Here is a 71,233-nt window from a genome sequence, read left to right on the forward strand (position 1 = left end):
CCAGCCCTCCCTGCTCCCTGGGGCTGGCAGCAGGAGGGTCCCCCATGAAGGGATCCAGTGTCCCCTGGTCACTTGGGGGCCCTGCGGCTCCCTAAGGGCCTTACGCACATGTCCGTAGTGCTCATCATGCCCTCCTGGGAGCATGTTGCATGTAGGAGACACAGAAAAGTCCTGGAATCCGAGCTGGAAAAAAACGGATCACAGGGATGGGGACGCCCAAAGCCCGTAGAGTCTGGAGTGGCATCAGGAAGGTTGATATTTCTCATTGCACAAGTGTTAAAAAGGGACAACAGGTGGAAAACACATCCAGGGAAGCACTTTACACAGAGTACATAACCTATTTCAGAGATTATTGCCATGGGATTTGGTGGAGGCGAAAAGTTAGGAAGGGATGAGCCACACTCAAGGTATCCAGCCCCACTGCTGGCTGTCAGTGCTGTAGCTGGATGCAATTTCTAGCCTGAAAGGTCCTTAAGGAAGTTTGACAGCTCGTGGTAGGCAGAGCTAGCAATGACGGTTCATTTTAACACATACCTGGTGCCTTTCCTCTGTACCACAGCCACAGTTACGCTGGATACCGGGCTGGAAAGACCCTAGATGGGCTGGTAGGACCCTTGAGTAGCTGTTTTTATGTAACAGTTAGCGTCAGTTATGATATATTGCTTTCTTTGCTTTCAACTTAAAATGTCGTTTTACCGAAAATGTTTGCTTTCCACAAGGAGAATATCAGTCTTTGATTAAGTAACTGCAGGGCTTGAAAACAAGCTCTTTAGTTTTGTGAACATTGCTGTGGTGCTTCCTGAAGCTGTGACCTGGCTGCTCTGCAGTGAAGTCGTGTCCTTCTGCGGGCTGCTTTCCCCTGCCACCCTCCAAACACTACAGCCAAAGACTCCTCCGGCATAAAAAACAGGAAGGGTTGGCCCAGTGGAAGGGCTAATCTGACAGGGAGTGATCTATTTATAAGGCTGAAGAGCTTTAGCGTTCCAACTTGGAGAGGCAGGTTGCAATTCACCCTAGAAACGAAACAGAAACCATTTGGGACTGCTTAAGGAGTAAACAGCAAGTCTGACAGCAGGCTGATGCATGCTGAGTCCATAATTTGCGTGCTCCGTTTTCCCCCTTCCTGGAGTATTTTTTTCTGGACCAAAGTCCGTTCTTTTATGCACATGCTTGAGGGTAGTGGGGAGGGTGCGATCTGGGCTGCAGCGTGTTTGGGATTCGTGCTTGACTAGCAGCGTGAGCTTCACTTGCTCAGCATGGGCAAGTGTGGCCTGTGTGGCCTAGTTTGTGTAGAAAACCCACCTTTATGGCCCAGTCTGCCTATTGGCTTTGTAAATTTGACCATGGGCCTTGGAATTAGATTGCTGTTCCCTCCCATCACCACATCCATGGCTGGTATATTAGGCAGGGGTGTGCAGGACTTGGGGAAGTAATAGAGGTAGCTTCTGTGAAGACAAAGGCAGATCTTAGCAGCTCACCATGGATCTTTATTTAAGCTCTGACTGAGCTAAGCTTTGGCACAGGGTAGGATCTTACCATATTTGAAACAAAGGCAAAAGAAGAGCAATAAAAATCTACAGAGTTTTAACTGACAGAGCAATTAAGACAACAACCGTAGGCATTTTTTCCCACAGTAATCTCAGCTCTGATTTTTTGGGGGAATAGACCTTATTAAGAGAGAAAATATCCAAGTTTTGGGAAAGCAATTTAACATTTAAGTGTGTGCCTCACTGCCAGTAAGGTCTGTATCTTACAATTCTTTGAAGACATCCAAAAATAAGAACAGTGCTTGTACTTGCAAAATGGAGATGAGCTGCTTGAGAATCAGAGGTGAAATATCTGATTTTGCCTGGAGTGAAACATTTAGCTTTTTAAGAGCTAAATGAAAATTAAAGTCCTTGTCAATAGGAAAGGAGGGAAATAACCAAAGAGGTTTTGAGGAGAAATAAGAATTTAAATAGTCCAAAATTTCTACATTAAAGGAAAAGTTGCTTCTGTCTAAGGAACATGAAAATGTTTGCAGAAAATTGTTCATTTTATCATGCGTCAGTATTATGGGTATACTAGCAAGTAAAGAATTGTTTGGGTTCACCTAACTTACCTAACTTATTCACATCTTTTTTTTTTTTTCACTTCAGTCTTTCATCACAATTTGATTCCTCTGTTCTGCAGGTCACGCGAGACAGGCTGGAGTGGAACATGTCAACTTCAGAGAAGAAGGAAAGTTCTGTCCTTGCTTTCCAGTGAATGGTCTGAACTGCTAGACTGAATTATGAGTAGCTCATCTATCAGGGCCTGTACTCTATGTAGAGAGGGTAAATATTCGGAGGCAAAGCTTATAGAGGGATAAAATTGTCTAGTTTCCCCCAAGGCACCCCATAACATTTTTTGTGTGTGTGAAAACAGACAACAGTCATCTCCAGGGCTGAGGGTCCAGATTCACAGACAAGTTACTTAAGAAATTCATTTGAGGCAGCTGAGCCACGGAAGCAGTCTTTGTGTGCACTCTTAGGCCTACCATATGTGAGATACTGCAGTTTATCTTAGTCTAAAATGACAGAGGGTTATGCTGAATTACCTTCGCCCTGGACTAACAGGTCGGATGCTGTTTTTGAAGGTGTCCAGGACTTGAACTCAGAAAATCAAACAAAGCTGGGGCAAAGGCTTGATATACAGAAAGCCTAGATAAAAAGAACACCTCTTTCTATATATCTCTGCATACATACACAAAGGGCTTAAGTTTTATCCATCTGTTTGCCTTGTATCATGTGGAATTGATACTGCTTCTGACCTTCTTATGTTGACTCTGCTCTTCCAGTCTCTTCCTAGTCCCAAGGTTGCTGTCTTAGAAATTTCTGAGTGATGCTGGTAGCTGCTGGAAATTCCTGATATTGGCCAGGATCCCATAGATACTGCGCGGATGTAGACCCAAGACTGACTTCTTTCATAGGACGCTGTGAATATATAAATATATAAATACTGCAACCACCTGGATTGCTTCCTCTGAGGAAACCAGATTCCTAAAGAGGCTTTGGTTTATTCTATCTACAGAGTGGTCTGCAGCTGCATGGAAGGACAACTACCCTTGAGTAGTACCTGGGCTTCTTGCCAGAATAAATGCTAGAGTGTTTGCTGTGACTTCAGATTTGCTGATTAAGCTTAATTTCCAATTGAAAGGTAATTTAAAAACACTATAAAGATATGTTCCTTGCAGGCTTCCAGCAGATTAACCAGGGGAAAAGGGGTGTTATGAAGTGCATCCAACTTTTACAGTCAGCAGTATTGCATGATGAATGTCACAATAACCTAGAGAGAAGTAAGATTATGAAATGCATTAATTTCCTACAAAAATTAAGTGCTACCATGAAGAAGGCTCAGAGCCAGCTGATAAAAGCTACAGTAAAGAACAGTAAGCCTTAGATTATCATCTATGGTAAAACAACTACAAAAGACCTGAAATGCAGATGTATGATTTGCTGGTAGGTCCAGTTCTGGATTGTCATGGATTTTTTATTATCAGTCCAGTGCCTAACCTCTTTCTATTTATATTCTTATTGCTCATCATTGGAGTTATCAAATGCTAAGTGCAGGGGGGCAAGGGAAGACAGAAGCAGAATAGTATTGAAAAAAGATGCAAGATCTTGGTTTTAGTCTGATAACCCTGTTGTGGGCAGGGATGTCTGTAAGATATGGGAAAAAAAAGTGGTAATGCCAAGGAATGCATCTAACTAATTGCTGTTGGCTCATTCTGCACGGTTAAATAAACAATTTGTCATGTACCACTTTGCCTCCCACATACAGCCAAATGGATAACTTATTTTACAACTGCAATTATATAACATCCCAGTGCAGTGATGTGGAGTAAAAATAGTGACTCTGGTGCAACTTTTAGATGATCTAATCTGAAGCTTACCGATATGCAGAGAAAATGTTGCATGGTTTTCCTCTTCAGCATTTTTCCTGCTGAAGTGGATTGCAGTTTGATTGCTTTTGTGCCCAGTTCCTGGAAATCCTTACCATCAGCTCTGGTTTCCTTCATTAGAAATAAATGTATTCTGTTAGCAGTCAAAACATGTCAAAAACATTTTCTCTGACTTCTTTTTCCTAATAAATTCAGTACTGGTGTTCGGAATCAAAATGGCAAAAGCATCCTCATTTATGCTTAGTGCAGCAAAAGCAGCATTCGTGAAAGTGCTCCATGCTATTGCTCAAAGTACATGGCCCTGCATTTGGAAGTCTGATGACAAGATAATTATCTGCCTGTTACTTCTGTTACTTTAGACTTTTTGCTAAGAATAAGAGCAAAAAGATGACTGTGGAATAAATGCAGTTGACAATGTTACAGGATCCTTGTTCAGGCTACCTTCTCCTTCGTTGGCCACTCAACAGATACTGGTTTCCATTTGGGGGGCAGCACATTTCACTCAGCAGCTGCCATGCCAACAGATGTTGCATTTTTGTCCTTATCCCCTTGATGATAAAGAAGAAGGAGGAAAAAAAATGGGTAAATGTGCAGGAAAGGTGAGAACTAAATTGACAGTTCTGTCCTTGTTTTCTCATTCCAATAGATGGCACCAATTCTCTTTCTAGATCATCATCACAGTATAGGGATCATCATCACAGTATAGTAGGGCTCCACAATACAAGAAGGATGTGGAGCTGCTGGAGAGAGTCCAGCGCAGGGCCACAAGGATGATCAGGGGCCTGGAACATCTGCCCTATGAGGAGAGGCTGAGGGAGCTGGGCCTGTTCAGCCTGGAGAAGAGAAGGCTGAGAGGGGACCTGAGCAGTGTCTATAAGTACCTCAAGGGAGGCAGTGAGGAGGATGATGCGGGTCTCTTTTCAGTGGTGGCCACCGACAGAACTAGAGGTAATGGCCACAAACTGAAGCACCAAAAGTTCCACAGGAACTTAAGGAAAAATTTGTTAACAGCGAACACTGGAACAGGTTGCCAAGAGAGGTTGTGGAGTCTCTTCTGGAGATCTTCAAAACCCACTTGGACGCAGTCCTGTGCCACGTGCTCTAGGTGACCCTGCGTGTGCAGGGGGGTTGAACTAGATGACCTCTAGAGGTACTTTCCAACCTTAAGCATTCTATGATTCTGTGATTCTATGATCGGCTGAACGGATGAGGAGCTCCAGGATAAGTGTTTGAAAACACAGGCCCATTTCTTCTGCTCTCTCTGAGTGTGAAATTTGGACCAAGAAGGCAGCAGACCAAGAAAATGTCTGAAGTTCTTGGAATGTGGCCCTGCTGCCAAATACAGTCATGTCATGAAAACACGGGTAGATCAACAAACGTGACCAAGGGCTGGAAAAGGGACAGAAAGCTTTGCTTTTGCCCATGGATGGTTAAAAGTAAAAGTGGGATTATTTTAGGGACTTGCTGACAAGGAATCAGAGAGTCATGGAGAGAAGAGAAAAAATGATGGGAATTTCATGCCAGATAGGGAAGTCTTGGACAGACAAGGAGGGATGACGGTGCTCCTTGTTCAGGTGAGAAGGTGGTTTTGAGGAGTACAGTGTACTCCCTTTGGAGTGAGTCCTTCATTCTTCAGTGCTTGAGGAGATCTGCAGTGCTTCTTGAAAGCTGTAACAGGAAATCAAGCCAGAGTGGAGCTGAGGCTGCCTCTGTGCTGCAACACTGTGGCAAAGAGAAAAAATCTCTAGCAAATATTAATATTTTCTTTATCCTGAAGTGCACCCTTGTCGAGCATGAGAAGCAAACAGTGTCTGTGGTTCTGTACCATCATAAGGCCATAGAGAAGACCCAGGCTCCTATCATGCATTAAACCTACAGCTAAAGGAAACATTTCTTCCTGACTGGCAAAATGATGATGAAAACCACAAACTTGGGTGGAAGCATAACGTATGCTTGACATCATTTTAAAAGGCATTCCTCTCAATGCCAACTTGAGTTGGAGTCAGTCACTTAGGTGCTTTTTAAACTCCCTTATTAATATTTTTGTCCGCAGTTGATTCTCATTTTGTTTTTGCCTCAGATGTCTGTGATATTTGCTTCAAGGGCCCTCTGTGATTCCACAAGCTGTTTGCCTACCGACTGTGGAAATGCCACCTCTGATGAGCCGTAAGTGCACTCATCTCTCTTTCCCTTGTTCACACAATCTGCTCTCCTAGTGAAGTGTGCTGGCATTTCTGATAGGATGATGCAAAAACCACCTCTGGTGCTCCAAACTACTAAGAGAACAGCTGCAATGACATGGAGGTAGCAGCTGTATAGTTTCCAAGGAAAGATCCCAGATCACATCCATGGTGATCCATCCAGCCTTAAGGTTTTTCTGGTATTTCTCTTGGAAATGAACCCAGCAGCTTGAAGTCACTTGATTTTAGGTTATAAACTCTCACTGTCATGCCTTGAAAATTACTTTTTTTTTAATTCCCTCTCAGTGTGCAGATAGGTTTTATTTTGTTTTGTTTTGTTTTCTGGCATTTTCTAGACCAAATAATAATCTTAGTAGGCCTTGATGCAGAGGTGAGCTGTTAAACTGCAAACCCTATGGGGCAAAACCCATCTTGAGGCTGCCAGTTTTCAAAGGGAGAATGTAGTGTTTATCACAATACATAGAAGAAGATCTTCAGTGCTACAGATCACTTCAGCTAAAGTTCAGACTATGGCTGAAATACCAGAAATATCTGAGGCTCTAGTGTTGCACATGTTTAAGCTTGCATAACACAGCAGTGCCATTGAAAGAAGTGTGATAGGGCCAGATTAGAGGGAACCAGATCAGAGATTTTAACCCAGATCTGTTGTTGCCCAGGTGAGTTTCCCCTTGCACTGGCTCACCGCATACTCACCCAAGCATTTGTGGGTGACTGAGATGATGTCTTTGGACAGAGAGGAAGAAGGGCTGGTTTATGCCAACATAAAACTCCGCATGAAGCTTCAGCCTTCCTGTGTGAGAACGCTGAATGCCAATGCAATAAATCAGTTTTAGAGGCAGAAGGATCCAGTGGGATCAAATGGTTATCACTGCTTGGATGTAGATGTGTGCCTGCCCTGTGGACCACACAAGGACACCCAGGAACCCAGGGGCACCGCAGCAGCCCAGCCTACCTGTCCTGCCTCAGTATCTCTGCCCAAGGCAGTTTGCAAGAAGAAAAGGAGATTATTTTCCTGAGACTGTTCAAGTGGTAAACAGAGATTTGAAGTTTTTGCAACCTTTATTTTTTCAGACAGCTGAGGGCGCTCAGCACTTCTCCAAGGAAATGGGTTTGAGCCCTAAGACACGGCACGAAAATACACTGATGCTCAAAATCAAAGATAGTGTCATTAGTGAGCAAAGCCTGGGCAGGGACTTAATTTATAACATTGCCAAAAAGCTCAATGAAGAGCTAAAATGCCTGCAGCTAGTTAAGTAGCTGCTTATGGGCTTCAATATGAGCATGTATTTAATGCCTAAATTTTAACGGCTCCTTAAAAGAACTCTTTGATCACAGATTTCCTCTTATGAAGCAGCAGGCTTTTATTTATTTATTACAATTTCAAATCTCTCCATGAAACGTGAACCAGAGAAAGGTATTAAGGTGATATACCTGGATATTCTGACCATCATCTTGCACTTTTCTCCTGCCATGGTGTTGTTCTTGTTTTTGAGATTGGCTTCTTGGTGTGAGGCAGCCTTGGCCACAATCATCATCTATATCTGTCCCAGATTTCAAAGAAAAAAATACCTCTTTTCTGTCAGGTTCTGTGTTTTGAGCATGTCTGTCCAGGTCTGGAAAGAAACACTGAACTCATGTCACACACTTCATATTACATTGCTGGGTTTATTTGTTTAATAAAAATGAATTGTTTCTCATTTGGCTTCCTCTAATTTCTACCTCTTATTTAGGCTTCTTAAAATCTGTCTTTGATTTTTGTTTATTCTCCAAACAAGGAGGATATACTTACTGGGAAATCTTTAATTCATTAGTGCTTATAAAGCTCTTCAGAATGTGAAAAAAATGGTTTTTAGTTGTTAATTTTTATTGCAACTGGTAGTATAAATAAAAATCAAGTGCATTTTCTGAAATATACACATTAAATGCACTTATTTAAGTCAAATAATTACTGCTACTAAAGACTGACATAGTTGGATACCTCATGTTCTCAGTTTTCTGGTATAGTGGCAATGATTTCTTTACCGCTTTCAGCTCTAAAGGAACATCTTGACTTAGAAAGTTAAGGATTTTTATGTCTATCTCTGCTGGGTGTCATGTCTTTCATCCACGGAGACTTTGTTTTTGGTTTTCATGTGCTGGCAATTACATTAAAGCACCTGTCAGCTCTGTTGGACTTGGTTTCTCAAGGGATAGCCTTTGGATGTCTCTGGTTTGACATGTCCTGCTTAATATGTTGCCTGTCCTTGGCCTGCAGGTAACTTGGGCAGCATCTGAACAATTGGATCTGGAGGGGTTTTGGAAGCCCCCTGCTTCCGTTAGTATCTCCCCAGTGTGATCCGTGAGCACTGGGCAAAGTTAGAATAGGAAATAAAGGCATTTTCCACCCTTTTCTGGTTTCTACACTTCCCTCGTTGACTTTAATACTCTCTTCTCAGCCAGGACAGATGCCAGGAGGGTTAATGCTGGAGGCTCCGCAACCAGACATCGCCTGCACCTCCCGAACCCAAGGGGACCGATGCCACAGGCAGCCGCTGCTCTAAATCCAGGCTGCTTTCAAAAGCAGGAGCCAGGCGACGAGAACGAAGCAGATGAGTGAGCAGACTTTATACTTGGGTTTACAAGTAAATCAATTATTGTCATGGCTGCAATAAACGGGTTACACACAGGAGAGGTCGCTAACGTTACAGAAAGGCTGCTATTAAAAATGATGTTTCTAGACTTGCTGAGGATGCATGAAAAAAGTATTAAAAGCTCTTTTTAACCCACAGCCTGCAATGTCAAAGCTGATGCCTGCTTTGTACGTGTTTTATTTTTTTCCCCATTTTTCATTTACTTGTTCCCCTGCCGCCTTGTCTAAAGAAATATTGTTTTCCTTGGTTATGTTGCTGGAGGATATTCTGTACAGCAGGGAGACATGTGGTCATTTCCATTTGCTAAGCACCTCTGAGGTGAGCCAAGCTATAGAGGACACGATGGAGAGGAGAAGTGACCCCTGGCAGCTCCTTTGCAGTCATTCCTGTGGTGCTCAATGTTTCTCACACATCCAGTCTCAAAATTTGGATCTCTTTTCTTCCTCCCAGATGTCTGATCCTTCTGTGCGTAATAAACCTGGCTCCCACTGGGCAGGGTGGAGGGTATGAGGGATGGGTAGGTCCTGCCCTCAACTCTATGTGCTGCAAAGAGAGAAAAATCAGGCTTGTGTTTTATAGCATTACATCACAGCTTCTGTCTTCTAAAAATGGTTATTTATGCAGGACGAACTGAAAAGAGAAGGGAATATAATGATTTGTAAGAAATTTCTCTTGCTGAGGGGTTTCGATAGTCACTTGAGATATTGTTAGTATATAGTATATAAGTTATTTTATTTATAAAATATAAAACTTATTTAGAAGTTATATAGTATATAAGTTTATTAGTATATAAGATGCTAGGGCCCAAATTACAGACTTCCTATTCAGTCTCATTGCTTTGTTTTGACCTGTATTTCCTCAGGAAAGGGGACAATGGTAAAATCTGATTCAGGCCCAGGTTCACACAAGATGAAGATCTGGCACTGTTCACAACAGAATTTTGATCTGAGGGATTGCTTTCCTTTGCAAGTTGTCTGTATTGCAGCAGGTTGTATGATTAGGCCCTCCCTGATATCATATACTGACTCATACCTGGACAGTTCAGACTTCTGCAAAGACTTCTCCTTGCCCCAAAAGGCTTTCCTCTGAAAAGCTCCCCTCTGCTTATAGACTCTGTTCTAGGAGGGAATTTAGCACAGAACCTCTTTAAAAAACCCCAGTAGTTCCTATGCAAGGCCCCAGGTGGGTGCTGAAGTCCAAGCTGGATACCAAGGTCTTTGGTGACAGTAGCATGTCCCAGAGCAGAGGGGCGGTGAAGAAGACCTCTTTGGCCTGTGCTGTGGTGCCCTAGGGGGTTTTTGTGTAGAAAGTGTAAACTTCTAGACTTCTTAAGAGTCTGTTTTATTTTCTTTTTTCTTATTTTTCTTTTTTTTCTTATTTTTCTTTCTTATTTTTTTTTCTTCTTATTTTTATTTTCTGTTTTATTTCTTTAACAAAACAAGGGGATCCCTTAGGATTTCAGGTCTGCTGAGACTTGAGCCAATAAGGCACAGTTTGGGATTGAGGGGAGAAGATTGCTTTTGAAAGCAAGGGTTGGGCTAATAAATCATTTGGGCTTTGTAACTGGTTTTGTCCCTAAGTGCTCCAGTGCAATATCCAAGTACCAAACCTCAAAGCACTTCCTTGATTGCAGCCAGCTCACATAAAGACATCATTTACTCAGAGCCATTACCCCAGAAAACCCCATCTTCATACCCATGAAATGGAGAAGAATATGTTGAGTGAAAGCAGCAAGAGGAATTTGAGGAGGAGAAAATAACTTCTGTGAGAATGATTTTTCACAGATTAATGTAATTCATGGGCCACTTAGACTACAGAGGACTGAACGGCTCTGGAAGCAGACGCTTCTTTCACCTTCCCCTTCCATTTTTCAGCAGCTCAGGAAGGTGGAATCAATAGTGCTTCCACATTAATAATTGAGCAAAGCAGACAGCCAGCTGAGTAAACCCCTTCTCATCTATAATCAGAGCAGTCACTTCCAAGCTTGAGCTACCGTATCTGAGAACTCAGTGCAGACAGAGGTAGAAAATGGAACTAAAACACCAAAATCAAAGTAGCCAAACAACCAGCTCCCTCTGCACTCTGCTGTCATGGGTCTCAGCAGCAGAGTGGCAGAAGTGAATAAAGATTGAGTCATTTAGTGTAAGGATGCACCCTGGCAGAGCCGTCTGAAAGCATCGTTAAGGCTGTAGGAATGAACTCCCCTGGGGTCCAAGTGCTGTATCAACATTTCATCCTAAAGCTTAAATGATGCACTGATGTTAGAAAGTACATAAAGAAGAAAAGAGCCATATTTGTGTCATACCTGTGGCATTGGCAGCTTACACACAACAGTTCCTCACATGCTGCGTGCTTTGAAAGTGCTGGGTTTGGAGTTCTCTAGAGGAAATTTACTTACAAATACCAAAACCAGGAGATTTCTCTGAGGTTTGTTCTATAGTTTTAATGGGAAAGCCATTCTATCCATGCAGTTACCAGTAAAGGTGTAAACTAAGACATCCGAGTCTAGTAGGCAAAGAAATCCAGTGAGAATTAATGTCAAGATGTCAGCAATCTGCAAGATGCATGATAAAATCACTGTAGAGCCAATGGACACTAAGTGCAATGTAAAGATTTCCTTTCTTTCCTGGGATCTCAGGGGATCCTTCTGTAAAGCATCAAGGCAAAGCGCTGTGAATCCAAAGTAGCGTGAGAAGGCGCAGCTTGATTTAAGGGTGTTCAAATATTGCTGAAGGAAGAAGCATCCGTCAGGATTGTGTTCTGGGAAGACGTTGGCCCTTGGCATTTCAGGGCTCTTGGGTATCCTGTTCAGGGCAAGCCATATAATGCGCTGAAGCAATTGCTCTGTGGAGAATTACATGTTGTTTCTAGAAGGAATAAGAATTCAGGAAACCTTCTGTGCTGGACTGAGCAGGAATCCCACCGACTGCCTCCTTTAAAGGGAAAACGCTGTTGTGGAGCCACTTTGTGACACTGGATGACACCTGCAAGGGTGGCTTTCAGGGAAGCCCAACCAATGCAGCCTTTCAGAAGGGCGAAGCTTGGAGCCTCTCGCCTTTTTTTTTCACTGCTTACAGGCTGTTTTTTTTTTTTTTTTTTCAATTATTATTACTTTTAATGAGCTGCAGCATAACAGGAACATCAGCATGAACAGATTGTGCTTTCCAGATGCAGGCAAAACCAGAGTTTTGTTAGACAGGGTCTATCTGCAGCTCCTGATCCAGGCTCATCTTTCCAGGCTGGTTTCCATGCAGCAGCTGACTGTGCATCCAGGAAACGCCTGGCAGAGCAGCCAGGAAAAGCCTGGCAGAGCCAAGGGAGACCCAGCAGTTGGAATAAGTCACCTTCAAACAACACAGGACCAGTGACCTGGTGTTTTTGTACAGACAGTTTAGCTAATTGTGCAGCCAACTTGTGTTATTTTTTTGGAATTTTTTTTTTGCAATGAAGAGTAGTTTGTCACACATGTCTTAAATATGCCAGCAAAGGAGCAGCCGTGCAACTCTCTGCTGTAGCAAGCACCGTTGGCTCTATTAACTTGAGTCTACCACAAAGGTAGAGAAGCTCCAACCATGAAGACCAATATTTGAAGCACAATTTCTGAGAGATGGGAGGATAGGAGGAAAGAAAGGAAGAGTAGAAGCTTGTCCATCCTTGATAATCCACTCAGATGCGTGTGTGCAGGCTGGAGGTGTAAGGTCAGAGGGAGATATAAAGCCATATGACATGATTCAGCTGATCAAGGTTAGGGGAGAGGAACTCCTACCTGGCAGGGTGGGTCTTCCCAGGGAATTCCCCCAACTTCTTTTCAAAGCTCTGTCTCCTCCACCGTGACCTGTGAGTCATTTGTTTGCTTTGGCTTTTCTTTGATTTTCTTTCTCTTCCCTTTTTCTGTCTTTCGGCCCTTGTCTGTTTTGTTTCTGAAGGAATGATAACCCGGCCCCAAACTTTTCTGCAGGCAACGCACACATTCCATGAAGCTCTGTGTTCCCAGGGAGAAAAAACAATGTTCATCATAATTACAAATGATTTGATCATTCCAGCATTTCCACCTCTTCCCAGAAGCTTTATTATCGTAATTAATTTCTCTGGCATCTAGTTACAGCTCTAGGCATTTTCTCAGACTTTTAAACACAGAGTAATTCTGAAAGCTTCACTGCTGTATTGCTTTTCCTCAATTACCAGTTATAAATTCTTTGCTAGTAGTCTTTCCTACAACAAACCAGACAAGCTCTATTCATCTAGGCTCCGCTGTAGTATCGCGATGTCCCAGAATCTCTGCTTGACAAGCACTGTGCTAAAAAGAAATGGCATCATCCCCAGTTTGCAAATGGGAATCTGGGTATGCTGAGCCTAAGACTTGTATTTTTAAGTATTTTCTCACAGGGAATGGATAGGAAAAGATGCCTTGCTTAAGAGAAATCTGAACTCTGGCCTGAACTGTGGAGTGTGAATCATACCTACGTATGATAGCACTTTTCTGTTGAAAAAGTCATGAATTTCAGAGGGAGAAAGAAAGACAATCTGAATTAACATCGGCTTTTAGTAGCCAACTCAGATGGTTCGGCTAAAGTTGCCAAACAGAACCAAAGTTGAAGGTTGGAATTAAATCTAGGCAGATCTTGACGAAAGATCTTGACCAGCATGACCAGAGCACCACTGAAACACCGATCTGATTAGGTGGGTAAACTGTTTTCCGTGTATCTGTGGCATTCTCAGCCATGGCAAAGGAGCTGTCTCCGTGCCCATTGCACCTATAGGGAGCAACAGACTTGGGTGCTGCGACTAGTGGTACATGGCACCGTCCAAAATATTTTGACTTCAGCTACTGCAAATATTACTTCACATATGAACTGAGCCAGAACTTAAGAAAAACAACAACAACCAACCTTAACCATTCTGTGATTCTGTAACTGAGCTATAGCTCTGTGGCAGTCTGTGCCTCTATCAGCAAACAAGCCTGTAGTCTGATAAAGCTGTAATGGCACCAAAAATGTTCCACATTTGGGCCCATAGCCACAGAAATAATTTCCCTCCTCTATAAGAGAATAAAATTTGAAAAAAAAAAATTCTGGCAGCAGCCCTGCACAGGGGACAGCGGCCCCTATGATGAGGACATTGGCCCCAGCTCCAGCAAGCTCAAAACCCAGCAGCCTCTGCTCAAAAGAGCAAAAAATCCATCCCCTTGTTGCCAAAGTGCTTTGGGTTGAAAGTGCCCGGACTGGGGAAAAGAGAGAGATTCTGCACAACAGTGTTTCTTTGTTGCAAGTCAAGGAGCCAAATTTAAGGCAGGGTACAAAGCTGACCCTGGGGTGAAAGGCAGAACCAAGGCCCTTCAGAGGCCACCCTCGCACCCCCAAAGCCAAGCCCAACAAGTCTTTGATGCATTTACATTCAAAAGTAAAAGAGCAAAAGCGCCCTTACAAATCCTTCTAGCTGGAGAATAAAACAGCTGAAGCAGCAAAGGGTGGTTAATGGGGGTTTCACAGCAGATACTGATGCAGGACAACCTCTGCACTACAGTTTCCTTTCTAATTTCCAAATAAGACTTTTATCAACACAATTATAGTCACAGAAGAGCAAATGAAGCTCAAAGTTGACTGAAAGAAATTGCATTGTGGGGGCTGCTCACGGCAATCCTTTCCTCTCTCTCTCTTTTTTTTTAAATCAATTAAAAAAAGAGAAGTTAACACCTGTGTCTGCTTCACTATGTCATTTTTCAAGTTTGCAGTTGTTCTCAGTGGAATCAATGTGACAGATTTATGCAAAGCTGCAATTTGGATCATTTTCCTGCCTGGAGCAAGGCTTTTATCCAGAGTTCTTCTTCCCACCCTTCATGAGGAGAAGGTGCAGAGGAATGCATCACACTGAAAAAAAAAAAAAAAAAAAAAAGGCAAAGAAACTTTCACAGCTGTTCCTGGCAGCTGGGATAAATTTAATCAGAATGGAGATTAACACACATCTCAGTGAAAGGGAGAGCTTTCCTTCCATCTTCTCTCCCTAGGTTATGGTATCACCTGTACAACAGACAAGGCTCTGAGCTGAATCTCAGCAGTGAATTTGCAATGGGAGGATGGAGGGGCTGCAAGTGGCTTTGTACTGTCCAATTCCTGGTGTCTCTTGCGATGGGCTGGCCACCCAGGTAATTTCTTTGGACTGTCTGTATTGCAAAATCTCTTACTAGGGTTTTATTCTTTGCAAGACCTTAAGCTGTGCCTGTGGCCAGCTCAGCAAGCTTCTGAGCACTCAGTTTTTAAAAGGGAATCTGCAGAGGCAGCACTCTTCTGATTATGGCATTGGCCAACCCTTTCCTGGTCCTTTCTGCTCTTCCGCATGGAGATGGCAAGAGCAGAGATCTTTCCCAGAGTCTCAGCAAGTGTTATATACATACTCACACAAACTAACTCTTGTTTATGTCTGTTTATAATAGTAAATTTTTGATGGTACAGTAATGCCTGGAGTTTCCCAAGTACCCCATCTTAGCTCACAGTGAACCTCAAGTGATAGTTTGGACTTCTGGAGAGCAAGGGCAGCTGTTATGGTTTACCTTCACTGCTCAGCATAGGAACATCATTAATCTCCTATCCTTAAATCCTACTTTGGAGGCTAAATTATTAGTACTTAAATAGACTTTGCTATGGTGCTTGTCTGCAGACTATGTGAGTGCCATAGAAACATGGATGCATGTATAATCACAATCTCTTAATGCAGTGGAGAGATGATAGCTATATCATCTACCAGGCTTGCCCTTTTGGATCCCAAACCTCATACTTCCAGTTAATCTTGTCCATCCTTGCCTTTCCACCAGGTATGAAGAACTTGGGCTTGCTGTAAGAACACAATCTTTAACGAGAGCAGAACAAGACATCACTCTTTAGCCTTGCCTGGTGAAAATAAAAAGCTGTGGAAATATTTTTTTCTTTCCAGAAATCTCCTGGGAAAGAAAAGAGAAGAAAAAAAGAAAACTGTGATGTTTAAGTCCAAAGAGTCAGTGTGGGTCAAGCAAGGAGCAGCTGAAACAAGGAAGAGCCAGACAGCTTTTCTAACAGGACGTCCTATCTAATGAATCATTTGCTCAGGCTGCTGTTGGCCTCTGTAGCCTTTGCTGGCTCTCGTGGAAACAAAACCTGCCTTAGGCAAGTGCCATCAAGCCCTCAACTCATGGCCAGGTCAAAGCTGCCTTGGGCCTGACATAAGACTTTGTGCCAGCCTGATTTGCCCAGGTACATGAGGGTAGCAGTTAGTCTTGTCTGTTGGGCTGCCGATGGCCATGGCCATGGCCATGTTTTGATCAGTTGTGGCTACTTCAGAGGCACAGGAGTGTCCTCCTTGGCCATGCCAATGATCTGCAGGGACACCTCACTGCCAAGGAAATAAAGCATGGGCAGGAGCAGGACCAGGACAGCAAAGGTTCCCACCAGCGGCATGGCTCTCACAACCAGGGTCTAGATGAATCCCTGGCCTGTGATACTGACTTTGTGCTTTTCCCCAGCTCCTAGGGGGAAAAAAATCCTTGAGATATGAGTTGTGCAGACAGTTTTGCTCAGTGAGGGGCTAGCTGGCTGCTTAGAGAGGAGGGAGCATTCCTCCCATAGGGTAGCCAGCTCTGGGCTAGTTTCACAACCATCTCCATGTACTTATGTCAACGTACTGAGTTAAACATAGTCTTTTTAATCCATTGCTAAGGACAATTTCTAAACTCTGAATAAAGCTCCTGCATAATAGCAAGGGGACGTGCTTCTATGCCAAGTGCTCCGCAAACACTGCGCCTTTGTCAAGGAGCTGGGAACCCTCGATGAAAAGCACGGCCTGAAGAGCAAGGCACAGGAAAGCACAGCCCTGATGGAGCAGGCCCCTTGAGTTGTTCTGTGAGGTTTGATGCTTTTTGTCACCCAAAAGATTGTAATGAAGTGGCAGGCACTTAGCAAAGAGGAATAAGAAAGATAAAGGTGAGGAAGTGTGTTTGATTATGAGGAATGATTTGACTAAATAGCAATGAAGTGAGGGAGTCTGTGCATGCATGTGGATGTTTTTATGAAACATGAGACACATCCGCAAATATTTGAACACTTTTGATAGCAGTTAAGGGGAGAAACTCACTGCCAGAGTGATTCTGGTGGCTGGGGAATAAGCAGTCTGTGGGGAGTGGGCAGGTTTCATATGTCTATAGATGGATGGTGGTTTGCTTGGCTGACACATGATGGGAAGTCTACCAGACCTCATGGTGAGACAGCTTATAAACCTAGCTCAGAACTTAAACCAAAGGGCGATGAGGCAGAGCACTGCATCCAAGTCAAGCCCAGGTTTTTGCAAGGATGAGAGCCACGTAAGCTGGCTGGTGTGAGAGCACCGGGGGAAAAAGTGTTTTTGCAAAAGGGCTGATAGCTTGTATGGAGAACCGTGGTGTTGCTGAAGGTGTTTTAGTCTGGACACATGAAATCGATGGCAACCTGAAAAGAAATAGCTTAAGAATCTAGTTCTCCTTTCCTTTTTTCCCTTTTGGTACCTATTTCAATAATTTCCTTCCACTACAAAACATTCAATAGTCCCTCATGTTAAATCTTACATTTGTAGATTCCTTCATTGGCTGCTTCTCTGCCTTAAATTTTTCTTCAGCGGATACTTCCTTTGCCTCCCCTTTTCTCCTGCCCTGAGTCTTTTCCTGACTTTACTCCTACTCTCTCTACCTTTTCCCTTCTGTTTCTGGTGTTCTCCATGGCTCTTCATCTCTATATCTGCTTGCAGTCTCATGTTGCTTCCTATTTCCCTGATCCAGGACTTTACCAAAGCTTCCAGGTTGTAATCTGTGCTATGCATCCCTGTTTTCCTCAGCTCCCCCCTCCAGATGTACAAGCAGATCTGTGCGTGGTGTATGTGCACACCCAGAGCCATGAGGCTGGGACCAAACCCTTAGGAGAGAACTGGCAGCTCAATAGGATTCAGCCCCCAAAACTGGGGTTCTTTGGTTGCTGAATGGGACTGATAAGGGCAGTAGACAGTAGTGTCCCTTAGCGCAGCCCTGGAAAGAAGTCAGACATTTCACTGATTAGTGCAGTTTGAGAAGCGTGCTGTATAGGAAGCCCATGTTGTCTTACAATGGGAAATAATTAAGTAAAAAAGCTGCAAATTGCATAAAGGTGTTTCGCAAGAGGACTGTCATATACCATGAGACAAGTTTACTGGAAAGAACAGCTGTAATGAGAAACAAATCGTGCTGACCTTTCCTATACAGCTTGAAAGCAGGTTTCTTCAGGGTTGTGGAGATTCATTTGCCCTCCAGCGGTGGAAGAATTAAGATGTTATGTTTAACATAATCAAGAGAGGTTTAATCGCAAATCCTGATGTGAGAGCACTCTGTGTTCTCTCAAAAGTTCAGTAATTCCATAAGCGAGACGGACAGTTGAGTTATTTTAGTCTTGATGAGAGCAGGGGAGGAACATAAGGGACATCAAAAGGAATTAACTCATCGAAGTAAGAACCCAGTTGTGAAAACTGAGCACGGCAGGAGTTCAATTGCATTAACTATACATTGTGCCAAGATTACTGATCACAGATACCACTTTTCACTTTTAGTTTTATCCACACAAAGTACAAGAAGAAAAAGAAGAAAAAAGTTGGTCTGCATGGACCTGTCCCAAGTCAGAATGACCCTACCTCGGGGACACTCATATCTCTTCCTGTGCAGTCAATATTAATAATAGTCATAATTCACATTAATAGGGGCCCTTATAAGGTCCTCTCAGATTATATATAGAATAAATATAACAATTCTGCAGATTGGAAGGGTGTATAGAAAGAGATTTTGTCTCCAGAGACCTCCCTTTCTGGGACCCATCAGCATGCCATGCCTGCACCCAGCAGCAACAGAGCAAGTTTGGGGATGGGAGCGTCTTGTCCTTCTGAAAGGCAATCCCTCCTTCCAGCCCAGATTCAGCCCACTGCTGTTCTGCTGGGAACATAGGAAGAAGTCAGTCCGGGCAATAGGTTACCATTTAAAAGTACTAAAGCCACTTTTAAAGCAGACAGTATCAAGAATGTTGCCTCCAGCCGTGATTGAAAAAAAAAAAAAAAAAAAAAAAAAAGAGATTCAACTCTTTGAAAAAAAGAGGAGGAGAGGGACATAAATCTTCAAAACTTGGGCTAACAAAGCAAAGGCAGAACATTTCACATCTCCTCTGCTATTTCCAGACTTGAATCTCTACATCTCTGCTGTATGAGGACTTGGATACATCCAGCATCGCTTTCTTCGTCAAGGTCCACGGTGAACCTGCAGCCAAAGCAAGCCAGGACAAATGATGGGATTGCTCTCAGCAGAAGGACCACTGCTCTAGGAGTCCTTCCAAAATCCAGGTCAGAATTGCCTCCACTTGACTGAGCTAGGACTGGAGAGCAAACTGAACCTTCTCGATACCATCTTTCCATAGAGGTGAGCAGCACAATGTACTTGTGTAATGCTCATTAGCAGAGAAAATATGATTTTTGGATGAAGAATCAGAATACCAAGCAGGAATTGTGTGCTACCTTCTCCCTGCAGGTACCCTCTATCTCTCTTTCTGTAGATCAATCTGCAAAATAAATTATAACCATTTCTGGTCTCTGTATGAGAAAAAGGATGTTGAAAATCCAGAACAAGCAAGCTACACTATTGAGAGACAGTCTGCCACAAAGTAAAATAAATTACATTTATTTAAGAGAATTTATCTAAGAGCTGACTTGATCATTGGATTATAAATACTTTAACTGCAGGAAGATTTCTAATAAGTGGCTTTTTTTTTCACCTAGAAGACAAAAACACAAGATAATCCCATGGCTGGAAGCAGAAGCTGGGCAAATTCAGAATAAAAACAAGCACAGGAATGTTAGAATAATTTACCATAGGATGAGCTTGCTTCTCCACCACCTGAGATTTTAAAGTGAAGGTTGAATGTTGTTCTTCAGCTCTTGGTTCGTTTCAGTGCAGTGTTATGAGCTTGATGCATGAGTTCCTGGGTGACACTATCTAGCCAGCGCGCTCAATTTAGGCATTCCTTATACCTCTGCCTTTAAAGCCTCTAACTTGCAAGAAGTGCATCTACCTGGGCTAGGGTTTACCCCAGGGACAGGGGATTTAGACATCTTTCTTTTTTCTTTCACAGCTGTGCAAATGACATGTTTGAATATTTTTCCCATCGTCAGTTGTGTCAGTGATATGTATTATGCAGATGTGTGTCTACTGGGAGCTATGCTCAGACAGCACTTTTCTCACTGATTTATGAACAGACTTATGAGCACAGTAACTTCTATTCTCAGCTGGGATCAGCTGCACTTTGTTGTTATTCTATTCTTGGACCTGTAGTTGTAGCTTATGGACCAGATGCTGCAGAAACTCAGAGCCAGTGAAAGCCCTAGCGACAGCTAATGTGTAGGAGCACAGCTCAAAGCAAGAGGATGTAGGTAGCAAAAGGGGCCCAAGGAAGAGATGGATGGTCAGCATGATAGGTAGTGATGGGATAGAAAACTGCAGCATGCAGCAACAAACCAGGTGGATACTAGTGGGTCAAGACTGTGTCTGCCCAAGATAAGGTGCTGAAGGACTCAAGACACAAGAGGACAGAAGCCTGGACACAGTCTGAGTTGTATGAACGGTAGAAAAGACCACGTCTTTGAAAAGTGACATGGAAAGTGTCTACAAACTCTTTGTGAATGGAGAGAGAAGTCCAAGCTGAGGATGACATCCAGGCTGTAAACCCAAGCTGTAGGTAAGAGGAAGTGACATGGAGAGTGACTAAGGAAGGGAGAAAGGGCCTGCTGGCATGAGAATATCAGACCTGTGATGGTTCTGAGATGACAGCCATCCATCCCCAGGATCAGAGAGCAGGGCTGACATTGGAACTCCCTTGGGTATGGGGAGATGGCTGGGGAGGACAGACATCTATCTCTGAGCAAGACTGCTTTACGATGATGAGATCCATCAGAGGCAGAGTGAGATCTTGTGGGACCTGCACACAGTGTGGACAGAAGAACGGGCAGTGCATCCAAGGGACCAAGGGGGCAAAGGAAAGGTAGAGAGATTAAAACAAGCAAACAAAAATCTAGGCAAAATTCTTCCTACCTGTTCTTTGACCCTTCTACTCACTTTTCCATTCAAATTTTAAGCAGCATTAAAGAATGTCTTTGTACTATCATGCATAAAGTAAATCTTTGCAAAATTCTTGGAGATAGAAGTGTATTCCAGGTGATCCCCAAAGATAGATCTTATTTCTCCATGGTCATAATAACTGTTCAAAAGAAAGAAAGAACTAAAGAAACTATGAGGAAATTTTGGCTAGGGAATGTGTATTTTTTTCACAGGAATCTCGCAGCTCAGCCCAACCATTGGTGGAAAAATATTTAAAGATGATAGAACAAATTTCAAAATGTATGAGTAAAATGGCTCAAATTAGAGAAGCATAGACATAAGAAGGTAAAGAAAACATCTCTTCCTTTTCAACGCTAGCATAGCCAAATATTCGTCTTTGTAGGTTGCCCAGTTTCAACAGGGGTGGGCAGGGGAGAAGAAATCTGGGTTTGATATTTTGTGCCCTAGACTACAAAGAAATCACCATGAATATAAATAAAAGACAGCTGGGTTGAGGTTTCAGATCACCTACACCCATCAGAAAGGCAGCCAGACTCGCAGCACTCGGCTCTTTTGTTAGATACCTGGACTAACACTCAGCTCTATGGATACTTGAAAGGCAAAGAAAGACAGAGCAGAATTATGTGATATTAAAAGACTTAAATCACCTGCATCACCACAGAAACAGCAAAGAAAATGTCAAAGCCCTGAGGGAGGGTTTTCTTTACCTTTGGTTTCAATGTCTGTAGAGGTGTGTGAAAGAGAAGGAGGAGTTCCTGCCTGGGGAAACCACAAGCCTGTCTCAATATCTACAAGACCCTGGAAGAGGAAGAAGTGAACAAATGACTATAGCACGTGCAAGCCTGGCTGCGAGTGCAGTCGGGGCAGTAATTGGCTCTATTGATGCTCCTCTGGTTAGCTCGTTTTGGCTACAGCACTCGTCAGAATCATGCTGAGTTCATGGGGAAAAACAAGGAATCTACTGCACAGAGGAACGTCTCAGATGAGCTTTTTGATGCCTATGGAGAAAGAGCAAACACTGATCTCAAGATGCAGACTCTGAGGAGGATTTCTAAATCCTTACATTGTACCACTAAATCCTTGTTATCCAAAGCTGGAAGAAAAAGGACTTCTGAGAGGATTCAGAGGCTCTTGCTTCTTTTCACTTCCTCAGATGACAAGCAAGAAAAAGAACAAAATTGACTGTGCTTCTGTTGAGAAAAATGTAAGAGCAAAAGTGCATTAACTGTCACGATCTGAATGAAAAGGATTCTAATTTGTTATTAAAATACTGACTTAAAAGTGGCTTATGAACTCAAAAAAAAACAACAGTAGCCCCAGGAGCCAGCATGGCAGTGATAAGAGTGAAGGGCAACACACTGGTTGGTGACAGAAGAGCTTCCTGACAGTGCGAGGTCCCATAAACTGCCATGGAAGATGAGCCACCTTGAGAATGTGGAATGATACTGGATGCAGCACTGGCAGACGTTCATGGAAGAGAACTGGGAAATCAGGCCTTTCAAATGAAAAGCACTTTTATTTTCATATGCAGATTAGTGCGAGTCCTGTGCCTATTCCAGAATTGCAGCCAGACATCTGAACTCACTTGGCACTCAAATCAGCTCTGCTGATTCACATTGTAGCTTCCAATTGCAGGAACTACAATTGCTGCAGGATCATACAGAAGTTCAGGAGAACATTAATTGCTTGCTTCAACACCCCAGTAATTGCCTTCACAAAGACAAGTTCCAGCAAAAAAAGAACTGATTGCCAACAAATGTGATTACGTTTTCTGAGACAGATTGCAACGTATTGATTTTAACTGCTAACAGTGGGGTTAAGACAAATCCATGGTTTGGATCCAAACTGCCTCTGTTCCTCCCCTTCTCACCCTGTCCTCCTGCCCGGCCATTACATAACAGCTACCCAAAATGAGAGCAATAGTGGAGCAGATCCTAGCTTAGACTTGGCGTTCCCAAAGTGTTTGGGGACCAAGCAGTCATTACTCACATGCAACACACCGTAAGCAGAGCTGAAGCTCAGATGTGACTCTTCTACCATTAAGATATCGATCTCTCAAACATCTCCTGAAGGAACGGTGAAATGTAGAGAAGAACTTGGCTTCCCAAGTTCAAAATCATCAACGTACATCAGGCTTCTACCCAGCAGCTCTACCTCCTCGTCAGCAGTGATGTGAATAACAACTCATCTGTGTATTGGTGCCCACACCAAACCCAAGATTCAGCTGTTGCTGATGCCATCAGGCTCTGGTGCCTGCTGTGGTGTGGAGGGATGTCTATCTGTGAGGAACTTCACATCTCCCTTGGCTTGCAGGGCTTCTCACCCTCTCCACATGATGCCGCATCTTTGCTTGGGTCTCCAACTATCACTTCAGAGGCTCATCCACTGACAACCAGGGGGACGTGCAGCTGCCTTGCATGTGAGTCCCAGCCTCGAACATTGCTCCTGGTGGGAGCAGGATCTGCCTCCACCGTCTCCTCCAACCCACCTTGTTCTTCCACAGGTCTTCTCAAGCCGGGCACCGATGCTGAGGTTTGGTGGCCAGTGGTATCTGGTCTCCTGCACAGGAGAAACTGGAGAAACCTTAGGAGCAAACTCACATTTGCAGAAATATCTGCCATGGACAGTCATAACATCTTGGAGAACTTGCCAGAGTGTTCCAACATCTCCCAAAGGGCTGCTGTGCCTGATGAAGTCTTCAAGAAGAACTAGGCATGGCTAAAGCAAAAATTTCTGGGCTTCCATGGATCTTGCATGCTATCACACAAAATGCCTTGGGAACCGAAGTCAACAACAACCTCAAACCTTTGTTTTCTTCCTTAGTTCTTATTTTTTGTATCTAAAGATCTACTGAGGGAGGCTGTGAAACATCGTTTTCGACTGCAATCCTGGGCCCTCCATTTCCAAAACAAAAGCAGCTTTTTCTGGTAACATTAAAAATATATTTAGCTACTTGATCTATGGGGATTTCCTAGGATATTTTTCTTTAAAAAATCCTTTGTGGTTTACTCTATCCATTTTTTTCCTGAAAAGTTATGAAACAATTTGTTGTTTTCCAAGAAACAGATAAAAATATTAGCAAAGCTCTGTCTATCATTTTGGAGTTTTTGTCAGGGAAAAAAAAAAAAGCCTATTTCTGTTTTGGCAATATCTGATTTTGCTGTTGTTCCATAAAGCTGTCATAAAATAAACTCTGGAACTGTGTCATTATGAAACACAAATATTAGCTTTATTAAACCCCTCAGCCCGTATTTTACACAAAGCTCAGTGAAGTTGTTCTGATGATCTGATGAAGTTGTTCTGGAGAGAGCTGGTTATTTCAGAGAAAATCTTGCCTCCCTGGGATGAATTTGGCCCAGAATTATTTAACTTTTGAATCATTATTTTGCCTCTGAGTTGTGTGTGAGGATCCCTTGATGGCAGGCACAGCACAGCTGAGAAAAAAGGAAACTTCTGTTCTGTCCCAAAGCTCCCAGCTGATGTAGAGGATGGGAGATGCAAGTCGATACAGCCAGAGGGGTGGAGGAGCACTTTAAGGGACCAAGTAGGTGTAACTTTTATTAACCATCACAAACAGGGAGAGTTATAACTGGGACTAATTCTGCATCATATGTATATTCTAAGATAAGATAGTTTTTAAGTTTTGAAGTGCCCCAAGCCCCTTGCTGTCTCTGCTATCTCCAGTGAGGGCAGAAGTGAGGAAAGGACAATACTGCAATAGGAAGAGGTGATTTCAGCCTGCGAATGGTGCTGGCTGTCCCAGAGATGCTCCGGAGAAGCAGCCGCTCCAGAGCGGGACACATGTGGGAAACGGGTCAGTCTCTGAAGCTGCTCTGCAAAAAACTGAAGAAGCCCAAAGCCGTCTCAGCCAGTTCGTGGAAGAAATGGTAGGAAATGAAAATATATTTATGCCCAGGGTTTTATTTTGACCTTTCTGCGTTTTGAAAGCCAGCTGCAGGCTGCCAGGCAGAGATGCCCCCCTCCTTCCCTGGTCCCACTTGCCTCCTCTTCCCGATCCTCCCCATGAGCCACCCAGTCACCTTCCCAAGGGCTCGGTGTCCTGGTGTCCACCCGGGGCCAGGGCATGTGTGGCAGCCTCTGCCCCATGCCAGGATCTCTGCCCTTTTGCAACTCTCCTCATGGCCCCTCCGTCCTTGCAGCGCTTTCTCATCCCTCCTCTTTGCAGCCCTCCCCTTCACACGCCTCCCTTTTCGCCTCCCCCTTTAGCACCTCTCACTCATTTCGTATCCCTGCGCTCTGCATCTCTGTCCCTTTGCACCTCTGCCTTCGCCCTCCCTCCCCTCCACCTCCCTCCGCTCGGCCTCTCCCCCACCTGCACCTCCATCCACTCCTTGTGCCCCCTTTGCACCCCTGTCCCGTTGCACCCCCATCCATTTGCACCCCTGTCCCGTTGCACTCTCTAACCTTTTCATTTCTGTCCCTTCTTACCCCCGTCCCATTGCAGCCCCGTCCCTTTGCCTCGCTACCGCTCTGCCGCTCGCCTCATTGCACCCCCGTCTTTTTGTACCTTGTCCTTTTGCACTCCCGTCCCGCTGCACGCCCGCCCCAGTTGCACCCCGTCCCGTTGCAACCCGTCCCTTCCCCGTCCCGTTGCACCTCCATCCCGTTGTACCTCGCGTCCCGTTGCACCCTTTCCCTCCGCACTCCCACCCCATTGCACCCTGTCCTGTTGCAACCCCGTCCCTTCCCCGTCCCGTTGCACCTCCATCCCGTTGCATTCGCGTCCTGTTGCACCCTCTCCCTCTGCGCTCTCATCCCTTTGTAGCACTGTCCCTTCCCTGTCCCTTTGCACCTCCATCCCGTTGCACCTCGTCCCGCTGCATCCACGTCCCGTTGCACCCTCTCCCGCTGCACTCCCAGCCCGTTGCACCCTGTCCTGTTGCGGCCCCGTCCCTTCTCCGTCCCGTTGCACCCCGCTCCCGTTGCACCCGCTCCCGTTGCCTCCATCCCACCCTCCCCATCCTTTCGCCTCCCCCTCCCGCGCCTCCCCCGGCCCCGTCCCGCCCCGTCCCTCCCCTCCCCGTCCCGCCGGGGCCGCCCCACCGGGGCCGCCGTCGCCGCCGTTGCGGCGCGGAGCGGCGCGCGATGCGGCGGCCGTGGGCGCTGCCGCTGCCGCTGGCGCTGGGGCTGTGGCTGTGCCGCGGCTGCGAGCTGCCCGCCGAGTGGCGCCCGCTCAGCGAGGGCTGCCGCGCCGAGCTCGCCGCCATCATCGTGTACGCGCGGGTGCTCGCGCTGCACCCCGACCCGTACGGCGCCTACAACTACCTGCCCTGGCAGCGGCGACCCCCCGGCGGCGGCGCGCAGGGCGCCGGAGGGCTCTTCTACTCGGCCGAGATCGAGCTGCTGTGCGACCAGGCGTGGGGCAGCATGCTGGAGGTGCCCGCCGGCTCCCGCCTCAACCTCACCGGCCTCGGCTACTTCTCGTGCCACTCGCACACCGTGCTGCAGGGCTACGCTTACTTCTTCTTCCTGCGGTGAGTGGCGCGGGGATGCTCCGAGTGCCCCCCGTGCAACAGCCCCTGCGTGGCCCGGGGGTGCTCGAAGTGCCCCCTGCGCAGCGGCCCCTGCCTGGCGTGGGGATGCTCAGAGCCCCCTCGTCCTTACGGGAGCGTCCCGGGTTGTGTTTCAGGATGGATGAGAACTACATCCTCCTCCCTCACGGTGTGAACTTCCAGGAAGCGATATTCCCCGACACGCAGGAGAACAGGAGGACGTTCTCCAGCCTCTTTCAGTTTGCCAACTGCTCGCAGGCACAGCACTCCCTGGGCTTCGCCAGCGACTGGGAGATCCAGGAGGACAACCGGGTAAGGGATGCAGATGCTGCCGCGTGGTTGGTGTATCCAAGTGTGCGTGGTTGAGATGAGCAGATCCTGATTTTCCCGGTCCTTGGGCAGCATGCTGTTAGGGAGACGATGAATTCTTGTTTCCAAAGCTGATCTCTGTGGTAACTCTTGAACTTTCTGAGCAAAGTCCCACGGTCTTGCTCATGAGCTGGAACTGGCACCCAGCGTTGCCATTCTGGTCTGAGCGGGTTCTTGCTGATTTTGGCTTTTGCAGACCCCCTACTCTGACCCCATCTGATATGGGCTTTGCTTCCACACTTCTGTGCCCGTTTGTACTGGAAGTTGTGTGTTTGCTGGGGCCATGACAAGCTGTAAGGGATTGCTCTAAGCATCTGCTTCCAAACTTCTTCCCTGAGCTCTCCATAGTCCTTGAGGGTGAAGTTCATGCACACGGATGTTGGCACCTCCTTCAGGGCAAGCCAAGTGAGGTGCCAACTTCTGCTCTCCAGGGAGACCCCCGAGGAGCAGTTCACTCCATAGGCTTATGGCCATTTTTCCTATGGAAAGTCCACTGGTTGCAGGGGCTTCTGAGCTTTTGGGGAACATGCCAAATGAAACAAATGCAGACTTTAATAAACAGCACCTCAGCAGCGAGGAGCAATGGGCAGTACATGTGTACACGCATGCTGTGTGTGCACATACACCAGAGGAACTGTGCAAGTCCTTCCTTTTCACATCCTGCTTTACGAAGCCGGCAGTTCCCACAAGTTGCTTAGAACATTTTAAGCACCTCTAGGTGGGACGTTCACCATTGCTTGCATCTCCTTTGCTGTTGCATCGTGCGAGGCAGCAGCATTTCAGTGCAGGAGCTTTGGAGACTTCTTTGGGAGACAGATGGGGAGGCTCTGGAGCTTGCTGAGGACTTTCGTTTTGCAAACTGGCCCATGGCCAGCATGTGAAGTTGGAGTTGCCGGTTTGCTGGTGGAGAACCCCAGCCCCTGCCGCCTCCCCAGCCAGCCCGCAGGTTTCCCAGCGCCCCAGGGCTATGGATTTGGCAAGGAAGGGAGCCAGCACTGCCAACGCTGCAGCTTGTGCTCTGGAGGAGCAAAGCAGCCCCTGGGGACTTGCAGAGTCCAGCTCCCAGGCTCGCTCCACAATGTCTGCGCACTGCTTATTTAGCCACACCGAGCTAAATACAGGGGATCTTGATGGATCGGTGGTCAGCTCATGCCAGCAGTGAATCCCGCCTGCCAGCTCTAATGGAAATCACAAGGCAGGAGCCCCCAGGGTGAGTGTGGGCAACCTAAAGCATATTGTAGCAAAAGTGCATTTCAGCTGTTCTGCGCTTTGACCCCGCGCAGCTGTGAGCGGATTAGGGTGGAATTACAGCTGCTTGTCACAGCCTGGGCTTTTAAATGCTTTGACACACACACGGCAAGGGGATAAAACCAGTGCAGCCGACGGCTGCTTTGTCTCCCCTCTGCCTCGCTGTGCGATGAACATTAAGAGCTTCCTCTGCAGTTAAGAGAAGTTGTGGCCAGCACTGGATATCTGGAACATTTTCCCTGTGGTGAATGGATGCCCTGGTCCTTTCCAGAGTGCCCGTGTCCTGGGTGCAGCTCCCAGTGCTCAATGTTTTGCCCATTACTTTGCAAGCTTAAGCAATGACATCGGCTTTCCCAGTCGCCTGGGACCCAGGGGTGTTGCTGACTGATGGTCAATCTGTCCCTGGTGTGTTTTGGGAAGCTGCAGAGGGGATGCCAAGATCCTCAGTCTTGAAGGCAGGAGGACCATGGGCTGCTCTGAAGGGTTAATAAACGAGATCCAGGAGACAAGGGAGTCCTGGGATAAGCAGATGTCTTTTACGTAAAGTCACATCGCTCCCAGTGTCCTGAGAGACACCTGGATGTGTCCGAGCTGAATCTGGGACCAAGGAGCCCAGGAACATTGCTGTCCCCTGCTCGCTGCCAGGGGCATTTGGGCAGAGGCTGCATTGCTTCCTGCAGGCAAACCTCGGCATTTGTAGCATGTAAGACCCTCCTTTTGCATATGTTTTTCCCACAGCTGTGATCAAAGCTTGGCTCTGCTCGGGTTTGTACACATCGGCCTCCCCGGGGCGGTTGCTAAAGCCTCTCGCCCCCATCCAAGCTCCTGGCTTGGAGCTGGCACCACATTTGTATTGCGATGCCAAAACTCTGCCCCAGGCCGCCAGGGGGTCATCTGAAGCAGAGTGACGGGCCCTGTTTGCAGCGTGCCTGGGTCCCTGGCCTGGCCAAATGCCAGGGTTGATGTCCGAGGAGAGCATAACGTAGAAAATCTCATTTTTTCCCACTTTGGAGTTAGCATGGTATCGACTTTTCCCCCTTCTCTTGTAAAAATGCCACATTTACCTCAACAAGGAATCTTGCAGCCACAGCAATCCTTTTTCATAAAACACTTTTATTTTTTTTTAAAAAAGGAGCAATTGAAAAGCAATGGAAACCCCATTAAAATTCTTAAAAGCTCTGTATTTTTATCCAAGTCTCACGTGGACCCCCCGAGGGAAAGCCCACAAAGGTTAATGCTTGTTGAGGGCCCCATTGATGGGCTCATTTGGTGCTGCATCTGCCGTAGCTGAGATTTGGGCCGAAATCCTGCTTTGCCGTGCGGATGCCAATCCTGCCACTCTCATTGCTCTTCCCTGACTTGTCTTTCCACAGGGTTAGCTGCAATCCCTTAAGTAAGTCCCTCTCGCCCTGTCTGCAAGCTAAGGATTAGGAACCCGAAGTGACTCAAGGTCTGGTGATGTCGAGGGAGGAGGTGTCAAATAGCGCTCATGGTTATTCATTATTTAGAGGAGATTTAACTTGTAGTTTTGGCAACAAGTTGGTAGCGTAACTGGAAGTATATTTGGGTAATAATAAAGCCTTTCTGTGAATTGCGTCCCAAATAGAAACCTAGGCTATTACATGTTAGCAAGGTAACTAAGTCTACAAGTGTCTGCTTAGCATCTTAGGGTCTCCTCTTCAGGACTCTTGGACTGCTTCAACATGTGTCTGATGATCTGATTACAACACCCGGAGCAATTAAAAAGCCCACCAGATGAGAAAAGCAATGCAATTGCATCGTTGTATTTCCTATTGCAGAAATTGAATTCCTGATTTGTCCAAGCCAAGGGGAGGTCTTCCTCATCTTCCTGACAAGGTTCCAAGGATTGGATACATTTCTGTGTCCCATTTGCTTGGAGCATGGCTGCTTCTGCTCCTGGAGAGGGGAAAAGGAGAGATAAATTCGAATGATCGTCCTTTAATTTTTTGGATTTTTCTAACTTTGGGTCTAAAGAGTGATTAAATAGTATCATAGCTAGAAGGTACACCTAGGTGCCTACTGGAGACATTCCTGGGATGCTCCAGCTCTGCTGGAGATGAAGAAGAGAGCTGGCTGGTCCCAGGCATCACGGCATCCTCCATATGAGACTAGAGAAATAGAATATATTCTCAGCTTAAAGCACTTCTCTGCATTCAAGGTAAGGCAAAATGACCTCAAAATAATTGAAAGTAGAGCCTCTACCTAGGGGGTTGATATTCTTTTTTAATAATAGGTGCCCTGTCATTTGTTAGGAGTATTGTTGCTTCATTAGCCTGATAGCATGACTTAAAGTTCACATCATTTCTGGGGTTTAAACAGTGATTTTCAGTCCTTTTGTTTTTCCCACAGCAATCCACCCAGACACAGTGTGCCCTCTTCCTACAATCTGCATTTAATTTGAATAAATGTAGGCAGTATTAGATGAAATGGAGAGCTGCTGACATGTGTCTGAGACATGAGGAGACAACGAGACAGTTGAGATGTTTGGGTAACATCCCAAGAGTCTTTTGGCATGGAAATGGCATTGACTCATTTCCAAACATTCCCACCCAGCTTGGTGGGGTTCACAGAAGGCTGATTGGCATCTCCCAATCCATGTTCTGTCCTCCACATGCACACAGGCTGCTAAGATATGGGATAGAGAAACATGGAGGAATATAAAATAATCCTAACCATGAGACTTTTCCATTTCTACAATGCATTTATAGTACCCAGACAATATTCTGAATTCTTCACAGGAAGGAAATGGGTACATTTCTCTATTGGGTGGGATTTTTACAATGCCTAATAGAAATATTCCAAGTGCTTATTTCTCTATCAGGAGGCCAGTTGGCTGTCCTAGTATTGCAGTGGGTGTAGGATAAGGTAAGGAAAGTCTCAAATCGGCGTCCCAGCTCTGTTGAAGGAGCTTAGATAAACTTGTCCCTTTTCAGCCAGTGCAGACCACTCCAGACCACAACTCTCTTTGGGAGTCAACTAATACCACAGATGCATTAAAAATCATGATATCCCCAAAAATATTCAATTTCCAGCCTGCCAGTCAAGGAAATGCCTAGACGTCCATGCATATGTACGCACACAGCTCCTGCCTCCTCCATCCAAGCTCTTGGTCTGTCTCCTCCATCCACATGCTCGTAGGCAGTTGGAAGACCTACAGCTAAGCATGAATCCTGCCGCAGTGTTTGCTCCACTGGACAAGGCTTTTTCTCCAAGCCCCTGACTGCTGATTCTTAGCCAAGGGCTAAAGCAACTTGTTTGCCAATAGTGCTGGAAAAATGCAACTACCTGCATGGGGCTGAGGGAATAATATGCAGGACAAGCAGGTTGACTCCGCTGTTGCCTCAGGTCAGGTAGGAGAGATGAAACTTTCAATGAGCCAGTCATGGTGCCTCCAAGTGTTTGGGAGAGGTTGGGGTGGGAGACACCTCCTCTAGGAAGGGGAATGGAAAATAGACTGTTGGGCACAGGGGAAAGTGCTTAGTTTTAAAACATTTCAGCAGTTCTTGCTCCACATTTCAGACTGATTTTATACTGTTAAAAATAGTGAGGTAAAGAATCTGCTGCAGATGGTTTGCTCCCTGGGGAGAGGAGGAGGGGACAGACACTGGGCAGGTGTTAGCAGAAGTGCCATGATTTTTCTCTGAATTTCCATCCATTTCAGCACTGTTCTTGCAATGGTGCAAAAAACACCAATCCTTGGAGATAACCTGTTATATTTCCCTGTCTCGTGTGTACAAGTAGCCGAAAGGTGACCCGCTCTCTCCCATGCGCTCTGGAGACAACACAGTCCTGGAGAAGAAGCAGTAAAAAGGCAACAGGGGGACACTTTGAGCTCTTGGCTCCTTTCCTGTGTGTGAGGAATTTGGTGGTTCCTCTGTTTGGCTGCCCTGCTGTTCACAGCATCCCCAACTTGGGATGGTGAAAGCGGGACGTCTCACTGCACATGAGCTGGGGAGGGATGAAGGCACAGGAGCTCTGCTGTGGGGTTGCTGCTGGGGACCTGAGCAGCTAGAGGACCTGGAAATGGAAGAGGTGTGGGAGCAGCATGTGCTTCTAAGCTCATGTCCAGGTGCAAATTCCCTTCCCCATCACTAGGAAAAGTCCTTGCCTGGTCTACAGGAGACCCGGTCTCTGAGGAGGAGGATCTAGGTCCATGTTGTTACAGCATGGACATGATTTGACATCTTAAATCAAGGCAAAATAAAACATGCCATCTAAAGAAACAACTAATGGTTTTGAGGCTTTTTTTTTTTTTTTTCGAGCTAGGCATGCTTGTTATTCCTACTTGTCTCTTGATTTGTCAATCTCAGAGTTGAAAAGTATTGAGTTAGCCTGAGAACTACTGGAAGATGCTCAGAAATGTCCCTTAACACCCCACTGTCAATAGTTTACTGGAAATATTCCAATGCTTCTGGTAGGGTTGGGAACTGGAGGAAGAAGCAAAAGTAGGAAGTGAGAAACATTTGAGGTGGGTGCATCTGGTTCTGGATTCTCTTGGGTCTCCTGGTTCTTTAGGGAAATACATGCAAAGTGATTCTTGCGTTGCTGGGCCAAGAGCGGCCAAAATGGATGGATGTCCCCAGATTCTGTGTTTTTTTTCTTTTTTTTTCAGCCCATTTATCTGCTCTGCCAAGCCCCTCTGTAATTCTGTGAGTCTGTAAGTGTGTTAGGCGCAAACACGTGTGTTGTATGGTCAAACAGCTGGGAAGTGAGATTCAGGTGGTTGAAGAGCTCCTGGGCTAGGGTTCATGGTGCACACTGCTGTGCTCCCCCCAGAGCCAGCCCTTCACTTAGCTCCTGGCTTCAGTAAACCTTTAATCCAGGAAAAGTCTTTTCTTGCAGCTACTCTCTCTCCTGACCCACCTGTGAGTTATATATATACATATAAAAAAAATGGAGCAGCATGTTTATTAAAAACTACCACTGAAATCCAGAGGGCAGCTGGCAAGCGGGACACCTGTAATGTTGCCTGTAACCGGATCAGCTGATGTGGCTTAGAAGGGAGAGGAGATCTTTCAAGTGAAGACGTATTTCATCCCAGCCTGAGCAATTTGATGTTTATTTGCACAAACAGCAAGCCAAGTTGGCTCTGAGGCTGCAGCAGCTCAGCTCCCTAATGGAAGCTGCAGATGGAGCATCTCAAAGCCCAGGCGGTCTTCGAGAGCCAGCTGGGTTTCCAGATACCCCCAGAGCAGTTTCTTCTGATTTGGAAACCTTCTCCCCATCTCCTGCCCTGGGAAGCACACAGTCCATCAAGGGCAGCAGTGAAATGACCCCAAGTCCGATCTCCATGGCCAGTTTCCGCTCAAATCACTTCAAGGGCTGTTGACATCAGGTGTAATGACTGCCTCCTTTCTCTGCCCTGGCTTGTCCCAATTTGGGTTTTATTTTTGTTTTTTGAAGATTGCAACTCCATCTGTAAAATGAATGACAGTAGGAAAAAACAAACTGAGGGAGAAGCAAGTTTCCATGACACTCTATGGTGTGAAGAGGAAATAATATGGATGGAGAGCCAAGGCTGAACTTCTGCCCAAGAAACTTCAGACCAAGCGAAAAAACAAGTATTTCCTGAGATCTGAAAGCTTTTAATTCATTTTTTCCCCTGGTATTTCTACATTTTCTGCACCAGTGTGGAACCAGCAGAAGCCCCAGCTACCGTGAGAGGAAATATCTTTGCTGTGTTTCTTATTGAGGCAAGGTGCTGGACACGAGTGCAGACTCGTACATTCTTACTTTCATCTTTGACTAGCATGTAACCAGCTTGCCTTCGTGGCCACATAGGAATAAACACCTACTGCTCTTCTGCAGATGAGGAAAGCAGGGCAGGCGTGTTAAGCTCTATGTCATATCCCAGTGAGGACTATAGCAAATTCTCCTTCATCTCATTGAGCCAGGATTTCTCCCAAGCTGGTTCGGGACCTGGAGGCAATCTAAATAGCTGTTCTGGTGTTAAACCAAGTCTTCACCATCCTGTGCCCTTCCCTTTGTGTCCTTATGTGCCAGCTCTATTGCACTGGTAGTGCCAGTGTTTTGGGTTTGCTCAAGAATACTGCAGGTACGAAGCCTTGTTTCCTTCTTCAGGAGGAGCATCCTCTTCCTTGCCTCAAAATGCAATGGATTTAAAATCTTTATTCGTCTTCACTGTCAATCTGTTTCAGATCACATTCATTTTCTTGGCTTCCTTTTTGTCTTTATAGAGCCTTTATGCAGGGTCTGAACACAATTATATTCTCCTGAATGGTTTTGATTATGTTTTTATTGTGAAAAAAAAAAAAACGGTTGTGTAACTGGGTGGTAGTCTGAGAAAGCTTCACAGAAGGAAAGTCAGACTGGAGGCACAGCTCTGCTGAGGTTGGCTGAGATGATGTAAGTCACTGTTCTCAGTAAATGGAGGAAGATGTCCTATTTCAGATTTTCCAAAGAGTGAACATAACAACCGCATACACTTGAAACCTGCTTTGCAACAGAGCAAGAAAGCTCTTTTCCACCTAAAAGCATTATCTTGGGATAAAAGGCAGGGGCTTAGCTGTGTGCAGCAGTGTGAGAGCGCTACTGAACCCAGCCTATACTTTAAAGGGCTCTAAAGTCTCAGAAGGGCGCAGAACAGATGCTGAAATTTATTCATGGACTACGAAACATGCCATAAACTGAGAATCTCTATACAGGGTGTCAGGGAGCTTGTCCCTGGTCTGTAAGCACCTGTACTGGGAAGGTATCTATCCTCAGGCAAAAAAAAACCCCAAAAACTACAGCTGTAAATGAGAGAAAATTAAAAAAAGCTTATTACCTTGCAGTCAGGAGGAAACAGTTCTTTGAAGTGTGCAAGCAATGAATGTAGGCAAACTTCTGGTGAGTGCAAGGCTTTGGAGGGTGGCAGTGGCTTACTGGGTCAGAAGATGCTCTCCTTTCTCCACTTGTCACTAGGATGAAGACCTGTGGGCCAGGACATGGTTTCAGAAAGTGCTCTGTCCATGTGCACTTCTCATTTCTCGAGCTGGATGGTCGTGGTGACAGCTGTGACTTGTCCCCTCCAGAGGGGGTTCAGCTGCCCCATGCAGTTCCAAGAGCCATCAGATGCCATTCACACCCCACCACCAGTTGAGAAAACAACCTACAGGCAAGTTTTTCTAAAAATCCCTTGCAACTCACTGGAGTCCTGCAGCCAGCTGTGGTCATGCGGAACACGGATGCCAACGTTGAGAAAAGGCTGCGACTCGGAGCTGAAGGCTTCTAGAGACGACTCTGGGAGGGCTTGTTACTGCCATCGGCGATTGTGGTCCTGCCCTTTTCTGTGTGTTGGCAGGCACATTTTGTGCAAGTTCGGTGAGCGTTTCATGGTTTGTTCCTTGAAATGTTAATTGGGTCTATGTTTTTCAAGTCTGGATTTTGCAGGGCAAGTGGGCAGAAGTGATTCTTGGTTCTTTTCCAAAAGGTGCAGAACTACAGATTAAATGTATCCAGGACATAGTGTTTTACGCTCAAATCTTTCCTGCTTTGATATGAGCAGTTCCAAAACACATTCAGCAACATCTCTTTCCTATATTTAACTGATGTTCAGTGGCAGCTGAAACACGGGCTTGAAATGTGCTGGTGCTTCCGAGCTCGCGGTGCTGTGCAGCCACTGGAATGCATCCCGCCCCTCTTGCATGACCGCTGCTCCCAAAACATTTTGCAGATGTTGAGGACAGGAAGGAACAGGATCACAGTGTCAAGGCAGCGAAGGGATAAAAACAAAAATCGCAAAGCAGAGGCATCCCCAAAGGCCTCTATTTTGGTTTCTGGTCTTTATCAGAGAAGGGGAGAAGTCTCTAGCAGTGACTGCTTGCGGGACCGAGCATACTGTGCTGCCCTAATTACATTTGCTGTGGTATTTACAGCATTTCCTATGTTTTGGAATGGAGCTACCTCAGGCTTCTCCAGAACTAGTTGTGTACCCAAACGTGCTCCTACACCAGCAAGTAACTTTAAACATTAACATACATGTTGGAAGTCTAGGGTTGGTCTGGGCATCACTAGTAACTGGCTGGTTATATAGATGTTACAGGTATATTTGCTGTCTGTATGCATCAAGGGCTGTATGGTGGTTCTTCATCTACGGATCCCGGGGAATTTCTTTTATCTTGTGGTTGGCAATATTCTTGGAAATGGGCAGGCAACAGCAGCGCAGGTGGACAGCGGGTCGAGGGGGAGGCTTCAGACTGACAATCCAGCTAGGAGGGGATTTGGAGCAGCTCAAAGCAGACCAGAGGTCATGGTGGACTTGTCCTGTGCTCAGAGAGAGGTTCATTTCTGTCTGCCCTGGGAAGTCATCAGTGCCAGGCCATTGCTCAAGTGTGGTATTCTTCTATTTAACTGCTTGGAAACATGGTTCCAGTTAGTGTAACCTGCCCTTTTTTAAATAATGAAAACCACTAAAAGAATAAAATATGCTATTTTTCTCCACCCTCAAGCCCAGAAAGTTAAGAAATAGGGCCAGCTGGGTGTCACTGGCAGTTTCACCTCTGAGTGGGCATTGTCTACCAGACTGACACACCTGCATCTACGGGGTCAATTCTGTGGCCTGAAGTAGGGGCCACCAGAGGTGCTATAGGGTATCTGAGAGAGAGGACACAAGGCACAGGAGCTGCAGGAGACCCATGGTCTTCTGGAATGCCAGTTGGAGACCAGATGGGTATCTCAGATGGCAATTTGTGTCACAAGGTGGACAGCTGAATCAAGCTTTGAGACAGTTCAACCAAAGGAGAGCAGTGCGGCTGACCAAATAAAGGAGTTGTTTGTTTCAGGACTAGCTGAGTGGTCATCCAAGGTCTCTGAAGTTGTCTTGGACACACTAGGGAATCCAAGAAGGAACTAGATATCTTGTTTAGTCTCTACATTTGCATTAAGAGAACTTAGATACTGATTTTCTGTGGAGACAGCTACGTGCTGACATCTAAGTGACTTAGCCTTCAAGCTGAAATCTGCCCCATGTTTTGTTTAAGCTTTTAGTTATGAGGGTTGGCAACAGAAATGCTGCTTATAGAAATGCTTGAGGAAACAAAGCTATATGATACCAGCATTGCATCCTCCGTATTGCAGCACTGGTGCTTTCTCTACCCATAAATTGATACTGAAGTGACAATGGGCCACTTGGGGTATCTTGTGGCACATAAAACATGGTATGAGCTCTTATGAGTCCTAAGTGAGAAGATTTCACTGAAAACCCAGTACTAAGCAGTCAGTTACCTGTTTACAGAGGTAAAAGCTGCCTCTGATGCTGAGCTCCTGCTGTTCAGTGCCAGAGCTACAAGACTTTCCTGTATAGATATAAGGTCTACATCTGTCATATCTGAGTATGGTGAGAAGGTAGATGTTTGGGTCCTCAAGTCCTTTGAGCACTAGAGTCCTTCTAAATCCTTTAACAGGATTGAAATGATAAAAGCAGTTCAGCACTTGTACTCATAGCCATCATCCTGGTATAGCATTTGGGCTGTTGAACAAGAGCCTTTTTTACAAATTCCAAACCCAAGGTCTTGATTATTTATGAATGTCTGATGATTTTTGCAGATCTTAGGAGATCAGTTCTAGTATCAAGACCACCTTCAAATGGAATATTTCTTCCTGTGACCCAAGTTGTGCACTTCCAACTCTTTGGTATTCTGCAAAGGGATTTTGAAATCCATGCCCATCAAAGTATGCCAGTTGAAAGAGTTTAAGTGTCACATCTCAGCAATCCGTGCAACTCTGCAAATAACCATTTTCACCTTTGGGATGAAGATGGTATATTAATTCTGCAGAAAAAGAACTCATGGCAGCTCACATTATGGTCTAGCCTTGGCCCCATCTGGATTTATTAGGAACTAACGGGGGCTGACATGGTCCTGGGACATCTACACAGTGTGGCTGCGGCTCTTTCTCACCATATGTTTTTCCTCTCTATAGCAGCTCTGGGCTTAGATTTAGTGAATTTTGGAAAAGTCCAGGGCTTGACATAAAAAGTGCACCATGCCTGGGGTCCTCTTTCTATACATGTTCCTATGTGGAGCAGGTGGCTTGAATTTATCTAGAGCTTATAGTGCCTGTTGGAATCTTTATCTTCTAGCTTATAAAGCCTTTTGGATAAGAATAGCTGAATACTTGTAAGATGTTGGGTTTTATTTTGTGGATTTAAATCCCATCTTTTAAATTGCTTTAAAGTAATTCCGTGTGTTTTGAAATCCCAAAGCCCCTTGCCCCCTTTCTGAAATGCTTGCAGTCAATTTCAGGATGCTTTAGGAAATGGTGGAAAATGCACGAATCCAATTAAAAGCACTTTTCAAAATGGTGGTCTGAAAAGAGAAAAGAGGACACATATGTTAGCAATACTTTATCACACGGTAACAATGTCTCTAACCATGGAAAGCCTTGTACTCTAAACCTTGCAGTAACAACCAGAGTAAACTTTCTAATGCAGGCAACATCCCTGGCATTGTCATGCAAGAAAACCCTTTTCATGAGGCTCTTTGAATTACTCAGCCATTGATTTTAGGGCTTTTTTTTTTTTAATCTCCAAACATGTACTCTAGATGTGATGTTGAACATATTTTTTCACACATTTCATGTGTAGATATTTTGGTATGGAATTGGCTTCATGGTTGGATTTTTTTTTTTTTTTTTTTGAGGAGTAGTTAGAAGCAGTTAGAGCTTGTCTCCTTCAGCATTGCTCCCCAAATGCATGAAAAGTCTCAATTTCACTGCCTACAGACTCTAAAACACTGCAGCCAATGGCAGGTGCTCCAATATCAGGAGTTAATGCAAAATATTGGTCTTTAGAGGAAAAAATGGAGAATGCCAGCTGGGGCTGCAAAAGAAGTGTGAGGTATACAGAGTTTTGTTTTTAAGAGTTTGAAATGAAAATAATTGTATTCAAGGGAAGTGGTCCACAAAATAGCTAAGTCTACTGTGCATTCTACCTTATTATTAGTGGAAGCAATTTGGAGCCTGGTGCCATTTCCATTTAAACTCCTGCTGACTTTAAAGGAATCACACGGTAAGGACTTAACTTTAGACTTAGCTTTACAGACTCCTGTTGAGTCTGTGCCTGTAATCTGAGAAGGATGCAAACCTGCAAATCTGCTTGGTTATGATGGCAGAGATTGAAATGAGGCTTTTGGGGCTCTTTGGGGCTGGGGGGAACTAAAGAGGCCATGCGGAAGAAGTCAGCCAACACAACCACACTGTTGGCTTCTCATCAGGGGTTTGAACAGAGAAGTGCCCCAAGACACAGGAGTGATGTTTTTATGTAAAACACTCTGTTTCTGAGAGAGGAAGAAGGCAGGACATAGGATTGTCTGCTGCTACCTTACAGCAGAAGTGAGGTCCTCGAAGGACACCGAAGTCCTTGCAGATATGCTTTTGTCAGGTACTAGAACATGATACCAGTTTATATTGCTTCAAAGCATTATTTAGAATTTGTCATTCCTTTCATGATCCCATTTTGGGGGAGAACCAAACTTGGAAATAGAAGATCAGCTGCAGGCTCCTCAGGTTAGTCCTCGGTGTGTTTAGTTACCAGGAAGGAGGAGGCTGCAAGGCTTGTTGAATATGGGATTCCAGCTTAGCTGCTGATCTGTCTTTATGATCCCTTTTCCACCTAAGTCTCTAACCAAGCCAGTCTGCTGCAGAGCCAAAAGGTTGCCTTATAGGAGACATATGTACTGCCAGAAACATGTTTTCCCAATAGGTAGATTCCTTTGACAATAACTTGGACAACCTCGCTCATGTATGTGGATACCTATACTGCACCTAGAGCAGGATTTTGTTGCCTAAGCATAGACTCCTGATGCCATTTGACATGTACCAGCCTGGTCAAGACATCTGTGCAGGGCTGGTGTCATGATACAGGATTTGTGGAAGATGCTTAGCTATCTGGACCGGCAGATGGAGGGTTGGAAGGATATCACATGCTGCCTGAAATGGTTGTAGATACCTCCACCTCAGCAATTGAATCTGCTCCTTATTGCCAGGTATCTGACCTAGAGCTGAATCCTATTCTAAAGTACTTGAAGTGGGACAAAGTGGAACATTTTTTTCCTTATCTCCAAAAGGTTTTTAATAGATTTGGTTTGCTGAATGAAAATAATCATGTGAAAGTGACAGTACAAAGACAAATGTGTGAATGAAAAGGGTCTCAGCAAAGAGCAAATTGGAGAAGCTACATCTTTAGTTTTTCCTCTTTCTCTCAAGATTTTAAGTTTTGTGTGGGCTTAAGTGCTGCCAAGATGTTCTCCTAGCATGGTACTGGTCTTCAGTAATTCCCTTGACTTTTGGTAAATATTTAACCATTGCTAACTTGAGCAGATTGAAGTGGAGGGGTAAAATGCCTTCCCACAAGAGTGGGCAGACAGACCCCAGTGAGCAAGGTTAAATACCTGAGTGACTAAGGACTGAGAAATCAGCAGATGTTCATCAATTTACCTGTCTTTCTAAGAGGAGCTCATCCCACCTCTAGGACTGTAGTTTTTCCCTCTCTTGCACTGGAAACCAAACCATCTGTTTCTATGACCATTCTCTCATTTGATATGCACAAAACAATGTATTTTACTGATTAAATAAATATATATTGCTCATAAAATATATAAATATATATATATTGCACATAGTGTTTGCAAGAGAAAAATATTAATGTGAGCAGAGCAGTTTGGAGCTGTAGCTGAGCTAAGGGGCTTTTGATGACCATTTCTTCATGTTCACTCCTCCTCCATGTGCCTCATTTCCATGTGGAAACAAGTGGACTATTCTGGCCATGAAGGACTCCATTCTGGGCCTCGTTTCTTGCTGTACTTGGATTATTCTGGATAACCCAATCACACACAATGTCAAGCAGCAAACTGTCTTGCTACAAATAAATGGAGATGACTTAAGCACAACAGAAAATAAGAATAGGAAATCAATTTTCTTAAAATCTTCTCAAAAACTTCCACCAAGGCGAAACATGCAGGAGTTACCATTCATGAGCCAAGCAAAGCCACCTTCTGAGCAGTCATTGGGATGGGTTTGTTAGGATGGAGAAGGGTTGTCCTTTGCTAGTGAAGGTGACTTCAGTGAGTTGTGAGGGATTTTGCCATTAGCTAACACTAACCTTGCCAATAACTCAGGCTGGGTTGCAAGGGAGCAGAGGACGGTCTCTGTCTTCCTTACTCCTTGCACTCAGGGAGGTCTTTCTCTGGGGGCACTATCAAGACTTCATCATCTGTCTTTTCACATCATTTGCACCAGCAAAGTCTGTCCCTGCAGAATCCCACTCAGTTAAAGAAGGGGACTTTGGGCACATTGCAGTTGTCCTTAGTAGTACGTAAATGAGAATGGTTGCAGTGGGTCACACTGAAGGTCCCTCTAGCCTTGTGTCCTGTCTCCTGCACCCATGCCTTGTACAACTGGCAATTAGCTATTTCCCACTGGTGTCAAAAAAGAAGGAGGCAAAGAATAGTCTGTTGGTGAGGAGGAACAAACCTGGTGTGAGATTCTGTTATCCTATGATGTGTGATGTCTGCTCCCTGGCTCTGGTGATCCAAGGGCTATAGGCATCACTACCCAATTTTTGGTTATTCAGCAAAGATGAGGTTCAGAGGTGAAACAGTCCTTGCTACGTGTTTAGCTGTGAGAGAATTTAAATGAACCAATTACACCAGATGTTTTTTCATACAGAAAAAGACTACCAGGAAAAAAAAAAGTAGATATCTAGAGAAAAGTGTAAAAATGGGGTAAAGATAGGTGATACTTCCTCCTAATGGTTTCCCAGCCTCCTGAGTTTTGAGCTTAAGGACACTCTAGTGAAGCTGTTCGGTTGTTTCTACATATTTTATAATTTCAGTGGCTTTTTCTCTTGGCTTTCAGTGGCTTTTCTCTCTCTCTCAGTGGCCACTCTTCTTGAACACATGCAGACTTATAGAGTCTGAAACATCCTAAGGTAAGGACTTCCACACATCTGCAGCACCGTTGTGTGAAAAATCACCACTTTTTGTTTGCTTTGAACCTCGTTCCTACTACATTGTTCCTTTTTTTTTTTTTTTTTTTCTGCTGGAAGAAGCTGTCAGTCTCTCTTTACCCCCTCCACTGCTCTTGTGACTGTGTAGATCTCTATCATATATCTTCTCATATCACAGGATCCAAGGCGACCAGCTGCACTTGATGGCTGAGCCTCAAGGGAGGTTGTTTCCATCCTATCCTGGATGGAAATCAGCTACCACAAGTGGTATGAGAGGCCTGTCCCTGAAGAAGGAAGGAGTAGAGCCCCTTCCGTACTGTCTGGGACCTCCCACTGCTATTGCCATGGAGCAATTTCAAAGTTTTGCCTAGACTGATGGAAGTGCCAATAGGGAAAGCAAATATTTGCGTGCAAGACTTAACCCCAAAAAGATTAAGTGCAGATGGCTGTCCGTAGTGCCAGCAACCTGCAAGAGAAAGTGAAAACTGAGAAGGATGTAAAAACAGAACACGGTGAGAAGAAAATACAAAGAATAAAATGCAAAACAGATTAGCAGTATATCATGGAGAAGGAAAATCTGAACAGGGCTTTTTGCTCTCCAGAAGGGCAGCATCAGAAGCAACCAGAAAAACATTGAAACAGGGGCACACAAGCTGAGCTCATCAGCATTAGCAGCTTAGGAAGTCTCCAAGGGTGACCATGGACTGAGGGATGCTGAAATGCCATCATGATGCAGCTTGGCAGGGTGATGTTGAAGGATATTAGATCCCTTTGGAAATTGGGGAGGGTTGTGGAGGTGATGAATGTCTCATGTGGCCGTCTCCAAGAGACTTCCTACCTCTGCAGTACTGGAAACCAACAGCTACCCATGGGGCTGTAGAAAGAGGTTAAGCTGTAGAAGGAAGTTGGGCTGTAGAAAGAGGTTTGATTTTGAGGAGTTTGGCCCACTTTCTTTGGGAGGAGGGCAGCGCAGCTTGGAAAATTTCCATTGCAGGCAAATTCTAAGTGGCAGAGCTGTCTAGACTAGTCAGGAAGGCGAGAACGATTAACCAGGGAAAACAGAGGTCAAAAAAAAAGCATGATTCCTCACCTAGAAAATTAGTGTTAGTCAGGGGAAAAAAGGAATTAATAATTGAAACTTCAAAGGATGCAAACAGGAGAAGGTCTTAGCTGACTTTATCCTAATTCTGTGAAGCAAGTTAACAAGCAGGGGAAATCAGACCTTCCCGTGGTTGTGCTTACCTGCTGTTATTTGTGATTGGAAGGTTCCAATTAACTGTTGGAAACTCGTATGTAAGAGCCACGCGGGCAGGTGTGCGCGAGGACCCTGGTGTCCCATCCGAAATGGAATTGCCCAGTACTGAGTGAGCTGCAATGCAGGAGCAACCGCTCGGCAGTGCTTGGTGAATCAGTGCAGTGTTAATTAGCAATTGCTAGAGGCCACCACATCTCTCTAGGGAGGGGAATAGCACCATCCCAAACACCTGGATACAGTATGTGTGGAGAGAGCAAGAAGGGAAGCTTCACTTACTTGGGATACTTCAAATAAAGAGATGGTCTCCTGACGTGGAAACAGAACCAAGGAAGTTCTGCTATGGTTTCTTTTTTGTTTTTGACCTGCAAGTGGAAATGGATAGCGGAAATATACGTGGAAAGCACCAAAATTAAATGAGGCATTTCTTAACCAAAGTAGGTAACTAATTGTTCCTTTAGTTTGCCAAGAGTCATGGTGGATTCCCCACCACTGAAAAGGGATTTGGATTTCTTTTTTTTTTTAAGAAAAGATTTGTACTTACTGAGGCAATACAGTGAACTTAAGAGAGGTCTTTGACCAATTTTTTGCAGGGAGTCAGGTCAGAAGATCAGCTTCACAATCTGGATTTCACTTGATCTGATCCATGGTTTAAACACAACTATTTCTGCTGTCCTCATGGCCCCATTTTGGACCTGAACTTTCAGCATGCTATATTTTAAGTAGGCCTCTAGCTTGGTTAATATCATATGTGGTGTTTGAGACCGCACACCAGGGAACAGAGAATTCAATGCACTTGTCCCATAGGGTGTCTTTAGTGATTTACCTCCCTGAGGAGTACAGGAAACATCTTACAGCCAGGATTTCTGAGAATGAAATACCAACCATGGGAATGAACAAGCAACAGTCCTCAAAGCAAGGCCAGAGGCTGTCCAAGGCACTGTTTTACCAAGCTTTTCTATGTTTGAAGAGTCAGGGTAGGAAAAAGCATTGCCGTATGGAAACTGTCTTATACAATCACTTCAGAACAGGAGCTTTTTAATTCCTCATCAAATGCAATAAAACACTCTGTAGAGCAGCTTTAAAAACAGGGAAAAAGCAAAGGCCAATACGTCTTCGTCACAGCAGTGACAGCCAAGTAGTGTCTGTCAGACCCCAATTCCTTTAAAAATGTACGCTGAGCCCTTTTGCACTGTTGATGCTGTTTGCTGAAGTATGAAGGAAATGGGAAAGTATCCAGAAAACTGGTTCAACTCAGCTGACACTGTGAAGTTATAAAAAGGAGCATGAGCAAGCGGGAGGTCTCCATAACACTGCTGACCTGCCATGGACCGAGGACATGGCTCTGCATCACGCTGCTGCTGCTGTACGCAGCCAGAAGCCAGAGGTGCTCAGCAGCTGTTGAAAGTCATATTTTAAATAACATCTGCTCGTGGCTGTTGCATTTTCTTTCTCCTTTTGGCTACTGGCGGAAATAGGGATGGGGAATTTTGAGGTAGCCTTCAGGAAGCCTTTGACGCTGACAGCTAAATGGAGAGGAAATACCCCATAACACCAGGTTGTCCTCCAAGATACGGAAAATATGTGACAGTGAATCGAGTGTAATTTGTCAGGCTGAACAGTGGTTTTCTTCCATCTGTGTCCTTTTTCCTCCGAACTCCTGAAATCCTATCGGATGTTGTATATGAATTATTTCTGCACTATAGTGCATATTGTGTTTTAATACATAATGTACATGCAGGGTAGATTAAGATTAAGAAGACTCTAGCTGTGGGTACTACACACTTAATGGATATACTTAATTATATCCATTAAATTTCTTCCATTTTAATCTTCAAATCCAGACTATCCACATTTTTATTCAATGTGTCACTATCCAAAGTACAACTCGAGAAATCATGCACTAGTATTTATATATATCTGCATAAAGCCCCATTCTTGCAATTTAGAATCAATGTAAGTTACATATTCTATCAGGTGATGCAGGATTTATTCTGGAATCCTCCCTTTTCTGCTATATCTTTTTCTTTTTTTTTCAGACTTTATGAGACATAAGCCATGCATACAAAAATAAAGGGAAAAAATGGAGTTTGAAATCTAAGGCCATTTTCAAAATTGCCTGGATAAAAGTGGCTTCATCGACCTAGGATTTTGCACTGCTTTGATAAGATAAAGCAGTAAAGATGGACCACTGTGGCGCGATCTCTTCTCTCATGACTGTCTGGAGTAGATTTGGTTTAGGTTTAGCCCAAAAAAAGGGGCAAAAGGCTGTCTGTAAGCCAGAGGAAGAGCCCGAGCTTTGGGTAGTTGAACTGACATATGAAAACATGTAAGCTCACATGTGGCCACTGGACTGAGGGAGGTTTTTTTAAACACTATCACATTAATTTCAGTCTCATTTCAGTCACTCCTAGTCATTTTAGTGAGTCTCAGACTTATGGTCCTAAACCTATAGCAAAGCATCTCCTGGAATATGTCATTCCCCAGCCCTTCACACAAAGCAGAAAGTCAGGTAAAATTCTTTTTGATACTTCTGAGCAGGTCGGAGCATCTGTGTTTTTTACTGAAGTCAATCCATTTCTGTGCTCATGGTATACCTGGACATCATGTTCTAGCCACGTCTAAAGGGCTGAGTTCAGAAGTAGAGTTTCAAATCAATTTGCAGCCAGCTTTTTGCACTAGACAATCATTATCAGAACTAGGGAGTGAATACAGGAATCCTTGCACCTACTCACTTCTTGTTTCTAGACATCCTTCTTCCTTCACACATAACTCTGAAACCAATATCCCTGTCTCTTTGCCCATAGTTCATGTGTGGGATTTTGGGGAGAGCTTGTTAAAGCCAAATGCAAGTGTAGCCAATGCTCAGTTACAAGTGCAGACATGTCAGGAAAGTCTGTCTTGCATTAGTGCCTTTCCAGAAAGCAGTAAATCGTAGCCAAGGTGGCTTCACGGGCTCTGCATTCTCCCAGCACTTGTTGGTTCAACTGTTAAAAGGCGTGGGAGTTGAGGAGAGAGCGAATGTCAGCACCAGTAGGAATTTGCAATGTGTGGAGTAGAGGAGAACAGGCCTTCTTTGAGAGCCAAGCCAGCCATCGTCTTTGCACAAGCTTTCGAGTAGAACTTCGGGGAGAGAAACTTAGAGAGCTTTGGTAGTAAACGGCTCTTGGGAAGCAGCCAGCTGCTATTTATGTGCTACAAGTGAATTACACAATCCTGGAGCCGCGTGGGTTGGAGCGATTGCACATTCATCACCACCTTCTGTCTGCAGCCTTTTGAGCAGAGCCGAGTGAGGCGTCGAGCCAGTTGAGTGCTGGGACTTTGAGAAGCCACAGAGTCCCCTGCCCCACAAGGAAAACTGGGGGAGAAGGAAGAGCAGGAGGCAAGTGAACTTCCACCAAAAAATTGTACTTGCAGTTCACCCACCTGTGAAGACAAGCAAGGTCGTCTTGGCATAGTCCCTACTCTCATGAGCTTTCCTGGAAACACTTTGTCACCAAGAATCTGCTGATGCAGGAAGAGCCTGACCTGTATATCAGGTGAGAAGCACAGGGAAGGCAGGATACTGGTGCATCATCATCACCTTAAGCCACCACCGTTGCATTGTCCACCTTAATTCTTATTAATTCTGACGGCCTTTTGGATCCTCAGCTCTGGTGAGGCTGCACCTGGAGTGTTGGGTGCAGCTCTGGGCTTCCCAGTACAAGGGGGACGTGGAACTTCTAGAGAGGGTCCAGCAGAGAGGGACAAAGATGATGAAGGGACTGGAGCATCTATCTTATGAGGAAAGACTAAGAAGTGAGCTGGGCCTGTTTAGCCTAGAGAAGAGAAGACTGAGAGGAGATCTGATCAATATGTACAAGTACCTGAGGGGAGAATGTAGGGAGGAGGGGGCCAAACTCTTCTTGGTGGTGGCCAGTGGTGGGACAAGGGGTCATGGGTATAAGTTGAAACACAGGCAGTTCCACCTCCATGTGAGGAAGAACTTCTTTGCTGTGAGGGTGGCAGAGCCCTGGCACAGGCTGCCCAGAGAGGCTGTGGAGTCTCCTTCTCTGGAGATCTTCCAAACCCGCCTGGATGCCACCCTGTGCCACGTGCTCTGGGTGTCCCTTCTGGAGCAGGAGGTTGGACTAGGTGATCTTTAGGGGTCCCTTCCAACCTCAGCCATTCTGTGATTCTATGTGATTCTGTGATACGACAAGTGTCCTTTGAGTTCAAGGCTTTCAAGACTGTGCATAGACATCATACTCACCTTCTGTGTAAACAACCAGGTCTTATTCTCTCCTGTAAAACGAAATAGGCCACAGCAGCTTAGCAGAGAAATAAATAACATTGGCCTGATTGAAGGGCCTGTTGAGATCACGTATGGAGAATGAAATTACTCCTACAGGATTTTACAAGAGCTTAATTTTGTGAAAATATCAAGCTACCTGGTGTAATAGGAAGCTCAAGGAAAACACCTAGAGGATAGCAACCAACAGAGGTTTGACAGGGAACAGGCCTGGTGAACAGGAGATATATAGGTTGGCTTAGCCACTGTTGGCTCAGTCCCCAGAGTGGTTTTGGTGCATGTCAAACATATTCCTCCAAAAGAAACGCCGCCAGGCTGCGTGAGGTGTCATCTGATGGGCCAATGCTTAATGGCAACACATAAGCCCTTCATACAGCTTCCAATTCCCTTTTCCCCTATAAATGTCCCCCCATGGACCCATGTTCTGTAGACAGAGCTTCAAGCTGCAGATATGCACCTACTTTTCCAGTTTCCTAACGCAGATAGAGCTTCAACAGCTCTGGTCTTTTCAAAGTGTGTGAACTGGCATCCAAATAGATGCATCTTCTCTCTGGGCCTGTCTACAACCACCACAGAGTCCTGGGCACTGTCCTTCCTGGCAGTGGTGACCACACTCATCTGTCATGGCACAAGTGAGGGAAGGAGGAGTACAATAGCATCCATGACTTAGTGAAGGATTGCTGCATCCTTTTGCTGGATTTACTTGGCTGTAGCACCTCCTTTTTGATGAATCTCAAATTGAATAGCCTCAGCAGGTCAGGGACATCTTTAAGGTTTCCTATCAAGGTGCTTACTCTTAAGTTTCCAAAAAGTTTGATGCTTCAACCAAAACTCAGCTTCGTTTTATCCACTACCAAATGCAAACTCTATCTTGCTCTCAGTTTCCATTCCAAGCATTTAAGAGATGCAGGATCATCAATGGGTTCACCAGCTTTTAGTAAGCTAGGGTTGAATTTCAGCTTTCTGATGACAGCTCTGCCTAGACTGAAGCATATCTTGCCCTTTCCCCTTGTGCAGATGCAGCTCTCAGCATTTCCACTGAAAACCTCCATGCACAGATTCTGCTTTTATTTCTGCATATATCAGGAATTACTTCATAAAAGTCACTGCAGAGGAGAGTGGAAATTATCTTCAGATTTTATAACTTGACTAAAGAAGTCTGTCTACAAGCTAAAACTTGCCAGATATATCTCAGCCAGGAAAGAATTTAGCTTTTCTCCTTCCACCAAAACAGCAAACAACTCCTCTCCCTCCCAAACACTTGCAAATTTCTCAATGGAAAAAGGTTATTTTAGGAAGGGATTAAATAAATAAGTGTAAATATTAGCATGATCTGAAGGGTGGGGAGTGGATGCAAGGAAGAAATGATCCAATTTGGGGTGATTTTTTTGTGCACTTCTCCACTTAAAATAGCTCCCCAGTATATGGAGGAAGCAGTGCAGATCACCAGTTGGCTTGTCTTCCTGTAGCACCGGCTGTTGCAAGTGTAGGAGCTGCATCAGCAGAAAAAACATACTTGTTAACAGGATTAAACCAACCCAGGCAGAACTGAGACATCTGTCTCGATGGGAACCCAGTTAAACCCATTCGTCACCCAGATTCCCCATTCATTAACTGTAAATCACATCAGGTAGGTGGAAAAAGGTCCTGGGCACCTGCTGGGAAGGATCTTTGAAGCGAAGCCAGCTGATGGGCATCCTTCAGCAGCCACATCAGGAGGCACTGGGAGGGCATCTCCCTGGCTGGTTGGACATGAGAAAACTCTGGAAGTCACAGATATCCCATCGTTCCCACTTACACATGGGGAACTGAAGGGTAGAGAAGCTGGTTCTCATTAGAACTGCTTCCTTTCTAACTGGTTGTTGTGCTTTCTGTAATAAAGATATCCCGTTCCCTTTCTTGGATGGGAACGTGCATTTTATCTGCTCTTTTCAGTTAGGTGTGGAAGTGGCGGTGCGTGTTGTTTAATGAGAACAAGCTGCTTAGATAACGCAGCCCGAGTGTGGTTTTGGTTATCTCAAATTACTATAGCCAAGAACCAAGGGGCTCTTGCTCTGATTGTGCCTGTCTCTGTGCTGGGAGAGAGTCAGCCTCCCTCACCACTGTAGAAAATCACCCCCACAATCCAATTTAAAGCAGACTTAGGCATGGACTTAAACAAAGGGTAACACAGGGATACATTTGCTATTGCATTATGCCTATTCATAAAAAAAGAAAAAAGGGAAACTAGGGCCTGCCTGAATGGCCATGAATGCTATAGATGCTCTGGGCCATCCAAATGCTGAAGGGGATCCTCCAAATATGCTGTCCCTGCACCTGGAAGACCCAATGTTTCACAAAACCTCCCCATTCTCGAAGTAGCCTCTTGCACATTTATCACACCCAGGGTGGTCTGGTGGCCTTTCTGGGTTTAGTGTTTGTTACTCAGAGCTGCTGATTAGTCTCCAGGGCTTTTTGCCTCCTCTGCTTCTTTCCCAGCATGCTGACCTTAGCCAGAGAGAGCCTGGAAATTGCAGATATTTGTTTTTCCATTTCTTTGTCTTTGCTTCAGAACATTGCTGAGGCTTTTGCACTTTGCTGTAGAAAATGCCCTAGAAAAACAATGTTTTCCATCAGCTTATATGTTGGTATAAAGCAGGGTGGTATAAAGGCCCTCCATAGGGACCTTCCAAGACCAGCTGCAAGCACGTCTGAGAATGCTCTTTTTACTCTGCCACCTTCCCTCTTCCCAAGGGGATTGGACAAATCAAATGGCTCAGGCAACTCCTAGTGATGCTCAGGGGTATTTTCCAGCAGCAGCAGATGACTGGGGGGATGTCCTAGGACATCTGCTCTTCCAAAGGCAGAAGCTCTGAGCAGTAGCAGGTTCGTGCGGGCTTCCCAGCTGAGCTCGCACTCAAGGAAACGGCATCTGTTTGTAGAAGCCGCGGAGCTACGGCAGCTTCAAGGCGGCCAGAGCAGAGGGATTTATAGGGCAAAGTGACTTTTATGGATGTTGTGTTAATGTGAAATATTTGCCTTCTTCAGCACAAGTCTTATTTGCTCTCTGCTGCAGCAGGGCAGCTCTTTTACTATCTGCTTTGCGCTGCTTTGTAATAAAAGTCCCCTTAAATTTTGACTCACACCAGCTGGTGCTGTCCTGGGCGATGCGCTCGGGACCGTAGGGGCTGGGGACTCTTCCCAGCGGGGAGGCTGGAGGAGATCGCTGAGATCTGGGGAGAAGTGGGTTTAGCCGTGTCTGCCTGAGCTACTCCGCTTGCCCGCTTCGTTATCCAGGATATGGGGCAACTTGCCCTGCATGTGATATGTTTGGTGGGGAAAGGACATGGACTCGCAGCAAATGTCGCTGTTTCTGTTTCGTGAGAGGCAGTTTAATGCCCTGCACTCACGTTTGGCCATTCGCAACTACACAAATAAATGCAGCCTGCCAGGATGCACTCTGCTCCCCACTCTCTCCCAATTTGGACAAAAAGGTGAGGGAAAATCGGAGGTTGATGGCTGGAAGCAAGAAGAGCCAGGCCTGGGGGAGCAGAGGATTTGGGATTGTGAATATTTTAACTTAGGGCAAAGATCTTCCCTTTAGCTTCACTGGCAAACCTTGGGAAGCTCAGTCTCCATCACCCCAAGGTTTCTGAAACAGCCACAGCAACAACATGGCCAAGTCCCTTGACATGTGCAAGAAATGTTCCTAAAAAGTGCAAAATAAATAAATGGGTATAACCCTTTTCTAACCTAATGTCATTCTCATTCAAATGAACAGTGATAAAAAGAAATCTTTTCCCTCACGTTGCTGGTTCTTGGTGTCAGCTGCATTTGGAGACATTTGAATAGGTTGTCCTTCTCACTATGGAAAGGCATCTTGTCTATTTAACAGGCCCATTAAAATAAATGAAGTTTCTAGGAGCTGTAATACAAGACCGGCAGCTAATTCAAAAATCAAAGCTGGCATTTCAATAAGTAGAAGAAAGGCATAAGATACCTTCTAGTTGCCCCTGTTCCCATCAATGAAATGGAAGGACACAATGCACTTTGTTTCTGAATCCTTCTGGTTTTAGCCCTTCCTTGATATTTAATTAATTTACTGTTTTCTATGTGTGTGTCTGGGGGGAGAATGGTGACCTGATCTATTGAAATACAAGCCAAGTAAAACAAATTTAGATGGAGACAGATCCCACAGCAACTTTCAGTGTGAGAACAACACACATGAGCTTAGGTGTATTGGCAAAGCGCTTTGGGACTTGCTTAGTTTTACTTAATAATAAAAAGCCTTTGTGGGAAAAAGCTGAGTTGGAAATTAGAATGGATGGCAGGTTTTGGGAAGTTTGGATGGCTGTGGACATGGAAATTCTGTTCACGTTTTAGAAAGTGTTTTTTTTAAAAAAACTATTGTATATAGCTTTCAAGCCCAGCTGAAATTGCAGCCCTAAGTGGAATTATTTTTTTTTTAAAAAAAAAGCAGACACAGAAGCATTTTCAGAATTTGAGCATTGTGAACTGCAGCAAACCATGAAGCAGCATGTCTTGCAAGGTGGACTTGAGAACCCTTTTGTTCTCATTGCCTAATTTCCTTCTAGCAAAAGAGAAAAAAGAATCCCTAAATCAAAAAGTGATTTAATCTTGATTTAAACAGCCTTTTCCTTTTAAGCACAGCTTAGCTGGGCCATGTAGTTTACTTTTCCAGTGTGGCTGACACTGCGTATCCCTGGGAGCAGGACGGAAGAAGAGCAGGAATATCCACCAAGGTGCCAGGAAGACGACTGGAGCCTCTGGACCATCTTTGCAATCACCCTCTCTGCAACTAACCGCATCCCCAAGCCTGCAAGCAAGGCTTCCTTTGCCTGAACATCACCCTTTGCCTGAACATCACCCATGGATGGGGCAGCCAGATCTCAACAGTGCTGGAGCTGGTAGCCGGGAAGCTTAGGACATCACTGCATGCCAAAGATGCTGAACAACTTAGCCCTTGGTGGTCCCTTCCCTGTTGTCCCTGTGGCATCCTGGGCGAGTCACACAAAATCAGAGAGTCACAGAATGGTTGGGGTTGGAAAGGACCTCTGGATATCATCCAGTCCAAACCTCTGCTCAAGGCAGTCCCATGCTGCTAGCCCCATCACCTTTTTTTCCATTGAAACAGCAGTAACTAAGGTGATCGGTCCCTTTCAGGGTGCTGGTGGTGACCAAACAGAATATGGTAAAGAGACATTCCCACCTTTGCCCAGTCTCAGCAGAGAGGACCACATCTGACTGTAGTTGGGTAGCTTCACCCTTAGCAGCATCTCCAGATGCAAGGCCCAAAGTCTCCAAAGAAAGCCATGCCCTGGCCATGCTCCCTGCAGGAGATGCCTGCCCAGGTATCCCAAAGGTTGGGAGTCTTTTGACTAGCCCCTTAGTGTGCCCTAATCCCACTACATCCTCCAAAGCCGCCTCAGGCTAAGGGTAGGAATGCAAACACTGCGGATTCAAAGGCAAAGAGAAGAGGCTTCAGATGGGTGTCTGCAATGCTCATGGCAGCTGAAAGCCACCAGCAGGTCAAATACCTTGCCAGAAAGGAAGGGCTGTTTTTTTCAAAGTACTAAGTCATGGGGAAGTATTTCTGAAAAAATCATTTGTTCAGTTTAAGGTGATTGTTTAAAAAAAAAAAAAGGATCAGAAAAAGAATAGGCTGTGGATGTTTTTCCTTTTGAAAAATATTCTTCCCTGTAAAAAAACATCCTTTATGCTGAGTCCATGTCTTGGTGGAGCTGCTGGCACTCTGGCCTTACGTCACAGCTTGTAAACAGGGCTCACTTTTTCCAGGGAGATGGGCCCTTCTCAGTAACAGGAGAGTCGGGGCCAAGTATCAGACAAGGTATCAGCCAAGAGCTGCCTCTGACAGGCTCTCAGATGATTCTTCAGGTGATTTTCTGTGGTACAAACAGCAGTTTGATGCAGATACGAACTAACAAGGCTGCTTTAAAGACTCCTGATTGCTCATGGATCTTGGATTTGAGTCATGTTTTCAGGGCAAAGTTCTCCAGTGCTCTGAAAATGATCCTTGGTGCCACTTTTGCAGCCTCCCTTGGGGCAGCCAGTTGAGCCAGGTGCCATTTCATGGCACTCAGGGTGGGATTCATCTTGGGCAATTCTATCAACCTGAGCTGGTTACCTGGGGAATGGTAACCAAATGACCCAAATATGGATAACTCAAGTAACTCAAGTAAAGATAACGCAAGTAACACAAGGTAGGTCTCTTGAGTAACCCAAGGTGGGCATGCCGGTTCCTCTACATTGAGACCTGGGGAAACCTAGATGACTTGCCTAGGCTAGATGGCTCTCAAGCATTTACATTTATGATCTGCTTTTAGAGAATGGTGAAAGGAAAATAATGGCACCATTCACCTCCATTCAGATCATGTGTATCTTTGTGGTTGATAAAAAGTGACTGAAAGTCCAACTCGTCCATATTAAAGGAGTGAGGCTGGCACAGCCTTGGGACCCTGATTTGGTACCTCTGAAAAGTGAGGGCAAAGTCTGGTGGAGACAGGAGCTCAAGCAGACTGTCACCCACCACCCAACACGCTCACTCAGCCTGCCCAGGAGGCTGGATGCAAGAGAAGAGTGATGTTTGAGATCAGAAATCCGGGAAGGATGGGCTGAAAGGGGAACGTGCTGGCCAGGAGAGGTGAGATTTGTCTGTGCAAGCACTGCTGTATCTGCATCAGCATCCATGGGGCATGGAGCCCTGCCTCCTGAACAGGCAGAAGGGGTTCAAGAAACCAGTCCTGGCGGAGTTAAAGAAAAAAGAGCTGCATTTGGCTCCTGAGGCTCTTTGGAGAGAGCGCACGGATTGTTGCTGTGATGAAGCAAGTAAAAAGCTGGAGGGACGTGCTTCATGCTGCGTAAGGTTTTGGTTTGGGATATTTTATGTAACGTTAACTGTGCAGGGAGGCCATGTGCAGCAAAGGCAGAAAGCCTTCTGCCTTCTCTGGGGAGCAGATTTATGGCAGGGAAGGACAGGAGGGGAGAAATGCGGACTATGAAGAGCTTGGGCGGGCAGCGGGCAGGAAGCGGCTCGGCAGCAGAGGAGGAGCTGCGGCTTGGGCTGCGCTTCCAGCGTGAGCAGCTCTCATTTCTTCCCCTGGACACTCCCAAGCGCTGCTGGTAAGGAGGTTTTTCTGGGGCGATCCTGGGTTTGGAATCTGCTTTTGGCTTTTTTTCTCCTGGATGGTGCATTGTGCTCAAGGGAGGAACGAAACATCAGCTGCTGCAGGCAGCAGGGAGGCCAGCGAAGGGAGCAGCCCGGGATGCGCCGGGAGGTACGAGAGGTGCCAGCTCCGAAGGAGAACGTGGACATCGTCTCAAAGAAGGAGCACCCAGGCCTGGGAGCTTTGCTTTTTCTCCATTTGGAAGGACACATGGCGAGGGAGGATCTTGGAGGAGCACCAGCATGACCAGATACTGCTCTGGATGGCACTGCTGGTCAGGAGGACTGAAGGACAAGAAACCCAAGTGACCATTGCCTAATTCTTCCAAAGCCACCTCATGTCTGTGCAGAGGCTTGCTGTCACATATTTAAAGGCATTTCTGCAGTCGCCTTTTCCAACCCTGTATTTAAAGTGACCAAAAATTCTGACTGATGTGAAAGAAACCTTTAACTCTGAGGGGAAAGGCTTTTGGGTAATGAGGTTCCCCTGAGTTTTAGTGGTGCTCTCGGCAGGGACCATGTATGAGGAGGAAGTTAGACCTCAGTTTTGGTCCCTTTGGTAGATGGAGGACTGGGCCTGGATGCCGGTGCTGGGTTTTCTCTCCTTGAAAAATAAACTACTGTACTTGAAAGTGTCTGTGGGCAGTAGTGGGTGTGAGGGACATTCCCAGAACCAAAATTCAGTTCCTGTAGCTTTTACCAATACATCTGGTCTAAGGTTTGCTCTTGATCATCAGTGCAGACTGTGCGTGTGGATGCATGAGACAGACAAAATGGGGTGTGAAATCCCTGTCTGTAATACACTCCATAGGACCTGCTGCACAGAGCAGACATACTTCAGATGCCTGCAAAGGAAGAGGTACCTGAGCAGCAACACAGACTGAGGGCTGGTTAACTCCTCACCTATTTATTTGCCTGCAGGGTTAGTTATACAGGCTCTGCTGAGCTCCGAGCTGTCACAGTTGCTCAGTTCTCAACATCAGATCTAATAGTTTAAAAATAACTTGGGTGCACCCATGTGAAGCGTAGGCACAGCGGTAGCAGCAGGGGCCAGACAGCACTCAGATTTAAACACCGCATTTATTGCAGATCTATGTGCTACGAGCTGTCTGCAACCAGCTGGCAAGGATGTGAGTCCCCCCTTGCTCTCTTTCCACATGCCAAAGGAGCAAAGGAGGTTTATTTTTCAGGTGGTCCTGCAATTGCAGGCAGCCATCAAGCTGGGGCTAGTTTATGCTGTTCGTAAGGAAAGCCGTGCCGGTCTGGCACTAATGTAGTTTTATAACTGTTGTTCCAGTGATCTTTCTGGAAATCTCCAGGGAATTTAAGCAAGTCTGTGGCTATGGCACAGGAAGGACTAAAATTTGGCTCCCAGTCTTTGCTGTACTGGTTCTGTAAGCCCAGCAAAAGTTAGACATGCTCAGATGGGAGCAGCATCTCCCATGCTCAGGCATTTTGAGAGGTCTCTGAGTGCCTCTATACAACTGGATACCTCTGGAGGTATCCCCCTTCAAAGGGAGGACTTCAAAGGTTTGGAAGTCACTCTGTGCTGAAGCTAATGTCACCCCTGATGTCACTCTTCAGAAGTCCCTGTGCCCCCAGCAGCCAGCCCAGGTAGAGGAGACACAACCTCAGCTGCACTCGAGCACCAGCTGTGTGTTATTCTGGTTTGGTGTCTGTAATGCCCTGTGCCTATCAGTGCAGGAACAGAAAATGCAAGAAATTCCTCAGCAAGGAGAGTCACCAGCCCATGCCTTCCTAATAAACAGCTTTTCCTAACTGAGTGCTCTCTTTTGCAGGGATTTAAATTTGAAAAGTGTTCCACATGAAACTTTGCAAGGCTTTGGCAAAAACAAAAGCCAAGAGGTGCTGGCTGTTCTCAGAAAGCTTTGGAATTAGCTTTGATCAAAACCAAATTCCCTCCTCTTTGGTACAGTATCTGCCCTTTCACTGTGCGTTCCCAGTCTCCCGAGATTGCGTTTATGAAGGAGCCAAGTGAGAGGAAAGCGAGGGCAAATGTCCCTCTTTGCAAAGCCCTGCAGAGCGCTTGCAAAAGATTCAAGAGCTGATGGTTATCGAAGCAGTTGCTGTGTTGACTGGCCGTGGTTTTCAGCTGCTGGGAGTTTCCAAAGCAAATGAAATGTTATCCCTCAAAGTGGGCTCGAGTCCCCCTCCCTCCCCCCTTTTCAGTTGTCAAAAATACTACAAAGCAAGATGGAAAGAAACATGTAATCCTTCATCATCACAGGGAGGATTTACTTGTTTATTTAGATTCCATGTCTGTTCCAAGTGTTCTGCCAGAGAAAGCCCATGAAGTCTCCAGGAGTGCTTGAGACACACACAAAATGTAGAGATATATAGCAGTTAAATTCAACAGAAGATACTGCCTTTCTTCACATCACACCACTTCAGCAATCAGCCGAAAATCTCACTTGCCTTATTAAATACCTAAGGATTTTTTTTGTAAGGAAAAAAAAAAGGGGAGGAGGCACTCATTCTGGAAAGAAATAAGTTTCTGTGGTGGCTTCTATAGATCAGCATCTTTATGTTGGGGCTGCGCTTGATCCCCAGGTGCATTCTCTTATTCTTTTTGGAAAATGTTTTCTGGAGAGAAAAGGTGGAACTTGGTGCTTTTGTAGTCAGTGAAGAGAGAGTTGTCTCCAGAGGGTGATTCTTCCCAATGCCTTGGGAAATCAAGTTCATACTCTGGAAAGGTCTGTCTCCCTGTGGACATTACAAGGGGAGCCCAGACTTGGTCTCTCACCTTTAGCTGCCTAAGCGAAGGCAGCAGGATCCCATCCTGAGTAACTTAGCACGCTAGGAGCGCAAACTCAGCCGATGACCCAAGAAATACATCAGTTCTGTTAAAGTTATGGGATGCTCCTAGGGGTTGCTGAGATTTTACCCTTTTGAGTTTCAGCTAAAGAAAGCACATGTACTAAGATGCTCCAGACAAATCAAGTCTTGAAAAGGCAGAAATAGCTCCAAATTTTGGTGTTTGGAGTTTTCTGAGGTAATCAAATCAAACTCTTCCTCCATGAATGCAATGTAACCTCAGTGGGATGGACAAGCAACTCTGAAAACAGCTCCTAAAAGTCATTATGAATAGTTAATATCAGCAAGATCTACATTTGGGGCCTTTTCTAAATACAGAAGAGAAAGAAAAGCTTTTAGTAGAAACGTAAGCTGATGGTATGAACTGAATTAATCCTTTCTTTCACAAATTTCTATGTAAAGCTCATGTGTTCCTATTTCTTTTCTGCTGTCTCTTCAGCTCATGTGCTCCTCTGTCCAGAAAGCCCTGTTCGAGGAAGAGGACAGAGTAAAGAAGCTGCAGCAGAAGGTGGCCACCCTGGAGAAGCGCAACAAGCAGTTGCGAGATCGGGTGAAGAAAGTCAAGAGGTCTCTCCGGCAAGCCAGAAAAAACACCAGACACATGGAGCAGATGAACCGAAAGCTCAGTGAGAAACTTTCCTCTACAGGTGGCCAAATCCCATATATTAACTCTTTAAAGCAAGAGAACTCCCATGCTTCCTACCTTAAAGTATAATGCAAGGGGGAAGTGTCCAGGCCAATGATACTGGTGAGTTTTGCCTGCATTAGAACAGGATCTGACCCTCACACCTTGTCTACACTGTGTTTCAAATGCTGCATGGAGAGCAAATCTGAGCTTGCTTTAGGCACAGTGCTAGAGGAGAGCAGAACGCAACCCAGATTTCTTTAGGTGTTGAAGACACAGCCCAAAGCTATGTCTGTGCTGCCCTGTATGGATGTGGTCTGTCCCATGCCATCGGCCACTGCAGCCACTTGACATAGGAGCGCTTCTAGGAGAGGTCTGGTGTCAACGTGCCTGCTAAAGTGCACTGGGCAAGCAAGGAGGAGGGTAGGTATGGGGATGGATGCTGTTGGAAGGGCAGACATAAATGTTATTCACTCCATCATTGCCCCCAAGCTCTTTTTCCCCGTTAAGCTTGTTGAAAGTGTATCCAGAACTTGAAAAAAGCCTATTTCTGGGTAGTTTGGACATTGTGGATAATTGGCTTGAATTTGGGCTCCTCTTCAAAATGAAGCACGGATGTGCCCAAATTGTCTTAAGAATTTCTAAATATCTTTATTATTTTAGCAGAAAGTACTCCAAGGATCACAGTAACTCCCTCAGACACTTTCAGTGTTGCCCAGCCAACAGAGTGGGAAGCCACATCATTTTGGGACTGTGTCTAGGATCTAGTCCAGCTCCTGCAGTCAGGAGTGGACTTAGCATTGACTTAGAGTGGGTGCTGGTTCAAGCCTGGCAGACCCTTTCAGATCCAGTTTTCAAGCAGGTTTAATTTACAGTGTAGACAAGGTTTTGCATTTTGTAATCACTGAGGTATAATGGAGGTTGCTGGGAAACCTCGCTTAGTTACGCTTAGATACTGTAGAGATCATGTCAATATTAATAGGGCATTAAAAATCAAGGTAGTTTATATATGTATATATTTTAAAATCCTACAGAAAATATTTTTATTACACATTCGATATAGTCTAATTTCTTAAAATATGAAGTAAATCACATTTCTTGGTTATCTCATGTCAAGACCACAATGTTCTTTATAGACATTTATAACATGACTTGAGAATTGTGCCTAAATCAGTATAGGTGAAGGCATCGGTATCTGTTACTGATAGGGTTTCCAGCTGTGTTCATCGTATCTTGGGTCTTGGTAGTCAAACTACCTTTCTACATAATAGTGACACCGTAAATGACAGGGGAGAAAGGTAGAAGTTTTTGTGCTTTTCTTCCCTTTTCAAAATGGCTTTTCGTACTCCAAGCATGAGGCCCAAGGGCAGATGTGCTTCATCTCTTTCAAAAGGGGCAGCTGGACTTGGCCCAGCCCAGAGCAACAGTGACAACCTGAGCTGCACAAGACGGACCGATCCAGATGGTCTTTAAGGTAGAGATGTGCTCCTCAGAAGCAGCAGTGTGCAAACCACCGCTCCATGCGTTACCGGATCACTCTGTGCTAGTGTATGTGGGCTCCAGACTGTGTCTCGGCACTTAAAAATAGAGAATATCCAGGCTTCAGCCCTGCTGGACCATGCTTTGACTAGCTTTGCATTAGGAAAAACCCATATCAGTTTTCAACCATAATCATCAATCCAAGCTGAACTCAAAAGCTAAGCATTGTGTTGGCTTTTAGGATGCTGCTGAGTTTTAATTGCCTTCCAGTTTTGCTCCCTATGGAAAAAAAAAAGATTTTTTTTCTCTGTTCCTGAAATAATATTGGCATTTCTTAAGATTCTAACTCCTCCACAAGCCTCCCCGGTTTCAAAGGTTCTGCCTACCGATTCAGCACAATTTGAGTCATTTTGTGCTGTAGTCAGCAATGTGATTTCCTGAGAACTGCTACAGACCTAAGGCCTCCTCAGGCACCATCAATAGCCTTTTACCCCCAAAACATAAATCCATAGGAAAGTAACTAATTTGTTTGGTTTGTTTCTGGTTTCTAAACTGCTGTTTAAATAAAATGAAGTGTTTTTCCTGGTATAGGTTTTAAAATTTTGTGTTTTAATTTTTATTAATAAAAATATTCCCTCTATTATTCATTTATGTTTTATAAATGTTTTTATAAAGCTGAGAAAATACAGTTAGTAGAGCTATACCTTTCCTATTCTCACAAATTTTCCAAAGCTTTCTCTTTTGGCTGATATTTTTCTCTTGAAAAAAATGGAATTTTTATCCTATTTTTGCTCTTTCTCTAGTTTAAAAGAAGTAAACCATTTTGCTCTCCTTGTCAGTTTTGTGAGAATTTGTTACTTCGGGTTTGAATCTGGAGATGGCATTTGGTGCTTTGATCTTACTTTCTCACAAAGTGTTTTTTTTTTTTTTTCTTGTGATCTTCTTGTGACACCGTCACTCACAACATCCTCCTGGGCAAGCTCCGGAAGTGTGGGATAGATGAGTGCACAGTGAGGTGGATTAGGAACTGGCTGGATGGCAGAGCTCAGAGGGTGGTGATCAGCGGTGCAGAGTCAGGTTGGAGGCCTGTAGCTAGCGGGGTCCCCCAGGGGTCAGTCCTTGGTCCAGTCCTGTTCAATTTATTCATCAATGACCTGGATGAAGGCACAGAGTGCTCCCTCAGCAAGTTTGCTGATGATACCAAACTGGGAGGAGTAGCCGATACCCCAGAGGGCTGCGCTGCCATCCAGAGGGACCTGGACAGACTGGACAACTGGGTGGTGAGAAACCTCATGCAATTCAACAAGGCCAAGTGCAAGGTCCTGCACCTGGGGAGGAATAACCCCAGACACCAGTACAGGCTGGGGACTGACCTTCTGGAGAGCAGCTCTGCAGAGAAAGACCTGGGTGTCACAGTGGATGATAAGTTGACCATGAGGCAGCAGTGTGCTCCTGTGGCCAAGAAGGCCAGTGGGATCCTGGGGTGCATTAAGAAGAGCATCTCCAGCAGGTCGAGGGAGGTGATCCTGCCCCTCTACTCAGCCCTGGTGAGGCCACATCTGGAGTATTGTGTCCAGTTCTGGGCTCCACAGTACAAGAGGGATGTGGAGCTGCTGGAGAGAGTCCAGCGCAGGGCTACAAGGATGATCAGGGGCCTGGAACATCTGCCCTATGAGGAGAGGCTGAGGGAGCTGGGCCTGTTCAGCCTGGAGAAGAGAAGGCTGAGAGGGGACCTGAGCAGTATCTATAAGTACCTCAAAGGAGGGAGTGCAGAGGATGGTGCTGGTCTCTTTTCAGTGGTGGCCACCGACAGAACTAGAGGTAATGGCCAGAAACTGAAGCACCAAAAGTTCCACAGGAACTTAAGGAACAATTTCTTAACAGTGAGGGTGACAGAGCACTGGAACAGGCTGCCCAGAGAGGTTGTGGAGTCTCCTTCTCTGGAGATCTTCAAAACCCGCTGGGACGCAGTCCTGTGCCACGTGCTCTAGGTGACCCTGCGTATGCAGGGGGGTTGGACTAGATGATCTCTAGAGGTCCCTTCCAACCTTAAGCATTCTATGATTCTATGATTCTGCTTTTACTCCTAGTGGTTTGGAAACAATTGATGATGATCTTGAAGGTCTTTTCTAACCATGATTCTATGATTCTGTGAAATAACAAGGGTGAAAAGGATTTTCATGAAGTAACACAGGCCATTGGCATACCAACCCCAAATAAAAATGCTATTAAATGATCCAGTTGATTACCTGACCTCGATGATCAGAGTATCCAGAGGGTGAGCAGAAGCTGCAAGGGCAGGAGACCCAAGGGCAACAGGAGATTTCAGCTCCTTCCATGTAGGTCGACACATGTCCTTATAGCCTGACACAGACGCAAAGTTTTTAGACCCACTCTGCAACTATGCCATTGTCCAGGAATGTGTGGAAGAGCCTGGTTTAGCTGGACAGAATTTGGAAAAAAAAAAGTGTGTCTCACAGGGTTAGAACCAGGTGCTTCTCGTGCTGATCTGCACCCAAAAAGCACTTTCTGTCCTTGGGTTTTACAGTAGGAAGATCTCTGTGGCTTTTCGAGCATGGATATTTGCAGAGCAGGCTGCACCAAATAAACTGTATTATTTTCTCCTAAATCACAGGCATTGTCCTGATTTAAGAGCCCTGCAAGGGTATCTCTGGGAGAACAGTATAGCAAAGGAGGAGGATTTATGGAGAGCAGACAGCATCAGCAGCTTTCTCTGCTTTCCAGCACCAAAACCATTGAGAAGAGAATGATTTCCTTATGTCTGAGCAATAATTTAGGGAGATAGCTGTGCTTACTGTGTTATTCTGTTTGGGTTTCAGCAGAAGGAGTTTCTGGAACAGAAAAAGCACACCAGCCTTTCAGAGTTATATCACTAAAGTCCATTTCTTATACACGAAAATTGCCACCAAGCTATGTAATCTCTCCTTAACTAGGCAAAGGAGTGAGAATTCGGTTCTGAAAGGAGAGGAAAAAATGTAAAGGAAAGACCATGGAGAGCAGATAAAGCCAACAAGTTATGTCACTCGTTCTTATAATAAATCTAAGTAATTGCAAGGAAATTTCATTTTCCTCCCCATTTAATCCCAATTATTTTCATTTAATCACAGTAACATTGCCATTTCTCTCCAAAGCAGACTGCTTTGCGTGTTAGATATTGGTTCCAAAATGAGCTTGGGCTTAGGCATGTTCCTAATCCCGTAAAACAAACACAGAGAGCGGGACAGCATGTTCCAGCGTACGTGGCGCTGTGCTAGGAATGGTCATTTGCTCTAGTCTCTTTGGCTGTGCTGGGGAACGAGGCCAAGTGACCACAGGAGGAATTTTGCAGGGTCGTGTTGGAGGCTGATGTTAGAGAAGGCAGGAGCAAAGCGAAGTCCCTTTACAGAAGCAAGTGTAGCTCACGCACAAGCAATGCTTCCTTTCCAAGGAATTCTCTTTTGGTGGGTAGAAATGCGGTTGACTTGGTTGTTTTTCCATAACATGGGCTTAGTAGTATCCCAAAACTACTGGAGCTGCCTGACGGTTCCTTCTCAAGAGACCGTCTTTGTGATTGCTTGTTACTTGGGTTAATGTTAGTTGTTTACAATCACGTTTCCCTCTCTGATTGTCTGCCTCCTGAAGACTTTTTTTTTAACTGAAATTTTCCACAAACAAGGGGCCATTTCTCAGAACAAGGTTGGGGGGAGGGAGGATAATTGTTTTGCAATGTTAAAATATCATCACTGAAGTGACATTTTCTTTGGCAGACTCCTGTGTTTGGAGTCTTGACAAAATCTGGCAAAGTCCCCTCACATCCTTATGACCCCCCCCACCCCAAGCTAAAACCAGCGGGAAGCCTTTGAAGTAGGTTCTTTTGCAATGCACAAAGCTGTAGCAGTGTTTCATGGCTAAAGCCCCAGAGCATCTGCTCTTGCTGAGCTTTCTTGAGCCTCTCCTGGGTCTCCGTCCTGATTAGATGATCCAGATGCTGTGCACAGAAAGCGGCATCGCCTGCATGGATGGATGAAACTGGGTTCTTATTGTATCTGCAGCTCTAGGACTCCTCCATGCACCTTAAGATTGGGGAATGTGCTGGGAATAGCAATGCCTGGAGTGCCATGAGGACAGGAGTGCTGGGACTAGAAGCTGAGCACTTGAGGTGCCAAGATAGGTCTTGTGGAGGTGACCGCCGTGAGACTCTGAAAGAATGGTGAGCAATTTGCCATGCATCATGTAAGGCCTGGTGAAAAGGAAACCCAAAGGCTTAAAAATCAGCCACACTGGTGCAGGTCATGTGCCTCAGGCATACGCATGAGGTGACACCAATAGAGCAGAGCAGTGGCTGAGCAACAGCCAACGCTTTCTGCTGGCTTCCTCCAAAAGCGCCCAAGTCAAGCAGCACTTCACCTGGGTCACTGTTACCTCTTGCTTCTCTGGAAAAGTGTCCAGACCCTAACTAGACATGACTACAGCACAGTTTCAAAGCTTAATGTTAAATTGTCCAAGAAAATCCATAGTTTTAATAGCTTTAGTCCAGAGCAGAACCAATGTACTGTGTTTAGCAGCACAAGTTTGCTTGAGCTCAAGAAAAATCCTCTCACTAAGACCTTGGTAAAGCTCTGGGCTCAGTTAAAACCACTCCACTATCCAGGGGACTTGTACATCTACATGCACATATTTCACTTCATCTCAGAAATGTCTTCCCAGAGCCCTTTGGGCAGGCCTCAGAGGACCTCACCACTTGGTGGCACTTGCATGGTGCTGTGCCCTCAGCCAACAGACACTGTCAGAAAGCCATGTGTTAGCTCAGACATGTACGTATGAGGCTTTCGAGCCCCTTGAAGGCAGTGAGATCTGTCAGATTGGCCTGCAACCATCCATGTTGACTTGTCATTTGAATCCCCCTAAATCTTTTGTTGCTAAGATCCAGAGTGGTTTTTGTTTTACCATGCTTTGTTTGGAAATGAAGGGTGTAGGAGTTCGTGTTTGGCTTTTAGTTATCTAAATCTGAGGCTAAGTGGAACCTGGAAAGTTTCCTACCAAGGAAGAAACCTACAAAGTGTCAGAGAAATAATTGCTGAGTATATCCTCTCAAAGTGAGACTTGCTCAACATCCGGTGCTTCAAATAAATACATGATAAAGCAAATAGTCCAGAAATTGTTTGCCTCAACAGGAGCTGGTCACAAGTGCACCATCACATACACTGCAGTAGATTAGTTCTGCAAGCAAGGGGAAGAAAGTGGTCAGGGTCAGTACTGGTGAGAAATGGGGTCTATTTCAAATATGTCCCTTCTCCTCTCCACCAAGTAAGTTCTCCAAGGTTTCTGCAGCCAGAAGCTGAGTTGCAGCAACTCACAAATACAATCCTGTCGAAGCTGCTGCCATTTCCATCATGGTATCCCGCCACCAGCCTTCTTCTCAGTAGTGTCCCCCCCCGGTAACATTAGACCCTCCATGTGCTCTGACTTAAGAAGGGAGTAAAATCACACCATGCATGGGCACCATTTCTCCTTACATGGCTCTCTGTACAAAAGCCCAGTGCTGGCTTCAAGTGGACACGTGCCAGCATGTCGCTTGGTGCCCTGTCTCACCCGAGCTCTAGCATCACACAGGCTGCCAACCTGGAGGCCTTGGTAGCAGTTTGGCAGCATGATGCCAAGCAGTGCTGAGCTTGGCTCTGGGCATCCTGGGCACACGGAGAGGCTGGGCTCCTTTTCTGAGCCTCTAACTGTTCTTATGGACTCTTATTGAGGCTTATGTTCTTATTGAGGCTTTACATGATCCCCGCACACTCAAGGTTAAACAAAGATGCTAACACACACATAAACTGTGTAAATTCAGACAGCACTTCAGTGGCAGACCTGCATAAGCAAACCCAGGGATCCCAGGCCTTAGACCATTGCTCCAGTTTCTAAAATCCTTTCCTGATGGAGTGGGGCAGAGAGGGAAGATCCCAGCACAGGAGTGAAGGCACGTAGCTCCTGAGAGCAGGCAGACCAGAGCAACCAGCATCACGTGCCAAAATTTGAATTGCTCGTTCACACATGACCATCCCTACCCAACCCAGGGCAGGGGACACGACACCTGTTTTGGGCAGCAGCCGGCCTGGGGAGGCTCTACTGCTCTGCAGGCAGTAGGACAGGGAGGCCCTCATCTGCAGTGCCTCTGCAGAGGCTTTCCATGTGCTCCTCAAATCTGCAGAGCTTGGACACCAACTGCCTTGTCTCAGCATTTCCTTGCAGGAGAGACACTCTTTGCAGAGCACAGAGGAGTTTTGGCACTTTTTCCTTTTTTTTTCCCCTGTTCTGTTTTGTTTGTTCCAGAAGATAAGTCCTGATCCTAACCTTAAATTTTACAGGCCTCAACTAAAACCTCCCTCTGAAGTTTTGTAGGCATCTGTTCTGTCACATGCTGTGTTCTCCCAGTCCATGCATCTATCCCACAGGCTCTGAAGGAAATGCTGCATTTTGCCAGTGCTTTCATGCCCAGATGAGTCAGGGTGCTGGAGTCCACCTGGTCACAAGTTTCCTTTCTGTCCAGATCTCCATGACCGCTCTGGACCAGCAGCTGGAAGTCTTTAAACTGCTTATTGCTCAATAAAGCAACATGAATACAAGACCTGCAGCAGGAAAAGTGGCATCTGATGTATTTCATCACCTTCCCAAGGACCAGCAAGGGAGTTTGGGGGTTCTCTCACAAATTGGTAGAGGAAGGGATGAGCCTTAATAAAAAACCTTCCAGGGTATTTTAACTCTCCAGGACCATTTCTTTCCTCTTTTCCTTTCCCAGGAGGTGAGAGTGAGTCAGATGGAAGAAGCACAAGGTTGGGGCTGCAGCTCCCGCGGGGTCACTGGTGGCCTGAGGAGCAGGCAGAGGTGACGTGTGGGCAGGGCATGACCAAGGACGGGGCTGGAGCAACCAAGCAGAGCAGGAAGGCAAACAGGAGAGGCAGGGATGCTGGGTCTCTGCTCGCTGGATGAGGACAAACACATGATGGCATCGTGGAGGGGTGTTTGCTTGAACAGTTCTCATGCATTTCCATGGGAACGGGGCAACTGTTTTGGTTCCTTCTTTTTAATATTTCTTTTTTAGCTCTTTCTATAATGCCCTGCTTGCTGGAGACTTGGCCTCAAGAGATAAGGAAAAGGAAATGTCACAGACTGTTGTCAATAAATTATTTTTTTTTCCATTTCCCAATGCCAGGAAAAGTAGATCTTTCTGGACAAAAGCAGATCATTTTTTATGCTCTCTTCAAATTATTTATTTCAGATATGTTATAAATTGCAATGCATACCAATAGCTCCACTTGCTCCATTTTGCTACTCACAAGCACATGAGGAGGAGCTAGTTCCTAACTCCAGACGCTTACAAAAAGACAGCGGATCGTGTAGTCAGGGCTGTCACCATCACCGCTTGCTAAAAAAAAGGGACAGCTCTGATTTTACACTGACACCTTCAGTACCTGCACTTAGGCTGCTGGGGCTGAAAGTTTCCATGGTGTGTTGCTCTCTGCTGGACTGCATTGAAAAATAGTTTCCAAACAATCAATCATTTCGCAGGCTAAGTCCAATTGTAAAACTTTTCAGCTTTATCTAAATATTTTCGTTGATTTTTTTAAAGCTCTTTCCTATCACCATTTTCGGAGCAAAGAGCTGGAGATTGGTGAGAACAGCTTTGTATCAAGTCAATTTATATCCTCTATATATCAAGTCAATTATTTCTGTGGAAAAAAAAATTCCACATTCAGGCAAGTTCTAATAAATGGTTAAGAGCTCTCCAGCTGAAGACACTCAACCAAGACTCGCTCTTAACCAGCCTTCAGGTGCCAGACCTGGAGGTCAGGATACACTGATGTGCTGCAACATGCATGAACACCTAAACATTCAGCATATCTTGGCCAAGCATAGGGAAAAAACAAACAAACAAAAAGAACAAAAAAAAACCCCACAAAACTTGTTGAGCTACAGCTTAAGGCAGAAGCCTTGAAGCACCGCTAATGAGGTGTTGGCAGATGCCAACGGTGTTCACAGCCTCTGCACAATTACACGGATGAGCATAAGGGAAAGATAATAAGTAGTGACCCAACATGGACCGGTTGAACCTGAAACACCAGGTGCAGCGGCTGTTCCCCTTCCAGTCAGCAGGTCATCCAGGGATCAGGATGACAGCAGAAGAGTCCAGAGACTTCACAGACTTTTCTGCCCTGTGAAGCGTGACCTATGCCTTGGGCTAGAGAGGGTCACCTCGCCTGGCTCCTTAGGGTTTTCCACAAAACCCCATCAACAAAGCCCCTGTGCTGCATGACCACCCTCTGTCACCCCAGGGGGCTGGGTGGATAAATTCAGTTCAACATGCGATGGAAGAGCACAACTCCAGGTGCCACCTGAGGAACCCTGCTCAGATCTGAGCATACAAAGGGCTGGACATAAGCAGATAATTTCTGCAGTCTACAAGGTACAAGAGGATAGGTCAGGCCAGGTTAAAGCGAAACAAAGGCTGTTCTCACCTGGACAGTAAGAATACCTGACCTGTGTCGCTGCCCCATCCCTAGGGTATGCAAGAAAGAATGCAAGGAGGCAAGTCCAGCCTTGTAGCTCCATACAACCCACATGGCCTCCAGAACCCTTCCCAAACACAATGCAGGTGGATGGCACTTACTCTGAAAGGTCAGCGTGTTTTCTCCACTGCCAGCCATCACATTCATGAAGCAGAAGTAAGTCCATGCCTGCTTCCCTACACAGCTACTGAACCACATTCACCAAGTCATAAGAATCCACAAAAAAATAAAAGGTGGCAAATATGAAGTCATCCTGCAGTGGTCACAAGCTCTGTTTTCTTCGTCTTTGAGGCAAACCTACTTCTCTTTTGATCGCTCTGAACCACCATGCATTGCCTTGGCTTTGCAAGTACCATACATCTGTGCCCTGCATATTTTGGGGGTTTGAGGAGGCATGAGGCTTTTTTCTCCAGCTGCAGCTATCCTGAATGGACCCAGGAAGGTGGTAGAGTAGTGAAGAGAGCAATGGGTAATTGAGAGATAGACTATACACAACTCCCAGTCCTGGCCCCAGCCAGTGAAAGAGACGAGTGCTGTAGTCAGATCACCTGGCATAAGTACCTAATTCTTTGCACTGACTCAAGGCTTAAATAGGTTGGAGAAAGGAAAATGCAATCATGTTATTTTTAATTAAAGATAATGGAAGCTTTCCAGCAACATCATTACAGCCCATGTGGAGACAAAAATTCCCTGTTCTGCTAAAGAGATAATAAACTGTCTTGTCAAGCTGGGGATCAACCTCATCTGAACTTTATACTGCTCTTCGGACATGTGTTTAATTCTCTTCATTTTTAATTGACTGCAGATTTGCTTTGGTTTCTCAACTCTATCTTTGGAGCAGCATTTTTGTATTCTTAGTAGAAATAAGCTTCAGGAAGCCTGAGAAGGGCTGGTGGGTGGCTTCCTGGGGATAGTAGGCAATGATATTCTTCTCTGCAGTAGAACCAGTGTCTGACTATGCATGATCTTCACTGATGATCAAGGGGTGGGAGGAAGCAGCTCATTACCAGCCATGAAAGGGGGTATTAAGCTGCAGGCAGCTTTCACAAGAGACCTTTTATAGCCCCATGGGCTGAAAATCACACTGTGGCAAATGAGAGGTGGATGGCCAAGGGCAGCCACAAAGGCCAAGACTGTTTCAGCTGGATGTTGGGGCGCACTACAGGGAGATGTTGCCCCTTCTCCCACATGCTCCACCCAAAACGTTAGTCTGGGCACTGCCTGGCAGAAAATAGGAGAATTAAAACAAAATAGGAGAAGGATTTGAAAAGCACTGAGCTATGGGCTGCCCCAGCAGCAGGGAGTCACTAGGCCACATTCCACCTCAGGGATCTAAGCAGCGTTTTAGGCCTTCTCATAAAAGACTTGCCTGCAACGTCACAGGAAACCTGGCAAAGCAGCTGCTGGAACACAGGTTTTAGATTCATAGCTTGCTCATTTTTTTCCTATCTGTTCCTTCACTGTGGGGATGTTTGCTGAAGTCCTAAGTTTTCTTTTCCTGAGGACTTACAGTTGGAGGAAGAGTCAAGGACACAGCAGATGATTGATTATCTGAGTTTCACTGAGACCTTATGAAACAAGGAACAATTCAATAGGATAAGTTTGTTTTTCACGTATTATGGATTTCATTAAGGAGAATGAACAGGCAAAAATCCTGGTAAGCAACTTATTACTAGGTTAATTTACCAGACTTTCACCAAACCAATTAAAGATGGAGCAATTCAGTGACATAGTTCAGGACCTAATTAGGACCAAATACATAAATCAATAGGTTTAAATCACCACTGGAGGAGCACAGATAACCAAATCAAGCAGTGAGGCTGGTGATAAGCAGAATTATTGTTTTGGGCTTGCCTTGGGAGAATTAAAGAACCAGATATTTTCCAGCCCAGGCCCCTGCTCACCGTACTGCAGCCAGGTCAGTGGTGGGCAAGGCTCGGGTAGGTCCATCTGCTGTTGTGGGGCATTGGACAAGGTGTTGCAGTGGAAGAGCAGTTGCGCAGCCCTGGACCATGATGCAGTGGCTGTATCTAGCCCTAGGCAAGATATCTCCCATGGCTGTTGGAAAAGAGACTGCTTTAATGAGCAGAATCAGCCCTGTTGTTTAGTATCCTGGCAAACTCTGGAGAAATGCTAACCTGGGGTCATCCTGGCACAGCATCACTGCCTCATTTGGAGCTTTCCTGCACTCTCTCAACATCTGTGGTTTGTGCAGAGTCCTCCATGCTTTGCTGGCCAGATGTCAACACCTCTACAGGAGTGTCCACTGCATTTCCAGCACTGGAATAAAGGGGTTATTTGGTGAGCAAAGGCTTGAGAAACGCGTTTCTCTCCATCCTCCCACTGGGTGGGAATGGGAGTATGAGGTTATCAGATAGATAGACATCCTACTCCCCTTAGACTAATGCCAGGGACTGCAGTGGGTCACTGAGGTGCACATTTGTAAATGACTGACAGCAGACTGGATTTCCCAGGCTTTGAATTGGTGCTTTCAACCACAAGTTTCCATAAGATCTCCGAGGAGCCTTGAAGATGCACATAGACAGTATCTTGGGAAGGTAAGCCAAACTTCAAGATGAACATGTAAGGATCTTAGCACGAGCTGGCATATTCCACACACACACACACACACACACACACACAAAAAAAAAAAAGGCAGAAAAATGCTATGTTTTTTCATGGTATAGATATTTATGGGTAATTTTTTCTGCTAATGATGCTATATTAAAAAGATGCTATATTAGTAAGCTCTGCTCATCCTGCAGTCAAGCTCAGAGGCATAAGTGGGGAAATACTTTGTAAAATAACTAACGGGGGCTGGAAAGGAGAGGTGGTTTTCTATGCTTGACCAAGGTAGAACTGTAAATCATGGTTTGCTTATACCCGGAGAATCATTCTGAAGAAAGACCGCCAGAGAAGCCGGGTTACACTCAGAATGACAAGGCTTTTGGAGTCGCACAGGCAACAGGGGGAAGCTGCTAAAGTGAAGTTCCCCAAGCAGATGATGCTTCACCTTCTCCAACACTAAACAGACATTAGGAAC

The 71,233-nt window shown here is 45.4% G+C and overlaps 1 protein-coding gene across 1 annotated transcript; it reads left to right on the forward strand.

Moving 5' to 3' along the window:
* The first annotated feature begins 25,977 nt into the window (after positions 1-25,977).
* Positions 25,978-58,506, forward strand: CCDC3 (coiled-coil domain containing 3). Its single transcript, XM_010215872.2, has 3 exons — positions 25,978-26,366; positions 26,522-26,696; positions 57,968-58,506. The coding sequence occupies exons 1-3, from the start codon at positions 25,978-25,980 to the stop codon at positions 58,241-58,243; spliced, it is 840 nt and encodes a 279-aa protein (XP_010214174.2). The 3' UTR covers positions 58,244-58,506.
* Positions 58,507-71,233: the final 12,727 nt, after the last annotated feature.

Source organism: Tinamus guttatus, unplaced genomic scaffold (assembly GCF_059628265.1).
Source record: "Tinamus guttatus ecotype Peru unplaced genomic scaffold, ASM5962826v1 Tinamus_guttatus_pri_ptg000245l, whole genome shotgun sequence".
NCBI classification, from domain to species: domain Eukaryota; kingdom Metazoa; phylum Chordata; class Aves; order Tinamiformes; family Tinamidae; genus Tinamus; species Tinamus guttatus.

Excerpts from the sequence above, each read along its gene's own strand:
- CCDC3 (XM_010215872.2), top strand. The coding sequence starts at position 25,978 with ATGCGGCGGCCGTGGGCGCTGCCGCTGCCGCTGGCGCTGGGGCTGTGG. Across the intron at positions 26,367-26,521 it reads GCTTACTTCTTCTTCCTGCG|GATGGATGAGAACTACATCC; the intron begins GTGAGTGGCGCG and ends GTTGTGTTTCAG. Across the intron at positions 26,697-57,967 it reads AGATCCAGGAGGACAACCGG|CTCATGTGCTCCTCTGTCCA; the intron begins GTAAGGGATGCA and ends CTGTCTCTTCAG.